Source organism: Panthera tigris, chromosome C2 (genome assembly GCF_018350195.1).
Source record: "Panthera tigris isolate Pti1 chromosome C2, P.tigris_Pti1_mat1.1, whole genome shotgun sequence".
Lineage (NCBI taxonomy): Eukaryota > Metazoa > Chordata > Mammalia > Carnivora > Felidae > Panthera > Panthera tigris.
This window is the reverse complement of record NC_056668.1, coordinates 112,986,442-113,058,530: the sequence shown is the minus strand read 5'-3', so window position 1 is coordinate 113,058,530 and position 72,089 is coordinate 112,986,442. Positions and strand designations below refer to the sequence as shown.

Here is a 72,089-nt window from a genome sequence, read left to right as displayed (position 1 = left end):
ACACGAGCAGGGGAGGGACAGAGAGAGAGGGAGACACGGAATCCAAAGCAGACTCCAGGCTCTGAGCTGTCAGCACAGAGCCCTGTTAGGGGCTGGAACTCACAGACTGCAAGGTCATGACCCGACCCAAAGTTGGACGCTCAACCAACTGAGCCACCCAGGAGCCCCTAGACAATTTTTATTTTTGGTCTTATTCAAGATTGGTTCCCTTGGACACACTCTGAGATGAAGGTAAGTGTGTAGGATGCTTCTTCAGTGGCGCTTTTGGGATCAACATTTGTGAAAAGGGGGAAAGAAAATAGAGGAAGATTCAGGCCCATTGACTACCTGACAGCCTTAGCCAGGACTACAGACATCTCTGGAGCTAATAGGGCCCTTTCAGGTGTCCAAAGACTGGGCTTTTCTATTGCCACTTCAATCAGTCACTGGATATGGCTGCTCTGGGAAAGGCCTGTCCCTGGGTGAGGCTACTGTCTGCGACTGAAGCAAATCAAGGCTGACAACTAAAAGCTATTTGCCAGCCCAACGGTCCTCCCCGCAGCACAGGCAACAAATTCTTCAAGAGATATCTAGGGGACCCATCACTAAGACCACCGTGGAGCTGGTCCTAACCAACTCTGTGCACTCGGGCAGATCACTTTGGGCTTCAACTTTATTTCCTAGGAAAGGGCTGGTTGATTAGATGACCTCTAGGATTTCTTTCAGCTCTGAAATTCTAAAATTTTAAAAATCAAAATAAATTTTCATAGCCTGACTTCTACCTTGTCTTTGGTAAATGTAGAAAAGAATCCTATGTTATATATACAACGAAAAGATACACACATGCATACAAATAGATGGAAAATCATCTTGTTCCTTTTGTCACAACAGGAGCTTGGCCAGGAAGTACAAGCAAGAGGACAAGTGGGAGTGATTAGATAAGAACTCCCTTCTTGGGCAGCCCTGAGGAGCTTCCAAGGGTCCATACACTGTGTGTCTCTAGAATATAGGATTCAAAAATAAGGTTGTATTCTTAGGCCTTTAGATCTCTCTACCCAACAGTGATAAGAGCCCGTTCTTTGTTTCTCTTTCTCAAATCATGGTGATTAGGCCCAATTGTAGGAACATTAAGGGGAAAAAAGTACCCTTCTCATCTCCTCCTTTATCAGCCAGCCCACAGGATCTTCCACCTCCTCCCCAGCTAGATTTTTCAAGACTCGTGTGGGCATCTGCAGCATGGAAACCAGATGGCAGTTTTCTTGAATCTGCCTGTTCTACTTTAACAGCCTCTCTGCAAAAGCTCCCCAAAAGAGTATGCTGCAGGTAGGGTCAGCATGAGAAAATAGTGGATTCAGGTCATCTGAGACACGGGATTCCCTAAACACCAAGTAGACATGAAGACAGTCTAAAGACAAAACTCAGTGTGGAGACTTTCAAGGGTCTGTCACTGGGTAAAATATGCGACATGGTGAAACATGTCCAGGAAAAAGGTCTTTTTTTTTTTTTACTTGAATTGCAGAAACAGTCCTCCATTTGTAGGAAGGGGCTGATTGGTAGGGGAAGGTTGTGATGTCTAGTAGAGCTTACCATTTTCTAGACTTTGGGACAGTTCTTTGTCTCCTGGTGAGAATCTCAGAATGGATCAACTTGGTTGCTCGTTTTTGGTTGCTAAGAGAAAATAAGGCAGTATGGATGGTGGAGGAAAGGGGAAACATTACGGGATTCTGAGGTGAAGAAAGATAGAGTGCTCTACGGGTTCTCAAATGCCAGTGTGCAGGCTGGGATCAAGCTGGCTGCTTCAGAATCACTTCAGAAATCTCTTAAAAATAGAGATGTCTGGGGGCGTTTGTGTGGTTCAGTTGATTGAGTGTCTGACTCTTGATCTTGGCTCAGGTCATGATCTCATGGTTCATGGGATTGAGCCCTGCATCAGGCTCTGCATTGACAGCGTGGAGCCTGCTTGGGATTCTCTCTCTTCTCTCTCTCTCTCTCTCTCTCTCTCTGCCCCTCCCCCTTGCTCGCTTTCATTCTCTTTCTCTCAAAATAAATAAACATTAAACAAATTGAGATTTCTGAAACCCATCCTAAAAACTTTTGATATAATAACAATTTCTGCTTGACTCTGATACGCAATTAGGTTTAGAAACTATAGGCATAGTTAGAATGTAACACTTAAATCATTGGGATTCATCCGTTATTTTAATATATGGTTATTAAGCATCTTCTATGGAAAAGTTACTTAGGTTCTGTGGGGCTTATAAATATGTATAAGACTTAGGCTGCCTCACATGCCTTTGAACATGAACAGAGGACTAGAAAGGTACACAAGTAGGTGACAGAGATGTTCTCAGACATCAGCTTACAGTCCAGGGAGATGGAGACAATAGAATGGAACTATGATGCCAGGAGAAAATAAAGATGTTTGAAACTGAGTAAGGAACAAAGAGGGAGACAGCTGGGCAGATTTTCCAGGAAGGGTCCCTAGTTCAGATGCCCAAAGGTTAGAGAAGACAAATATTAATATCAGCCTCATAAGTTTGTAGAAAAAATTCAGTGAGAGCATGTGTATAGTACTAAACACAGTATGTGATCCTCACCAACAAATGGTAGATATTGATAACTGTGGACAAGCACCTTGTTCAAAAATGTCTCTCCCTCTCCACCTGTCCCAGTGCCGATAATTCCTTTACTGAGTTTTGAAGTCTTATTGGAAAAGACTTTTATTGAGGTTATTTTGAAGGGCTTATCCCTTAAGCTTTTAATAGTCTAGGAAGGAAGAAGGAAAAAACAGGGGACAGTGGCCACATGGGAAGACAGAAGTCAGGAAGGAGTTGAGGTGGTGTTGGAAGCTAACTTTCATACATATGACATCATTACTAAAGATGCTGCTTTCCTGAAAGGGAGACAGCAGTCCAAGGCAGGGTGCATAGCCTGTGTGATCATTCAGAGCCCAAGCCCCCTGCACCGAATGGCACCTTGTTCCTCTCAGCAGCTGGCAGATGGGGAAAGAGACTATGGAGAAGGCTCCTGGTTTTTAACTACTCAGGTCTTAACAAAAAATCTTGTGCTCACAATCCTTTGGTGAGAATCAGTCACTTCGCTCATCTAGACAGAAGTGGGCATGTAGGTGGGGGAGGCTGAGAAGTGTAGCCCCTGGCTGAGCAGGGTGACAGCACGTTCATGAAGAGCAGTCAGAAACAGAGAGACACAGGCTTGGCCAGCAAGGGAAAAGCTAAGGTCAAGAAACAGGTCAGTGCACAGGTGCCCCCGCCCCCCAAATAAATTAGCTTTTTCAGGGAGAAGGAAGGTGTTAAGTTAGGTACTTGTCTGCGAGAAGAGAAGGGAAAGCGTTTGGGGAGTTTATAAGGGGTTGAGAGTAGCAGCCTTGGCTGGAAAGATGGGATATTATGCTAGAAGAAGGCAGGGAGGCCCAGTATAAGAGACAAAACTCCAGATGGAAATTTGGTCATGCTCCCCCTGGCCAGCCAGAGGCTGCATTTCACAGCCTTCCCACCCTTTACATGGAGGGGGGCTGTGTGATTGGTTCTCACCAATGGAATGTGAGAAGATTTTTATAAAAAGTCAAGCGAGCCAATGAGCCAAGAAACACATGTATCTCCATAGAATCTGTTTCTTCATTTGCCAGCTTCTCAGTACATGAAGATGGAAGAAAGAAACCCAAGATGAAAGAGGTCTGGGCCTCTTAACGATCACATGGCAGGCCATTAAGACTAGCATTCGACTGCAACAGGAATTGGAATGAGACATTATTGTTTCTGTTTTGTTTTGTTTTTAAGTTTATTTATTTATTTTGGGAGAGACAGAGAGAGCACACGCGTGGGAGGGGCAGAGAGAGGGGGAGAATCCCAAGCAGGGTCCGTGTGGTCAGCAGGTCAGCACGAAGAGCCTGACAGAGGGACGAGGCTCAAACTCACAAAACCATGTGATCATGACCTGAGGCAAAATCAAGAGTCAGGCGCTTAACTGACTGAGTCACCCAGGTGCCCCGAAACTTTATTGTTTTAAGTCTCTGAGATTTCAGGGCTTATGTATTTCAGCAGCTAGCTTTACCTAACGCATATAAAAAGTCAGAGGAGGCCTATGGGGAAAAGAGGCAATTCAAAAATCAAGGTGATGACTCTTTTGAACTGCCCCCCAAAGGCAGTTTAAAAAAGACCACAGGCTGATAAATACAACTACCCCACATGCATCTTAGGCAACCACCGAGGCCAAGTAAAGGGAAACTTCCCGCCTCCTTCCCATTTCTACACTAGGCTTCAAGTTCCAGGCTTCAGGGGGATTGATGTCTGTTTCTTAAGATCTTCATCTGTCAGCTTTTAAACCACTTTGATTCGAGATAAAAACATTGTAGAATTGGAAGGACACTCGGTGTTTAGCCTAACTCTTGTTTGCAGGGAGAAGGGGTAGAGTCACAGAATCAGATAAACAGGAGAAAATCAGTTGTGAAGAAGAAGGCTATCATAAGAGCAGACTGTAGTATCTCTGACCTGTGGGTGTGCTAGGGGAGGTGGTTCTTTAGTCAGGCTAATATTCCTTGGGTTTTAGGGGGGCAAAGCTGGGCGGAGAACCCAGTTTGGGAGGAGTGACTGGAGAAGAGTTGACTTACTCTGCGTGGAAGTGTAAGGATGAGAACTGAGGAAAGGAAGAAAGGCAGAGAGAAGTGACAGCAAAATCCTGAGACGCCAGAAGGTTGACAGACTGAGAGAATTCCGGATGTTATGGGGAGGAAGATGGAACCTCCACATCCAGGAAACACTGATGTTCAGTGTCAAACTATCTGGTCACTTCCACGTGGGGCCTTCCTTCTTCCATTATCAGTGAAGTCTTTCACACCAAAGACATCTTATGTGGGAGGTTTTGCAGGGGCACCAAGCAAGGGCTAGAGTTTTGCAGATTACTTGACAAGCTGTGGACCAGGGACATCATTGCGCAGGGTGGGTGAAGACCTATGAACAAAACTGATCCTGGGGGAGCTCGGAATCACAGGTGACCATCCACGCCGCAAACATTGATTGAGCACCGAATATGTCCCGGGCCCTATTCTAGGACACGAGGACAACTCCTTGAACAAAATAGACAAGGTCTCTGGGAACACCCAGTCTAGTGGAATGATGGGCAATAAATAACTGGACAAATATATGAGAAAACAAAGCGAGGGATGTGATATGAGTGGAAGCTGTACTTGAGAACGGGTGGTCACCTTGCAGAGGCAATATTGAAGCGGAGACAGTTCCATCAGGAATTTGCTAACACTTGAGGGGGGTAGAAGTCTGGTTTCCCAGGAGCACAGCCACCCCCGTACATGTACCTTACAGACTAATCCTCATTTCTGCTGCTCATTCTTTCCCTCTTCTCCACAACGATGCAGCGTTCTTTTTCAATGGGCAACAAACATGTATTGAACCCTTCTTTGTATGCCGTGGAGAGATATTTGCTACTCAAAAGGATAAAATCAAGGTTGCCGCTGAAGAAGGGGTTCATGGATTCTGCTTCCCTCGGGTCCCAAAGGAAAAGGCAGTGATCTGCTGTTTGAAATGATTTGATCTCACACTTGTCTAGAGGCAGAAGAATAAAGCTGCCTAGAAGACGGGTTAAGCTCCTTAGCTGTCCTGAGGGAAGACGCACTCCACCCTCCCCCCGAGTAAAGACGTCTGTGTTGGCGGATGATGACGTCCTTGGAAAGCTGGCGGTGCCAGGGCTCTGGGTTCTGAGAAACTGCTGAGCCCACGCGTGCTGCCAGCTGCCTGCGGGAGTCGGCAGGGAACGAAAAGAAGGAGCTCCATCTAGTGTTACAAAGCAAGACCAAAAGGCATCCTGAACGACTTATCAGGGGAACAAACACTCCTTGTCTTGTGTCAAGAAATAGTACCTAAAAAGCCAGAACTGCTGGGTTGTGGGAGTTTGGCACAAACTAGAAGTCGGGCTTCACCTTTGTCTGGGAAGGAAGGCTAAGTGGTCTTAAGATCTTGCTCGTCAGTGACTACTGGTAAAATGTTTCCTCCTAGAAGAGCAGACCCCAGCACTATGCGCAGGTTCGTTGCTCGTTATTAAGCCAGGGCCTGGGGACCTGACAACATTCAGAAGACTCTGGGGAGACACATAAACTGGGTCCTGCACGTGTATGACTTTTTGGAGCTTTATTTTCGTAACTGATGTGTCATGAGTTTCGCATATCTTTAGCCTTCATAAATAATGACAGACTTGTTTTCCAAGATGGGATATAATGGTTTATGCTCTCGCCAACACTGCGGGAGAATTCCTTTTACTCCTTGTTGTCTCCAAAACTTGGTATTATCAGCCATTTTCATTTTTGTCATTCTGATGGGTATGACCACACCTTGTGGTGTCTTAATTTTCATTTTCCTCGTTAGTGGTGAAGTCAAGCACTTTTCATACATTTCTTGGTTTTCTGGATTTCCTCCTTTATGAATTACCTATTGGCCATTTGTCCATGATCTGTCTTTTCTCTTAAGTATGTGTACGATTACATATTTCTAGTTAGGAGGCCTTTATCGCATATGTCTCAGGCTTTTCCTTTTCTCTTCATGGCATCCCTTGGATGGACAGAAGCTCTAATGGAATTCAGTGTATAATTTTTTTTTCTTTTATGGTTTGTATTCCACCTATTTTTAAAATGTTTCCCTATCTTGAGGACAAGAAGTCATTGCCCTATATTATCTTTCAAAAGCTTCATGGTTTTGCTCTTTGCGTTTAAGTCTGCACTCTCCTGAAACTGAAATTTCATCGGAAGGAGTTAGCACTCATATTTTATTTTCTTTCATGTGGATTTCCCATTTTCCTGGATCTGTCTATTGGGAAGATCATCCTCTTCCCACTGTTCTGCAGTACCACCCTCGTCTTAAATTAGGTGTGTTTTGGAATGTTCTATCCAATTCCACTGTTCCACCTTTCCCCAATATCAAACCTTCCCAATTGCTCAAAGTTTATAATATGTCTTCATATCCTAGATAGCTACTCTTCTCACCTGGTTCAAGTGTCTTGGCCATTCTTAAACCTTTGTATTTCTGAATAAAATTTATAATCACAAGACTGCATTAAATCAGTAGGTTACTAGAAGATAATTGACATCTTATATACTTATATATACTTATAATATATATAATATACATATATTATATATATAGTATATATATAACATATAATATTATATACTTATATACTTATATATACTTATAATATTAAGTATGCAATCAATAAAGGTGATTATTTATATAGGTCTTCTTTAATTTCTCCCCGTAATACTTGGTAATTTTCCATGTAGAGATCTTGGACATCTTTTATTGGACTTAGTTCTAGGTATTTGTTTTATGCTTTATAATTTTTTTTTTAGAAATTTATTTATTTAAATTCAAGTTAGTTAGCATACAGTGTAGTATTGGTTTCTGGAGTAGAACCCAGTGATTCATCACCCACATACAACATGTAATTTTTAAAATAGACTTTGTTAGAGCAGTTTTAGCTTCACAGCAAAAAAGTACAGAGAGTTCTCGTATGTGCTCTGCCCCCACACAGGCATAACTTCCCCCGTTGTCAACATCACTTACCAAAGTGGCACATTCGTTACAACCAATGAACACACACGATAAATCATTATCACCCCAAGTCCATAATTGACATTAGTGGTCACTTTTGCTATTGTACATTGAACGGATTTTGACAAATGTATAATGACGTGTCTCTGTATCCACACTGTACTATCACACAGTTGCAGCCCCCTAAAAATCCTCTGTGCTCAACCTATTCATCCCTCCCACCACCCTAACTCCTGATCCTTTTACTATCTCCATAGTTTCTCCTTTTCCAGAGTGTTATATAGTTGGAATCCTACTGCAAGTAGCCTTTTCAGGTGGGCTTCTTTCACTTAGTAATATGCCTTTAAAGCTCCTCTACATCTTTGCATGGCTTGGCTGAAGGGAGGGACATTTTGGTTTCTTCTAAAGTTTTGACAATTTTGAAGAAAGCTGCTATAAACATCCTTGTGCAGGTTTTTGTGTAGATGTGAGTTTGCAGTTCTTTTGGGTAAATAACGAGGACTGTGATTGCTAGATTCTATAATAGGAGTGTGTTTCGTTTTGTAAGAAACTGCCAAATTGTTTTCCACAGTGGCTGTGCCATTTTGCATTCCACCAGCAATGAATCAGGGTTCCTGTCGCGCCACATCCTTGACTGCATTTGGTGTCGTCAGGGTTCCAGATTTCAGCCATTCAAGTAGGGGTCTAGTGGTATCTCATTCTTGTTTTAATTTGCAATTCCCTAATGACATAGGATGTTGAGCGTCTTTTCATATACTTGTTTTCCATCTGTATTTCTTTTTTGGTGGCGCCTGTCTGTTCTGGTCTTTTACCCACTTTGAAAATCAGGTTGTTCATTTTCTTATGGCTGAGATGTAACGGTTCTTTGTATATTTTAGATAACAGCCCTTTATCAGATAAGACTTTTGTAGCCCTTTATCAAATATCTCTTTCTCCCCACCTAGGACTTGTCTTCTCATTCTTTTTGACAGAATCTTTGGCAGAGCAGACATTTTTAATTTTAATTAAACCTGGGTCATTCATTATTTCTTTTATGAATCATGACATTAGTATTGTATCTGAAAAGTCTTTATCAAACCCAAGTTCATCTGGATTTTCTCCTCTCTTATCTTCTAGGAGTTTTAAAGTTTTATATTTTACATTCAGATCTGTGATCCATTTTGAGTTAATTTTTGTGAAGAGTATAAGCTCTGTGTCTAGATTTACTTTTTAGCCTGTTGATGTCTAGTTGTTCCAACATCATTTGTTGAAAAGACTATCTTTGCTTCATTGTATTGCCTTTGCTCTTCGGTCAAAGACCACTTGACTATGTTTGTGGGGGTCTATTTCTGGGCTCTCTATTCTGTTCCCTTGATCTGTTTGTCTCTTCTTTCACCGATACCACATGGTCTTGACCACCATGTAGCTTTATAGAGAGTTTTGATGTTGAATAGTATTAGTCCTCCAGCTTTGCTCTTCTCCTTACTCTTGTGCTGACTATTCTGAGTCTTTTACTTCTTCACATAAACTTTAGAATCACCTTGTCAATATCCACAAAATAATTTGATGGGATTTTGATTGGGATAGCATTGAATCTATAGGTTAAGTTGAAAAGAACTGACTTCTTGACAAGATTGAGTCTTCCTTTGCACAAATATGGGATATCTCTCTATTTATTTAGTTCCTCTTTGGTTTCATTCATTAAAGGGTTGTAGTTTTCCTTATACGTATCTTGTACATATCTTGTTAGATTTATAGCTAAGTATTTCAGTTTGGAGAATATTCTGCTTTTATCAGTCTTTCTTTTTTCTTTGCTTTTCAGTTTTGAAAGTTCTACTGGGACATCCTCAAGCTCAGAACTGAGCAGAACATTTTCCTTGCTTTGAAATTTGCTGTGTTTTGACATAAAACTCACAAATATGTGGAGACCCCCTAGGACTGGGATTTTAACTCTCAGATGTATTCACACTGGGCCTCCAGCAACTTGTCAATTACAGTTTAGGTTTTCCTACCCCAGTACTGTTTCCCAGGGAGGTTTCTCCTCATGGGTTTCTGCTTCAGAAAGTTGGGATTCTCTGTATTTGCCTGTCTCTCTAATTTAGGGGGCAGTGGTTTGCCCTCTTACATCAATTCTCTTGACAAATCTAAGAAGAATTGATTTTTCCATTTGTTCAGCTTTTACTTGTTTTAAAATAGAGCAATGATTTCCAAACTCCTTACAAGCTGGACCAGAAACTGACAGCCCTATTATTTTTCAAAGCAATTTAATAATCTTTGTTTTTTAACTCAAAGATTTATTCTGTTTATAGTTACTGTAATTGACAGATATTTGGATTTTATTTCTGTTACTCTTCGTACTAATTTTTCACATAGAGTTCCTTTCTTTGACTCCATTCAGATTGAGTATTCTCAGTAATCTTCCTAAGATTTTCCCTCTCTCTTTCTCTCTTTTGGTTAGATGCATATATTTGTATTTTTATGTATTTATCCTGGTTGGAATTAACTTGTATTCTTGATTCTATGGATTGATATCTTTCATCAGTTTTAGAAAATTCTCAGCCATTTTCTTTTCAAATATTGCTTTTGCCACATTTTTCTCCTCCTCTCTTTCTAACTTTAATTTAAATTAGACCTTCTCATTGTGTTCTTTTATGTTTACTGCATTCTTTCATATCTGTGCTTCATTCTGCATATTTTCTTCTGACCTATTTCCAGTTCACTATTTTTTCCTCGGCTGTGAATAATTGACTATTAAACCCATCCATTGCATTCTTAATTTCACTGTTGTATTTTCAGTTCTAGGGTTTATATTTGTTTTTTTAATTGGCTATACAATAAGTTTTCAGTTCTTTCACCAGATAATCAATTTTGTCTTTGTCTTCTTGAATGTAGAATGCAGTTATTTTAATACTTATTCCTGATGACTCCAATAGCTATGCGGTTTCCATAAATCTTTTTCTATCACCATTATTTCTACTGATTATAGTTCATGTGGTCCTATCTTCTTGTGTACTCAGTTACCTTTGTATACCAGGCATTGTATTTGAAAAATTGCTTCTTGAAATTATTTGAAACCAAGGTAATATTCTATTTCTCCAGAGAGCATTTTGGCTTGCTTTTGCCAAGCACCTGGAGTACCTAGCATTACTGGGTTACTTGTGTGAGATCTGTAAAAGGGCTGTGAGAGACTTTTTTTAGGTTCGCTCTTAGTTCCAGGGCTAGCTCTTTGTGTCCCAGACCAAAATGTAGGGACTCACCAAAGACTTATCTGGGAAGATCATTTATTCCAACCTTTATCTCTCTAACTCTTTAAAACTAACAAGAGGGGGTACCTGGGTGGCTCAGGTGGTAAGCGTCTGACTTCACTCTGGCCACGATGTCAGTTCATGAGTTTGAGCCCTGCATCCGGCTGTGTGCTGACAGTTCAGAGCCTGGAGCCTGTTTCTGTTTCTGTGTCTCCCTCTCTCTCTCTGCTTCTCCCCCACTGTCTCTCTCTCCCAAAAATAAACATTAAAACAAACAAACAAACAAAAACTAATAAGAGTACTGATTGGCCTCCTGGCATTTCAGCTGCTTCTTCTAAATCAACAAAAATTTCAAGGCATAGGCATCACCTTTATGGGTTTTCATCGTCATCCCATTCTTGGCTGTATAAGCTCTCTCATATTTTCAGACATAACTATTTATATATAATTTATTCAGTTTTTTACTCATTTTTCTCAGTGAATGGGTTGGTCTCATTTATCTAGCTCCCCATTTCCAGATTTTGGAAGTCCAGAATTAGGGTTTTTTAAACTAATTGTTTTAACTAATTTTAAGGGAGGAAAAGCTTGGGAAAACAAAGAAATACTAAAACTTTATTTAAGTACAAAAATAAAGACATCAAAGAAAAATATAAGTTTGAAGAAATGCCCTAAAACAAATTAATTCACCTTAGGCATAGCATATTGACTAGAAACATTATTAACTCTTCCTCACCACAAATATGATGTTTGGTCCACTTAGGTATTAACCACAGTCAGAGAGAGCGGGACCCCAGGACACCTGTTCTGGTTTGACTAGACTCACCCTTGCCTGGCCCTGGGTTTTAAGGTCTCAGGATCTACAGGCAGATCTGAATATATTACCTTCCATTATCCACCCTACCCTTACCCAGTTTATATGCTAGAGCAAAAGTACTCAGGATATGTTTTTCTTATTTAGAAAGAAAGCACTTAGCTAGAGCTGTGCTTAAAGAAAATCTATTCATGAGGTAACTATATAATCCTATTTTCCCACCCACTGACTAATGCACAAGACATGTATAGTATTTGTCATTCTAATGAACAAAACACAGCTTATTGTCAATAATATTATTTGATATGGAACCACTTATCTGTTATTAGATATAAAAAAGTAGATTTTCATGCCTTTCCTTTGTATGTATAGCTAATGCACATAGATGAAAAGAACAATTAATACAATAAGGAGAGTTGGCTTTAAGTCTATATGTTTTGGGGGTTATGCTTAAGATTTAAGAAATACATGAGGTGCCTGAGTGGCTCAGTTGGTTAAGTGTCCAACTCTTGATCTCGGCTCAGATCATGATTTCACAGTTCCTGAGTTCAAGCCCTGAGTGGGGGTTTGCGCTAACAGTGTGGAATCTGCTTAGGATTCTCTCTCTGCCCCTACCCCACTCATGCTCCCTCTCTTTCAAAATAAATAAACTTTAAAAAATTTTTAAAAAAGAAAAAATTTGGTCAGTTGAACTTCATGGAAATTATGAATTTTGCTCTGTGACTCTGCTAAGAAAATGAATGGACTAGATATAGACTGGGAGAAAATATTTGCAAACCACATATTTGACAAAAGACATGTCTAGAATACGTATATATTTAAAAACTCAACAGTAACACAAAACAAAACAAAAATAATTCGATTAGAAAATGGGCAAAAGACATGAACAGACGTCTTACCGAAAATGATCTGAATGGAATTGTGCTGAGTAAAAAAAAAAAACAAAAAAACAAAAAGCCAATCTCAAAAGGTATATAACTCCATTTATGCAACATTTCAAAATGAGGAAATTATGGAGATGGTGAACAGATGATTGGTTGCCAAGCATTAGAAGATGATGGGAGAGATCGGAGGGTGAGTGTGATTATGAAGGGGTAGAATGAGAAACCTTCATGGTAATCAAATAGCTCTATATCTTGACTGTGATGGTGGGTACATGAATGTACACATGCGATAACATTACACAGAATGTGTATGCATGCATGCATGTGCGCGCGCACACACATACAAATGATGCGTATAAAACTGGTGAAATCTTGGGGCTCTTGGTGGCTCAGTCAGTTAAGCGTCAGTCTCTTGATCTCACCTCAGATCTTGATCTCAGGTTTATGAGTTCAAGCCACTTGTTGGGCTCCATGTTGGGCATGAAGCCCATTAAAAAAGCAAAAAATACAAAAACAAACAGACAAAAAACTGGTGAAATGTGACTAAGTTCGGTGAATTGTACCAATGTCAATTTCCTTGTTTTGATAATGTGTAATAGCTGTTAGCTGTTATCTTTGGGGAAAACTGGGTGAAGGGTACATACACAGGACCTCTCTATGCTACTTTTGCAACTTCCTATGAATTCAGAGTAATTTCAATATGAGAAATATTTTTAAATGCCACATTTTTGTCACTGGTCTTACTCTCCTTTCTTCAAAATCTTTACAGAAGATGCCAGCAAGTAGTAAATTGAGGTGATTTATTTTTCTACTATCTATTCTTCACAAATTGACGACAAGGACCCTGAATTGAATAGAAGTATCTACAAAATCACCTAGCAGAGGAAGAGAGGGAAAAACACCAAGAATTTGGGCTAGGGCAGGGGAGTATTGCATGCAGTCATTACTGAAAGTGATGTTTTTCTCCAGGTGTTTACTTTTTAATGATCTTAAATAGACAGGAGTGAGGGCAGCCAGACAGTGTTAGAGACGAGATACTTGCAAATGAAAGGGCAGGAGGGGGAATCTTGGGGGGCAAAAAAGAAGAGTGAAGCTAACAAAGAAGAGATTTAGGAGAGAAGAATTCACTCAAAAGACAAGGTGAGTGGAGGAGACTATAAATTCAAAAATAAAAATAACCCAAAGAGGCAGTACTTGATAAAATTACAAGCATTTTAACTTCTCATCCACCAGACAGACAGAGCTAGTCTGTGTTGTGGTTTCCATGAACCTCTGAATAGCATTTATTGAGGTGAGAGAGAGCTCAGTAGAATCCAGAAATACTTGACAATGGGTATTTACCATATAAATCTTAAAGGGAAAAATATCCTGTTTCAACAATGTTAATTGCTGCCCCATTGTCTTGTCTTTTGTTACCAAGTGAGCAAAATACAAATTGTTTGTTTGCAGTTGTTCTATGGTGTTCTGCCGATATTTGCATTACCCACAAAGGGATAATTGGATACAGACAAAAGTGAAGAAAACTTGGGCTTTCGCAACAGACAGACTGGGTTAGAATTCCAGCCCCACTACTCACTTGTATGAAGATTCAGCATCCCTGAACCTCAGCCTTTTCAGATGGAGACAGTACCACCTTCCAGTACTATTGTGAGGATTAGAAATGATGTATAAAGAAGCTGCCAGCACGGTGTCTGGCACATTGTTGGCCCGTAGCCCTTGGTAAATATCTTGGTTATATTATTATTATTATTATTATTATTATTATCATTATTATTATTATTATTATTATTATTATTATTAAGTTGTTCTTCAGTATGACACTATTCACTATAAAATGTCATTTTGTGAGCATTGCATCTTTCCTGGGCCGGTCCAAAGAAGACTAGTTACTGATGAATCACAAAGGCTTCTGTTTGAAGCAGTCTTACTTTGCAAGGCTGTCTTCAGGAATGGATCCCAAGGATAGAGTTACAGGGAGGTCTTATAACATTTATTTCCCCAGATGATAAGCCTTACATGGTAGTATTTTGTATTAATATAATAGTAGAGGGCATATAGTGCAGATCCTTTTTTCTCTTCTTGAAACCCAAAGAACATATCCATAACATAATCATAAAATAATAGATTTACCCAGAAAACTGCAGGGAGTCAAAGCCAAAATCATACATATTTTTGTCCCTCAGAAAGAAACCCAGGTTTTTCTACCTCTTGACAAAGATTCTTTGCTTGACCACACTTCTGTCAGGCTCCTGAAGCTTTTCCTAGGCCCATCTGTGCAATTCTTTACAAAATTCAGTATCAGCAAAAACCCCACTAAGTCAGTTTACCAAGGATCCCCAATCCTTCATATCTGATCACTCTGGGTGTATACTCAGCTTCCTCACCCTCCCACCTTCCCCGCAGGATATCTGGTCACCCATGCCTGTCTGCAGCGAGAATCCTGTTAGGTCAGTTGAGCCAGATCCCCCCTTTCTTCCTGATGTTTCCTTGCAGTAATTTTCCACCCACTGAGTCCCACTCTAGTCCTTGGCAATAAATTCCCACTTGCCCAGGCTGTATTCAGAATTGAGCCCAGCTCTGTGATGAGGTTTCTTTTCTCCTGTTGCAACAGTCCTGAATGAAATCAGTTTTTACTGCTTGAACAGTCTCCAGCTCTGCTTTTTCTATGACAGTCTCGTATCCCCAAGACTTGCCATAGTTCTCTGAGCCACTCAGATGTTCAATGAATTCACTAGACATGCCTAACTTCTTATGGGATTAAATGACTTATTATTACTACAAATCTTTGAGGTGGAAAGAAAGGAATAGATTCCCTGAACAAAGTAACTACGGTTGTCCCCCCCCCCCCACCAAGTTCAATATTACACTTCTAGTCATATTCATCTTCCTGTCACGAAGGGTCTGCTTGTCTTCACTGAACCCCAAGTTACTCACTGTGAGGCTCTTGTTCTTTCACTTTGTTGTTAAGACTTCTCAGATTCCCTTGTGGTCCAGAACCCAATGAACCCTGGAACATTTGGCCATCCTGAGTCTGCTGTCATGTTCCAATGACAATGGAAACATTTTATATTATAATGTTAAAAAGAGAACAGCAGGGTAAGTTTGGAAAGAACAAGTTCTCAGGGAAAGTCAGGGAAATCAAATTATCCAGGAAGATTTAATTTTCACAAAAATATTGCCTTTACCCTGAGTTCTCTCTGAGGTCTGCTCTCTATAAATGAACTCAGTCTGTGGAAGAAAAGTGCAGTGGAATTTGACAACAGTAAAAGCATGTTATTTTTAAGAATTAAAAGAAGAAATCATGACTCCAATTCTTTTCATAATCATAAATACCGATTGCCCGGACCCATAAAACTTTACAATGGGAGAGACCTCAGAGATTATAAAATCGAGTCCCGTCACTTTACTGATGATGAAACTAAAGCCTGAAGGTGTTAATGGACTTTCTCATAGTGACACAGATTCTTCGCACCAAGCTGAAGATGAAAACCCAGGACGCCTCATCTGCAGGCCAGGATCTTTACATTATCATAACAGCCACTTTAGGTCACTGAATTAGGGTTCTCCAGAGAAACAAAGCCAATAAGGACATATACACAGAAAGAGGTTTAAAAATTTTTTTAACATTTATTTATTATTGAGAGACAGAGACAGAACGTGAGCAGGGGAGGGGCAGAGAGAGAGAGAGCGAGACACAGAATCCAAAGCAGGGTCTAGGCTCTGAGCTATCAGCACAGAGCCCGATGTGAGGCTCAAACTCACAAACTGAGAGATCATGACCTGAGCTGAAGTCAGACGCTCAACCGACTGAGCCACCCAGGCACCCCAGAAAGAGGTCTATTAGGAGGATTGACTCACATGATTATGGAGATTAAGAAGTCCCATGATCTGCTGTCTGCAAGCTGAAGCCTCAGAAAAGCTGGTGGTACTGGTTCCAGTCCAAACCTGAAGTCCTAAGAATCAGGGTAGCCAATGGCATAAGTCCCAGGCCACGTCTAAAAGCCACAAAATCAGGAGCACTGAGGTACAAAGGCAGAAGAAGATGGATGTCCCAGTTCAAGCAGAGAGCAAATTTGTCCTTCCTCCTTCCTTTCTGTTCTCTTCAGGCCCTCAGCAGATCGGATAATGCCCAGCCTCAATGATGAGGTTGATCTTCTTTACTCAGTCTACTGATTCAAATGATAATTCCTTCCAGAAACATCCTTTACAGACAGACTCAGAAATAATGTTTTATCAGCGATCTGGGCATCCCTTTGCCCAATCAAGCGGATACATAAAGTTAACTGTTATAGTTACCATAGATTTTCAACTATGTCTTGTATCTCCTCTTGTATGTCCAATAAGAACCTCAGACTTAACAGAAGGGGACTTTGTTGGTTGTGTTCATCACATTCCAGAGCCTAGACTAGTTCCACACAGACAATCTGTATTCCCTACAGATACCACAGGGAGTGAATATTAGGCCTGCTCTCAGACAGATATAGATAGACAGGTTCCTATCTATTCTAGGCCTATAGATCAAACTTCGTCCAGGTAATCTTATAGCTCGTTGCCCCCATGGTGGATTAAAGATGGCCACAAATTCCCAGGTAATACTCCAATTGAGAGGTAGGTCTAAGTCCCCTTGCTCCAGAGTCCAGATAAGCTCTGTAACTGCTTTGACCAATATAATGCGGTAAAAGTGATGCAGTGCCTATTTCCAGGGTCAGGTTTGAGAAACCAGAAATTTCTGTTTGGTCTCTTTCTTTTCAGGTGCCCTGAGCCGCCATGGTGCTGGAGAAGCCATGTGGAAGTGCTGTAGTTGAGAGATCCCACTGAGTCCTGTTTTAGGGGCTCCCTGCCAAGGCACCAGACATGTGGGTGGAGCTGTCTTGGACCCTCCAGACTAGATCATCCGCCCACTGAGTACCACCCAGTGACTTTGGTTGGTGCCATATGGATCGGAATAATTGCTCAGCTGACACTGCCTAAATTCCTGATTCACAAAGCCAAGAAAGATTATAAAGTAGTTGTTGCTTTAAGCTATAAGTTGGGAGTAATTTGTTACGCAATGATAGATAAATGAAGAGGATCCAAACAAAACCCATAAACCCCTTTCCGTGCCCTTATGGAGGATCTCAATGAAGAATATGTTCGGCTGCAAATAACAGAAAACTCTATTTAGTGGCTTAAACACATAATAGAAGTCCAGAGGCAGGCATCCTGGAATGGTTGAACTTGTCCAGGAGGCCCTCAAGGGCTGGGTTCCTTCTGCCTTCCTGCTCTATCGGATGACTACAGTCTCTCCAGCCACTGCAGCAGTGTTCAAGACAGCGAGAAGAGGTGAGGGCAGAGCTGTGAGGGGACAAAGGCCTATGACATTGCCAGGCGAATCTGCTCCATCAGAAAGGTTTTTCTGGACGTTTCCTTCAGTGACTTTCCCGTGTATTTCATTGGCAAGATTTGGATCACGTGGGCCATCCCTAGCTGCAAAGGAGTCTGAGAAGCTAAGTATTTTAGCACAGCACATTGCCGCCCTCGTGATACCTGAAGTTAGGAAAGAAGAATGGGTATTAGACATTCTTCTAATCTCTATAATAGATACAGTGTGAGCGGATGCCACGGGGAATTCTTTCTGTCCTGGAGCCTCAAGCAGAAAAGGGGAGCTGCTTGCTGCAATAGCGCCTGCATTCCCATAGAGGAATGGTTGAAAGCATCGATCTCTTCAGAAGGGTAGGTGGAGGAAGCTGATCTTACCTTGAAGCTGAACTTTCCGGGCAAGTTCACTGGTTTTTACTGTTGTTGTTTTGTTTTGTTTTTTGTTTTGTTTTGGGGGTTTTTTTGGGTTTGTTTTTGGTTTTGTTTTGGTTTCGTTTTTGCTTATATCCATTTGTACGTTCATTGGGAAGGCTTAGGGAAGCCTGTGATTTTTAGTAGGGGAGCGACTCCCCTCCCCCATTGAGCACCCTTTGGAACTGACACTGTCTTCTCTGGCAGCCACTCTAGAGAATGATTTGAAATTTGCTCTTCACAAATATAAAAGGCCTTAATAACTAGGTCAACCCATACCAATCATTTCTGTACATCTTTGCATGACAAATGAACAAAGATGCAAATCCGCTTTCAATAGCACCCATATACACAAAAACTCATTACAAAAATGGAGGCTTGTCATGTTTGCAAGAAATTTTTTTTTTTTTTTTAAAACAACCTCATCTGAAATCCAAATACCTCGCAAGCACTTGAACGTGTAACATGGCCTAAATGTTAATGAAGCAATTCGGCTCACTCAGCAGGATGAGCAACAAAAGAAAGTCTTTTCAAGACACAGCTGTCAACAATTACACTTGGTGGGGTGGAGCTGGCTGATATTCAGCATCTTAAAACTCATGGAAATGTGGAGCCTATTTGACCGAAACCATTCCAGACTCCAGGGAAGACAGTAAACCCCTATTTATTTGGCAGGCCCAAGAATAGGATATTCTGGTTAGCTGGGCATCCCCACCCAGCTCAGAAATAAATGACAGATTTTTGTAAAGACCCAGAATGATACAGAAAGCTCTGAAGGATGATATAGGATCTAACCAGGCTTCTCTTGATGGGGTGATTCAGATGGCATTTCAGGGTCTGGCAAGGCCTCAATTTTACATTTCAGAATTTAAAAACATTTGAACTGATTATTTTTATAAACTGAAGTTATGGTTACTTACAGGAGAAAGCCCCCATTCTGGCTGAGGAGTGCTTCTTGGAGAATTACTCCCCGACATGTTCATGCAGGCACCTAGTGAACATGTTTGTACTGAGTGGCCCTTTGACCACAGATAATTGGGCCAGGAGCAACCCTTGACCAAAGGGAGACACTCAGATTATCTGTCCTGGCAAGTTGAAAATCGGAATACGGGGAAAATCCCTGCAGTCTCTCCTGGTTGCCTGTAATCAAAGATAGGAGAACTTGGGATGTAGGGAGTGACTGTTTTCCGCCTTGTGCATAGAGACACAAAGAGCCAGATGGGAGAGAAAGAAGCAGCAGGAGTTAATTATGCTGAATGAAGAAAGACGAGAGGGGTGCCTGGGTGGTTCAGTTGGTTAAGCATCTGACCCCGATTTCAGCTCAGGTCGATCTCACGGTGGTTTGTGAGTTCAAGCCCCACATCAGGTGTTGACAGCAGAGTCTGCTGGATACTCTGTCTCTCTCTCTTTCCGCCCCTCCCTTGTGCGCGCTTTCTCTCTCACTCTCTCTCTAAATAATAAACAAACATGTTGAAAAAAAAGAAAAAAGAAAAAAAGAAAGACTAGAAACCACGTAGCCCCAGGAAGAGATCGCCCAGAGTGCCGGTCTCAGTTCCTGACAGGCTACAGATCCTGGTTCTTTCCCCAGCCCCCATGAGGCCTGACTCGACTGCTTCCCCCCTAATCCTCCCCCTCTCTCCCTCCCATTTTATAGAGAGTCTTTCTGCCACATTGGCCTAAGACTTAGTATTTGTGTAATTGTGAAAAATTTCTAACCTCCACAAAAGAAGAGGGCATAATTAAAAACAAAAACACCCATATTGCCATCGCCCAGATTGAACAATTGTCAAGATTTTGCCACATTTATTTCATTTATTTTTTTTCTTTCCCCAAGTATTTAAAAACGGATCTCAAAAGTCACGTTATTTCACTCCCACACACGTCGGTGTGTTTCCCGAAACACACAAAAAATATGTAATTCCAACACTTCTATGCTGTAAAATCAGAAAAGGGACAGCGAAGGATGGAGTTGAGCAAAACGAGGGGGAGGAGGGGAAAGAGCAGTGGGGGAGGGGTGGGCAGAAGGGGAGGTGGAAAGGACTGGCCAAAAGCAGCGTCCTCAAGAGCTGCTGGATTGAGGATGAGGGGGAGAGTTTGGGGTTGAGCTAGCTGGGGCCGGGGGAGACGCTGAGGTTCATCAAAACAGGAAGAAGAGACAAGGAGGTACTAGAAAGATGATTAAGGATTATATTTGATTACCCTTACATTCCTTCAACAGAGTCGAATAAAAACTGAATTTTTAAAACCGATTTTTTTTCATATTTAAATGTTAAAAATATGACTCTATTCTCAGTTTGAATCATGTGTCACTTGGCTCCACCGAGGTACATGAAATGTGTTAGTTTATCTTATAGAGAAAATGGAACCCATGATTCCCCCTCAATATTGCAGGCATCTTAGAGTGTTTTTCTTAAGATTCTCTCACAGTGGGCCAGGCACTGCTCTCACTCCTTCACATGAACTAATTGGTTGAAATTAACAGTAACTTTACGATTTAGGGGCTCTTAGTATCCCCATGTTATGCCTGGGAATACTACAGCTTAGAGAGGTTTAAACGTCTTGTCCAAGGTCACCGCTTGTGGGGCAGAGCCGGGTACTGAGCCCTTGTCTATCTCCTGCCGAAGCGTGGCTCTCGGCTGTTCCTCTAGACCAATAGTTAGGAGGCTCCTCTAGACCAATAGTTAGGAGGCTGAGAACGCCCAGTCATGGGTGGGATGCCCTTGTGATACGTGCAGAGCATTCCCAGTGCTGTGAGAAATGCCACATGAAATGCCACATGAGAAATGCTGTGAGAAATACATGTGTGCTCTCTTTTCTCAGGGTCCTGCAGGGGTTTCTGGCTTTATAAATTCCTGTAAAAATGCAAAGTCTTCCTGGGAAGGCAGAGCCACTGAGGTGAACCACTGCTCATGAACGTGATGAGTTGGAAAGGAATGGCCTTGGTCTGTTTGGGCTGCTGTAACAAATTACCATACGCTGGGTGGCTTGTAAACAACAGAAAGTTATTTCTTATGACTCCGGGGGCTGAAAGCCTGACATCAGGGTGCCAACACGATTGGGTTCTGGTGACAGCCCTATTTGGGGTTGTAGACAAGCTACTTCTTGCTGTATCCACACATGGTAGAGCCGGGGCCTCTTTAATAAGAGCACTAATTCCATTCATGAGGTCTCCACTCCCAGGCCTAAGTACCTTCCATTTCCCAACTCCATCATATTGTAGGTTAGGATTTCAACATGTGAATGTTAGGGGGACACAGACATTCGGTCTACAGCAGGAATGAAGTGATTAGCAGCAGGAACTCTGGATTCAGAGAAACCTGGTCTCAAGTCCTGTGTTTGCCCTTACCAGGTCTGGGCCCTTGGGCAAACTGCGTAATTTCTCCAGGTCTCAATCTTCTCCCAAGTGGTAATTACAGGATTACAAAGAGTGGAGAAGGCAGAGGATGAGGGAGGAATGAAATAAGCGGTTTATAAACACTAAGAGGGGGAAATAACAGGGAAAGGCAACAAGGTCAAAACTAAGTTTCTCATGTTGGGCTGGTGACGTTGGCCTTTTGTTCTGCCTTATTTCAGAGCCTCCAGTCTAGGTCATAGTTTCTGAAGAGTGCCCTTGACATTGATGTCTAGCCCTTTGGACTAGACTTTTGTGGGTGGAAGGCACCTGCTGGCAGGTAGAGGTGTGGCCTAGTGGAATCATGCCTGGAGCTAGAACCATCTACTAACAGAACAACAGCTCATTGTGAGCTATAAAGGGTCAAGAATGCACACTGCCCTCCTCCTCATTGCTCAACATTGTAAACACAGCCAGGCCCTCTGCACTGCACAAGAGTGACCGACGACCCAGCTGGGGCTTTTCCTGCTAGCACTGGAACCACCCGGGGCAGACTGGGATACACTGGCCATCCTACCCACACAGCTCCAGGCTCCAGGCTCCCGGAGGCCAGGGTAGGGGAGTCTTCATGAAGTCACCTGTGTGGATGACGCCCCCTGTGTAAGTACACACCCTTCCCCTTTGGGGGATTTTTCAGGTTCAATTATTATAGACAGTTTGTACTCTCAAAGGTGAACTCCAAGTGCCTCCACAAATGAGAAAAGGCTAGAGAAATAAAGTTATTTGGGCTCTATTTGGAGAAAAGGTCAATCTTTTTTGGCTCTAAAAATAAATAAGAAAATTACTTGGTCTCCATTTGAAAAATGAGGCCAGCTTTTCTCCCAAACCATTTATTCCCCCAACATTTTCACACACATGGAAAAAGCAAACTAGTACAAAAACAACCACATACACTCCACCTAGTTTTTAACAATTGTTAGCATATTGCCATATTTGTGTGCTCTCCCCCACCCCTAGAGCATGGCTCGTGTGTTCACTTGTGTGCTCTCTCTCTCTCTCTCACTTCTGCTAAATATCCTATAATACACAGGACAGCCCCCACAACAAAGGATTACCTGGTCCAAAGTGTCAATAGTGTTGAGGCTGAGAAACTCCTTTATATGAATCTGTGTCCAGAGTCCAATAGAACCATTATATTTTAAGGTCAGAATACTTTCTAAAGTGTACTTCTTGGGGCACCTCCGTGGCTCAGTAGGTTAAGCGTCTGACTCTTGATTTCGGCTCAGATCGCGATCTTGAGGTTCGTGGGATTGAGCCCCTCATTGGGCTCTGTGCTGACAGTGCAGAGACTGCTTGAAACTGTCTCTCTCTCTCTCTGTCTCTGTCTCTAAGCCCATCCCCTGCTCATATTCTATCTCTCTCCCTCTCTCAAAATAAATATTTAATAAATAAAATGTAATTCTTCGCTACCTATTTTCATGACTCTATGACAGTCTTGCATCACATCAAACTTTATATTGACTAAACCTTCCTCTACACAGAATGGTCTGATCACCTTCTTCCTCATCTTACACAGTGCCATTGATTCTTTGAATGCAAATGAATACTTCGTTTGTTTTGTTAAATTCCACATTGCCGATTTCATTTAGTGGGAAGTGTTTTCCAAGTAGGATACAAGTTGTCCTCCTAGCTTTGAATAAACTATAAATAACTAGATAAACAACTTTATGATACCTTTGTTAAAATTGTTGATAGAAAATCATTGCCCAGTACTCAGCCATCAAAAAGAATGAAATCTTGCCATTGGAAATGACGTGGATGGAGCTAGGATGTATTATGCTAAGTAAAATAAGTCAATTGGAGAAAGACAAATACCATACGATTTCACCCATATGTGGAATTTAAGAAACAAAACAGATGAACATATGGGAAGAGGGGGAAGAAAAGAAGGGGAAACTAACCACAAGAGACTCTTAATGATAGAGACAAACTGATGAAGGGATCAATTGATGTGGGTGGGAGATGGACTAGATGGGTGATGGGTACTAAAAAGGGCAATTGTTGGGATGAGCACTTGGTGTTGTATGTAGGTGATGAATCACTCAAATCTACTCCTGAAACCAATATTGTACTGTATGTTAACTAATATTTAAATAAATAGATAGATAGATAGATAGATAGATAAGAAAATCATTGACCAGAAAAGAGCCAAGTTTGGGTGTTTTGTGGCACATCGAAAAATAACCATCAGCTGGACACAGAAATTAACCATTATGTCACATGTGTTATGTTCAACCAGAAATGACTTAGGAAAACTCTCATCCAAATGATCACACCTCACTGGCAATGATATCTGGTATAGACTAAATTGTACTCCCTACCCCCATTCATATGTTGAAACCCTAACCCCCAATGTGATGATATTTGGAGATGAAGCCTGTGGGAGGTGCTAAGACCTGAATGTTCCTGTGCCCTCCCCCAAATTCATATGTTGAAGTCCTACCCCCCAAGGTAATGGTGTTAGGAGGTAGGGCCTTTGGGAGGTAATTAGGTCATGAGGGCAGAGCCTTCATGAAGGGGATTTGTGCCTTTATAAACAAGGTCTGAGAGAGCTCCCTTACTCCCTCTATCGTGTGAAAACACAGTAAGTTGGCAGTCTGCAGCCCAGAAAAAGGCCCTCACCAGGACCGGACCTTGCTGGCATCCTGATCTTGGCCTTCCAGCCTCCAGAACCATGAGAAATAACTTTCTGCTCTTTATAAGTCACCCAGTTTGTGGTATTTTTGTGATAGCAGTGGGAACAGGTTAAGATAGGAAGTAATTAGGTTTAGATGAGCTCATGAAGGTGGGGTTCTCATGAAGGATTAATGCCCATGTTATTTAAGAAAAAATTTTTTTGGATTTTTTTTTATTTGAGAGAGCAGGGAGAGGGGCAGAGAGGGAGAGAATCTCAAGCGGGCTCTGCACTGAGTGTATCATTCTGTTAAGAAATATACAAGACGCATCTAATTTTAAAGATGTTGAAATGTAGGAAATGTATGATTCGTAACTGAGGACCCTATGGCCCTGGGTACAAGAAGGGACCCTCCCGGTGGCTCTAGGAAGGAGAAAGAATCAAGCATTTCCAGATCATGGTACTGGTCCTAAAACTGAAAGTCCCTGTCTTACTCTGGGTTCCTTTCCCAAGGTTCACATTAAGAGAGCAGCTCTTTCCTCAGTGGTGCCAAACGGAGCGGAGATCCCTTTGCTATCCCCATCTGCTGGGGAAAAGATTGTTGCTCAGCAATGAAAGTACTGCCCAATGAGGTTTCAACAAACATAAAGATGTTATGAGATTTGTCTGTGTCTGACCAGTGAATTTCATGAAATAGGGCCCTTCTCATTGCCGGCTTGAAGCCAAAGTGTTCCCTTACAGATAGACTACAAAAGAACAGGTCTGCAAATCCAAGAGACGAGATGATTCATAATGAATGGAAACCAGCACAGGACTCAAATATATTGCACACTTTCCAGGACAAGTCCACACCAGAACGGAGGGCTGAATATTCTCCCCCGGATCCCATTAGGCAGGCACGCACACTAAAATCCAGCATCCAGATTAACTGAACATCAGAAGCTTTCTGTCCTGTGGGGGTTGCACATCCTGGCAGTGGATTCACTCTGGTGGTATTGGGGAAGCAGTGAGGTTTTTCTGACACCTAGTTAAAAACCCACTCGGGATTCTGAGGCCCTGAGGTGCCAAGGGAGGCTGTGGGCTTGCTGGAGAACTGCTCTATTCTCAGTCTCCCTGTAGAGGTCCTATGCAGCTGGGATCCCAGCAGGAAACCCTCCAGTGGAAGCAGTGGGGTGCTGGGCTCCCAGGGCTGGAAGCCGGTGACCTTTGAGCATTTCTCCTTTCAGAGTCTCTCACGGGAGGATCTAACTGGTGCTCTTTTACTGTGCCCAGGCTGAACCCACGGACCTTCCTTCTGCACACTCAGCCCCCCTGCCCACTCTCCCTGCAAGTGGGGGCGGTCACACTTCTCAGGCCCTCAGTTTGGGTGGAGATGCTCTCACTCAGTGCCTTCTGCTTTTCGTCTGGGAAGCATGCTGCATATCACCACTGCACCCTTTGGGGCAGCAGAAATGAGCATCAGTGATCCCTGTACACCAAGCCAGGCATCTTGGTAACTAGCCAGAGTGACCTTGTCACCCACAACATTTACAGCTACGGAAAACCAGAAAAACGTGGGCAGGCGGCTCCACTGACTTCCTGTGCTTCCAGAACTCTGGCGCACCCCGCTGGGCCTCACAGCTTTGCCCCCACACATGGCTCTGCTGGGAAGCTGCCTATGCAAGGAGAGGGACACTCTGCAGTGTCCTTTTTCTTGGCCATCGCCACTGGAGGGCTTTGCATTTTTAATTTCAATATTGTCATCTTGCCAAACAAGCAAAAAAAAAAAAAAAAAAAAAAAAAAAACCAGACACAAAAAAACCCTTATACCCGGGGCGCCTGGGTGGCTTGGTCAGTTAAGCGTCCCACTTCCGCTCAAGTCATGATCTCACGGTCAGTGAGTTCGAGCCCCGAGTCAGGCTCTGTGCTGACAGCTCAGAGCCTGGAGCTTGTTTCAGATTCTGTGTCTCCCTCTCTCTCTGCCCCTCCCCTGTTCATGCTCTGTCTCTCTCTGTCTCAAAAATAAATAAATGTTAAAAAAAAAAAAAGATACGAAAAAAAAACCCCTTATACCCAATGTACCTTTTTGCAGCATGACCACCCCAAAAAACCAACCCAGGAGGGCACAGGAAGTGAGCACCACCAAGTAATAATAGCACCTGGATGTTCTGCAGCAGTCCCAGCAGCACCTTCCCGTGGGAGCCATTTAGGAAATTTGTGGGGGAGCTTGGGATTGCACCATGACTTGGAAAGGGGGCTCCTGGCTTTTAGGAGATGGGCTCCCATCTCCACCAAGAATTTTTCTGCATCCTGGATAACTTGTAGATGTCCCACCGGACAGCTGTGTAAATGAGAAAGCTGTTTACAGTTATGGGTGTATAAAACACAACTTGAATTACAAGGTGCCTTTTGTGAGGTTTTAATATATACTGACATTTTGGGAAATGCAGCTAGCCTACAAACGGACAGAAGATTGTACTTTGTTTCATACAAAATTTTACCAGGGATTTTTCACTAGTTTGGAAAATTTTGGCCAGTCTGCATTTGCACCCGTGACATTCTCTATGGTTCTATACACAGGTGCAAACATCTGGCTCTCTCATATGTCTTCTTGTGTGATTAGGACTGGGCACTCACTTGTTGAAATACATACATTATTCTCCTTTTACTTCTTATAGTATAGTTCAGACATTATGTTGAACTTCTGATATGAGGTATATAAGCAGACTATGTTATCTCTGAATTTTATTTCAAGATGGAAAAGGGGATATTACTTCCAGGGTGGTGTAACAGATTTCCACAGATGTAGTGGTTTAAAACATCTAACAGGGTGGTAGTTTGAGAGAACGTAATATTTCACTTTCTTGTAAAGATTGGATCCACCTGAGATAATCTTTTTTATTAACTCACAATCAATTGATTAGTCATCTAATTATGGGAGGGACATCCATCCCATAATATTTAGTGGTCCTGCCCACACCCTGTGGGAGGGGATTAAAGGGGTGTGTACCTAGCGGGGTTGGGGAAACTCAGATTTCTGCCTGCCACTGGCTGTAAACAATTATCTGTTGTAAGAAGGGGACTTTGGCTCTCATAGAACTGAGGAACATCGCATACCATGAAACGGAGTTTTCCACATACATTTATCTTATTTAAGCCTCAAAATCACCTATGGATGTAGATATAATTTTTCTGGTGACTCTCCCCATAGCCACTGTGAATTACCACCTGGGCTGACTTAAAAAATGCATAGGGCACTAGTGCAGCAGGATTGAAAAAGAAAAGGAAAATTTAAGCTTCAATAAACTTACGTGGAATTTGCAAAGTCTAAAAGGTTAGGAGAAATAAAGCTATTATAATGCTAGTATACCTAAAAGGTTTTTTTTGTTTTAGTATTTTGGAATTTTTAATTAAAAAATTTTTTAATGTTTTTTTACTTTTGACAGAGAGAGAGAGAGAGAGAGAGAGAGAGAGCGAGCATGAGAGAGGGAGGGGCAGAGAGAGAAAGAGACATAGAATCTGAAGCAGGCTCCAGGCTCCAAGTTGTCAGCAATGAGCCTGACGCAGGGCTCGAACTCGCAAACCGCGAGATCATGACCTGAGCCCAAGTCAGACGCTCAACTGACTGAGCCACCCAGGCACCCCGCCAGGCACTGTTTTAGAGAACTTGACAGAAATTAACAAAACTAACAATGAGGTGAGTAGTACTGCGTCCATTTCACAGGTGGGAAATGGAGCAAGGGGACTCAGTATCAAAGTGACTATCAAAGTGACTATCAAAGTGGGAGTTGGAGCCAAGCAATCCTAGTCCGAGCCTACCCTCTCATGCACTTCACTGAGCTGCTCCCAGGTGAGAAAACCAACACTCCGCCAGGATTTGTCCAAGGTGACAAGACTTGCCCAAGGTCACTCTCTTAGTAAATGGCCCAGAAAATGCAACCTCTAGAGCCCATGTTCATATATTTACCCTTCGGAGCTCTCTGGTTTTGGTTTTGTGCTGTTATTATTGTGGTGAAACATATATAACATAAAATTTACCATTTGAACCATTTTTTTAATGTTTATTTTTAAAAGAGAGAGAGAGAGAGAGCACAAACAGGGGAAGGGCAGAGAGATAGAGACACAGAATCCAAAGCAGGCTCCAGGCTCTGAGCTGTCAGCACAGAGCCCGACGTGGGGCTCGAACTCGTGAACCATGAGATCATGACCTGAGCTGAAGTCAGACACTTAACCGATTGAGCCACCCAGGCACCCCTGAGTCCCTGTTTTTAATTCTTTGGGATATATACTTAGGAGTGGAATTACTGGGCCATATGATAATTGTATGTTTAGCTTTTTGAGGAGTTGCCAAATTGTTTTCTACGGTATCCATACAATTTTACATCCCACTAGCGATGTTAAAGGGTTCTGATTTCTCCACATCCTCAGCCACAGTTGTCACTTCTCGTTTATTTTGACAATAGTCATCTGAGTAGGTGTGAAATGGCATCTCAGTGTAGTTTGGATTTACATTTCCTTAAGGAGTAACGACGGTGAGCATCTTTTCAGGTGCTTATTGGACATTTGTATGGCCTATTCAAGTCCTTTTCCCATTTTGTAATGGGGTCATTTGCCTTTTTATTGCATTCTGGGAATTCTTTATATTCTCCAGAGATTGCTTGACTGATAGTTGCTAATCCTCGGTCACTCACCTGTCAGGTAGTCTTAGAGATCCAGGTGGAGACAAACATGACTTTAATAGAAGACATGAACCTGGATGCAGAAGAGAGCAGGAGACCAGGAGGGAACCGAAAGAAAAGTCATCTACCATTCCGTACCCACCTACCCTGCTCTAACAGCGGTCACCCTGTACCATTGAGAAAAATCTTTGCATTCTGTTTCTCAGTGCTTATTGAGTGTTACCCCCAGCACAGAAACTCTGTGAACCTGTGTGGCACAAGGATGGAGACACCCCCCCCCCCCCATGATTCCCTGCCTTCCATCTCCAACCACAGCTGCAGCAGAGGGGCGGGGATTGGAGGAGGAAGGGGTATGTGGGTGGGAGAGGGAAGATCAGAGCATCTATGATATGGGAGGGTGCTTCCTCTCAGATGGAAGATCCAGGGGGTGAGGAGTGACACCTGAGAGAGAGAGACAGCGAGAGAGGGAGAGGGAGAGAGAGGAGAGTTTATGGGAGAAGTGACAGCTGGATGGAGGTGTAAGAAGGAAAACCACGAGAGGATGGGGGGAAAGTACCAGAAAGGGGCAAGCAGGTGTAGCCAGATTAGGGGAGAAATGTTCCCAGATGAGTGCTGCAGACCTCCGTGTTTCAGTGACAACACTTCTAAATTCACCCCCCCCCCAAACCGTACTCCCTCACACTCCCTCTTCTCTGGCTCCTGGAAAGCTTGGCTTGTCGTGAGCAATGAACATTCCAACTTCCTTAATCGTTTATTCATCAGGCCACAGATGGGGGCTGAGAGGAGAAGGCAAACACTTATTTTCACCACAAGAAGTGAGCCAGGCTGCCAGCCCCTGATTCTCAGCAGCCAGGGACACAGTGGGGACAGGGCGACAGAGAGAGAGGGCAAGTTTCCTTATATCCAAGCAACACCTGCTCTGCAGAGGGGAAGCCGCTGACAGAGGCGTGGAGCTGATCCCAGCTTACCTGCCGGTGTGGTGTACCTAGAAGAAACTCCTGGGAATGGAGCGGGGAAGGGCAGCAATCCCTTCCCAAGACCTCTTCCTTACATAGAGCTCACCAACAGCTGGAGGAGGGGACCCCAACTTCAACACAGTCTCTGGCTTCTGAGTGACCCTTTGCAAATGGCTGGCGTGCAGTCTACCACGTGGCATGTATAGGCAGGCTATCCCAGTGAGCTGGAAACAAAATCTTGGCCCAAATCCTCCTGCCCGCAGCACCCTGCAGCCAAGGTGCAGCTGACCGCCATTAGTCCCCCAACAGCCTTTGCAGCGAGCAGGGCGGGGTGGAGGCAATGCAGGAGCCTCTGGGCAAAGAACCCGGGCGGTGAGAAAATGTTCAGGTTTCCATAATGAAATCAGATGTGCTTTAAGAAAAGAGCTCCAAAGCGATGATTAAATTGAGGGAAACAGGCATAGCTGTTTACTGATGTTCCCATTCACACAACTGTGTGGGTATGATTCTGTGACGATGGCTAATTTTGTAGCTGCCTGAACAGGTGTGCAGAATAACAGTATGGGGAAGGATATAATTTACGTGTTTACTATTGCCAGCTACTGCTCGGAGTATTTTTACAATACTGACTCAGTTTACTATACAAGTCATTACCCTGTGGGGAGACTGAGCCATCACTCAGAAGGCAGGAGGATGAGCTGACCTGGGAAGGCCCAGGATAGAGAAACGAAGTCCGGCTGCCAGAAGGAGGGGGCGGTGACCAGGCTGGTGGTGGAGCATGGTGCCCGGACGGAGGTGGCATCTGGAAGAGGCCCCATCAGCAGACAGGTGGCACAGTGGCTCTCCCCTGGCCAATCCACATGGCACCAGCTGGCCTCTGAGAAGACTACGCCAGGCCACAGGGTAGGCAAGCGATCAGAAGGAAAAGAGCTTTGTGCCTCTTCTCCACTGCCCCCCACCCCCTGTGCCTAGCATGGAATCTGGCACATAGTAGGCCTCAATATATACTTGTCCAACGAAGGAGTGAATGAATGAATGTGAAGGAGATGCTAAGGAGAATGAAGCAATGCTCCTGTCCTAAAAGGATGGGAAAACCAGCACATAATCCAGCTGGAGCCTCAGAGAGACAGAACAAGTGTGGGTGTTTGGGGGAATGTGGTGGGTAGCTTCTATGACCTCTGCCTCCCATGCTTCATGTCCTTGTGTAATTTCTTCCCCTGGAGCATGGGCTGGACTTGATGAAATAGATTTAGACTAAAAGGATGGGACATCACTCCCAAGATCAGGTTGCAAATCTAGTGGCTTCTATCTTAGAAGCTTTTTCTCTCTCTTGCTTGCTCACTCTGAAGGGAAGATAGCTGCCATGTTGGAAAAGTGCACTATGGAAAGAGTCATATGGCAAGGAACTGGGGGAAGTCTCCAGCCAAAAGCCAGTCAGGAATTGAGGTCCTCAGTCCAATAGCCTACAAAGAACGAAATCCTCCCAACAGCCATGAAGTGAACTTACAAACTGATCCTCCCTGAGTCAAGTCTTCAGGTGAGACCACAGTCCCCAGCCAACAGCTTGACCGCGACCTCATGAGGCATCTGCAGCCAGAGGCACCCAGCTGGGCCCCACCTGATTCCTGACACACAGTAACTATGAGGTGGTAAATGTCTGTTATTTTAAGCTGCTAAACTATGGGGTAATCTGTTACTCAGTGAGGAGCCACAAACAAATGAGAGGTACAAAGCTACAACTGATGAGTATCAGAACAAGCCCACTCACAAAGTTGGATTCATGCTGACTTACAGAAGTATTGTAACAGTGCTTCAGAAACGCAGAATTCTTGACCTATGGATGAGAAAGGACTATGCATGAGGATAGGAAGCATAGGTTATCCCAACATGAGAAGCTTAATATCCAAATGAGTGCCATTCCTTTCAAAATAGTCTGCTTGGGTGACTGTACATTTACTCTAGTGAGAGTTGTTCCAACCACATCTGGAATAACTCTTAGATATTCCACTTTGAACAGTAAAGAGGTTGGTGGCCACATCTCAAAAGTAACATATCCTTGAGGACAGGAACCCTAAAACATCTTCTTCCTGTGGCTGTGGCTAACCTTGGTGAGCTCCAAAATAGCTTGGCCCTGGGTGCAAAGTCAGTGGAGGGCACTCTGATGCCATGGCACTCTGTGCCATGGCTCAATGATCTTCTGCTCCCTGAGGAGCTGGCTGAGCAGGATGCGAGTGGAGAAGACTCCTAGAGTTCAATGTAAAAGAGTTTCCCACAGTGGTTTATAGTGGGGTTTTGTGAATGGGTTACCAGTGTGCCCAACACCCCAATTTTCTTAAGCCTCCAGCTCGAGAGGCTGGGGCATCACCAGTGACATCTGTGTTGGTTGCTGTGCATGGTTGAGCTGAAGGCAGTTAAAGAGGTGTCCTCCCACCCTCGCAGCTACACCCCCCGCAGAGAGCACAGTGCCTGTCTGGATGAGGAACCCAAGAAGCAAGAATGAAGCCCCAGGGGTAGCCAATGGAGAAGGAGGAGACAAAAAGCCCCAGCTCCTGGGTCACGGCTCCCTAATACATGTCTTCGTATCCCTGGGATACTTCTGGCCATCTACAGCAAGGGCAAGGTGAGCCCTCTAATGACACATGTGCCCTCTGCAAATTACAGCCCTTATTTTGAAATATTTGATCTGAAAACATTCCACTGAATTCATAATCTACCAGAAATGCAACATTCCCTTTGTCAATGGAAGAAGAGGAAGAGCAGTTGCGTTCTCTTTTGTCACAAGGGTCAATTTGAATGGCTGTAAAGCTGGCCTTAAAATTTTTATCACCTTCTGTTGCAAACAAAGTCATTGACAGTGACTGTCAAAATTCTGCAGAGGTTATGATTAAAAAGTCTTGAGGAATCATTGCAAGGAGCCATTTTAAGCATAAAAACCCAATTTAAAAAATTCTGGTGATGAAAGCAAACTCAAGCTTCTCATTAAAAGTGTTAAAAGATTTTATTTGGAAGTTTCATACAAATTCAATACTTATGTAATATAAGGTGATGCCTCCAGATACCCTTAGTTTCTAGCTTCTTATACAGAGTATACAAGTTGTTGGGAAGCATTGGGACAGTATAAGCCCACTTCCCCAGGGTCCATACAAGTTCAGACCCAGCTTCAGAGGAGTCAGGGTGAGTAGAGACTCCCCCCTGCCCCCAGGCTTCTCTTTAGCTGTGTGGGAACCAGGGAGAGGCTAAGAGAGCATTGTACAGAGACAACTAGAGCCTCTAACCTCCACTCTCATCAGAGAGCTGCAGTCCCAACACCGAGGCTAGATTCTGCTCATTCCTCCCTCTTTGTCTTGGAATAGTAGCCCATGATGGAGGTGGGGAGTCTTTATCAACTCTGAAGGTGGATTAATTTCCAGAAAAACTTTGAGTCACCCAAGACTAAATTCACTTGCATAAAACACATTTTAAGATGGCTAATAACATTTGGAGTCCCAAAGAAGCATGACATAAGTCAATTAAAAAAAATTTTTTTTTTCCTAAATGGACTCAGAGGGCAATTTCCTAAGCCAAATGCTTTGATGCCTGCAATAATCATATTGGTTCCTGTGGTTTGCAGGAAAGACATCAATTAGATATATAACGTCTAAGATGTTTAATTAAAATCATTCACACTGCTTTATAGCTATGCCTCTTAGGATATGCAAAACAAATTCTCTAAATAGAGGCTTCCAAGAGGCAACCGAAATAGTTTTACTATTGTTTCTAATGAATTTCTAACCATTGAATTTATAACTCATTAATGGCACTGATCATTTAGAGTTTTATCTTCATAAAAAAGTGGAAATGACAGCTTCAGTTAAGAATCACTGCAAAACATTGGCACTGCTATTAATTTATTTCTATTCATTTTAGGCTAAAGGTAATGTGCTCAGGAGACAGTTGCAATTCATAAGAAAAGGAATGAAGGTAAATGAGTGCAGATGTGAAAGCGTGGGGGCAGTCCCTCTTAACAAAGCAAAAATCCAAGAAGGACATGGATTTTTTTCCTAGTACTCCAGAGCAAATTTGGGATTTTTCCATCATTTTGCTCACTGCTTGTTCCATTTTTTCCCACTTGTTTTAAATATGTTTATTTATGTGCTGTTAATTGTGAAAATAATGTATGCTTCTATCAAAAAAATCAGAATAGTGCAAAGTAAGGGATGAAAGTGCCCCAGCAATTTATTTTTTATATAGAACATGATTAATTAAAGATTTGACACCCTCCCCCTGTTTTTACTCTACAATTCTGTTTTCTCTCACCTTCTCTCTGTTCTGCTCCCCAGGGGCTCCTACTCCTCCCACTTTGGCTTTCCCTCCAGATTCCTCTTGTGGGTTCAATCCCACAAGAGGGGGGGGTCTTTCTTGCTGCCGGTGGCTCTTTTAAGCCCCACTCCCTGCACCACTTGCTCCCTCTTGTGGCTGTAGAAGGTCACTACACACCACTGAGCAGCAGGTCTCTTCCAGAAGGCCTGACTGACCCTGGAAGGAAGAGCAGTTCCCCCATAGGTAGCTGAACAATTCTGCACGTTGTCAGGAGTCAGTCAAGATTCTACCTTCTAACTCTAAAGACATTCCCAGAGAGCAGTTTGCATCTCGTAATAAATGTGAGGGTTCCTCTCACCCCCTCAGGATTTCTCAGGTTCTCCCGTGTGTGAAGGTTTCCAGGAAGTATCAAAAAAGCATATCCTGAACTCTGTGTTGCTTAATTGAAATTTGCTGAGAGAACTTAAATATTCTCAAAGATATACATATATATGTACATAGGTATATCTATATGGTGATGGATGTTATATATGTACATATATGTATATATATATATATATGGTGATGGATATGTTAATTAACTAGATGGAGAGCGTCTTTTCATAATGTATACACATACCAAATCACCACGATGTACATTTAAAATATTTTACAATTTGATATGTCAATTATATATCCGTATAGCTGGGGGAAAAAGAGCAAAGTCTGCTGAAGCAGAGGGCTGAAGTTTGTGTGTGTGTGTGTGTGTGTGTGTGTGTGTGTGTGTGTGTGTTGTGTGCAAATGTAGCTGGGAGGAGAGACAAAGGGGCGTTGACAAAGGCTACGGCATATCTTTACAGGTCTTCTGGGGGGGATTCTAAAATGCATTTCCTTCACATACAGATATTCAGCAATCAGAATATGCCAGCATTGGGGACACCGAAATGAACCAGATATGTTCCTGGTACCAAGGCATTCGTTTACAGCTAATGGGAGAGACAGTTTATAGGAACTGTTGGCCTAGGAGCAAACACTGAATGTCACAGAATCAGAAGATGTGAGATTGAGCCTCTCCTCCACCACTTCGCAGCTTTGTGACCTTCAAACTAGTCACTTAACCTGAGTCTCAATTTTCTTCATCTGTGAAATGAAGACAAAAATAACCCCCCTCATTTTTCTTCACTGGGTTATTAGGAGGGTCAGCTGAACTAATATGCGAACGTGCTCTGAAAACCCCCTCCAAATGCAGGGAGATATTATTTTCAATATAATTTGAGAGGGGGGGGGGCTACCAAAAGCTGTATTTCTCAAAATAACCTTCCTACAACTTGTGCCTAAGATTCTTACCCCAGGAGTCACCGTTTAAGGGACTTTCAAGGGACTGTTGGAGGGGTTTTCCTAAGTGGGCTAGGCATGGGTACCTGGAAGGCACAGAGGTAACCCGTAGCAGCCTCTCTGTCAGACTAACTCATCCGCGGATTCCATCTGCTGGCATCCCAGTGGAAAGTCTCATGTAGAAACTGGCCTGGTGACTCACCCCGCATAGCAAGGCAGGGTTCTAGCTCCCTAGCTGCAACTCCTCAGCATTGTGTCACCCAGTGACTCCAACACCAACATCACCTGGTGTCTACCATGTCTCTCTTTCCCCAAGAGTTTCCACACACCATCCCCATTTGGGCTGGGTCATTTTTTTTTGGGTATTGCTGCTGCTGCCATTGTGAGGTAACCCACTTAGCTCAGTTCTGATACAAGTTTGTAGCAGGGGCTGACATGCCCAGCCCATGTCTACTTGGCACTCACCTCTAAATACCAACAGCTGTTTTTGTAAACACCTGATTTTTCTTTGCTGAGGGCTGTTTTGGGACTCCAGTGAGCTAATGCCCCTAGATGCAGCCCTCGGGCAAAGACAGCAGAGATATGGGTGGATAAATAATCAACTTTCTTATCCCTTGGGGAGCGGGTCACAGGAATGTTCCAGAATGTTTCCCCGTGGGATTAAGCCCTGGTGTCCCCCAGAAGGCTCTTGGTTATATACCCTTCATTGGCTTCCCGCCTTTCCCTGTCTCTTCAAGTGCTTCCTGGGATCTCCTCACCAATACATCACTTGCACCTAAATCCTTGTGTCTGGGTCTGATTCAGGAGAACTCAACCTAAGACAGTTGGTGCTGGAAGTTATTCTGGGAAACAGACCCTTGGGATGTAATTGTGGAATGGAATCACTCATTAGCCCCATGGTAACAAGACCCCATTGTTAGTCGTACGTGGAGCTTTGAAAGATTCTAGCAGATTCTCCTCTTACTCAGCTTGTGAAGAAGGCTAATTTGCAGTGAGCGGGGATGCAGTCTGCTGGAAGGAAATGCATCAGTTTATGCGATAGCTCTGGCAGGTCAGAGGTACAGTGGCGAAAGATTATAGAGTTGGTTAGTTGTTGAAGAAAATGACAGGTTAAGATGAGCCAACCATAAGCTTAGAACACACCGTGAAAGCCAGAAGTCTTCTAAGGCAGCATTTTTAGAATCCTCATCTACTGCAGCTGGAGGGCCAATCATGAACAACACCAGGCCTTGGACTGGCTTGTCAGGGTGTTGCGGTAACAAAAGAAGTTGGAGTCATACCCTTGGTGTGCCTCCTCTGGGGAAACGAGGGCCCCAACAAGAAGAGGGTGGAACCCTGAGATGGGAAACCTGGGGTGACGTGCCCTAGAACCTCAGGGCTGGCAAAAGGAGCCCCTCCCACGTGCTAAGGGAGCAGCCTCCTGTTACCTAGAGATTAGAGGAAGGCCTCCTTAGAGCCAGACCCCTTGCTAGACACTGTTTGCTAGATTCAAGCTTTGCTCCTGCATCTCCTCCTTGCAGCTGTATCAATGATTGGGGTCAAATCTCAGTAAGGCTTAGGAAGTGACTAGTATCCCAGCTACGGGAAGGCAGGTATCATTCACAGGACCTGGTCTGATTTCTAATGGGCTCTCAGGTGAGTTCTGCCAGCTGTTCCATATACCACCTTGTTTATACTCTGAGGAACGGAGACATCTCGTCCCACCTTTGTGTTCAACGACTTCATGTTGGTGGCTTGAAACTGGCCATGGTGGGAGTGTGCACAAACTAAAAGTCAGCAAATGCCACGCATCCAAATCGAGCTTTTTTTTTTCTTCTTCTCCCTCCTTAACCTGCTCCCCCTCCATTCCCCGCTCCTTCTCCTTCGTAGAGAACTGGATCATCAGCATACCATTCTGAAACACAGACCATGGGAATAAGTTCCAAATGAGAAATACTGTGCAGCCACAGTGCCTTCTACTAGTTGTTATCGTCAGACCAAACTGCAGAACAGAATCAGAACGCGGCTAGGAGTTAGCCTGACACACAAGCCGGGCTTAACACAGAAGACCACGGCTCCAAAGAGCACCAATGAGCTGCCTGAGTTGCCTGTGCCAATATTGACCAATCACAATTAGGCTCTTCCAACCAATCACGATTAGGCTCTTCAACCAATCACGATTAGGCTCTTCCAACCAATTGGGATGAAGTGCTTTTTTTTCGTTTTCCTATTAGCATATCGGACCTGAGTGGGAACCTGAGAGGGTACTTTCCTTATATAAGGTAGGGCTTCCCCCTTGTTCTGGTAGACTGGCATAACTGGTTTTCATTTGGGGGCTGCATCCTGCCTTGTTTTTGTGGTCAGGCCTAAGAACTCGAGTTGGGGGAACAATTCAGGGTGGGGAGAAAGAATGGTCTGCAAGTCTATTGGGCCTGTTTTGAGACTGACTTAGGCTGCTTCTCTCCTAGTTCTGTTGTGGTCTACCCTAACAGGGGCTATGGGGGTGTTTGGGGTCTCCTGTTACCAGTTCTCATTCAAGTCCTGAAAAGATCTAGGTGTTTTCTTTTCCTTGGTGTAGAATTATTGGGGCAAAAGTCTATGGGAACCTTTGGGAAACAATGAGGGGTAAGGGCACCTGGGTGGCTCAGTAGGTTAAGTCTCCAGCTCTTTGGGCTCGGGTCAGGGGTTCATGGTTTCGTGAGTTCAAGCCCCGTGTTGCGCTGTGGAGCCTGCTTGGGATTTTCTTTGTCTCTGCCCCTACCCCCACTCCTGCTTTCTCTCTCAAGAATTTAATTTAAAAAGAATTAGGTGTAGAGCTACACAATATATTTGTATGGCATGTGGTAGGGTCCTTCCTCCATGTACTCTGGCTCTGAGAACTGGCTTCTAGAAACTGGGTGAAAGGTTACAGTTCTTCATTGTGGCTGCTGACGCCGGCCTTTTGTTCATTTGCTCTTCACCTTTTTGGTTACATAGGCCGAGAATACCCATTCCGGCTTCCCCTATCTGACCCCTGGGTGCACTATGGTCCGTCAGTCCTCACCAAAAGCCCTTAGAGGCCCGAGGGTTGTCTCTCTACCTTGCTTCCCGTTATGGCAATTACTTTCACCTTTCCTAAATAGGCCAGTGACTCTACCTGGCCTCTGATCTTCCAGGTTAGAACCTGCCGCCACCCTTCCCCCACAGATAACTGGAGCCCAGATCTAATGCGGCACCTCCTTTCAGTCAGACTTGGCCTGCAGAAGTCGGCCACTGATGAGCTTCTCGGCGATGTTGGTGCCAGCCCTCCCAACTAACGGGTTCCTTACTCCATAAAGCAAGTGTCTGCCGTGATCTCACCAGGATTTGAGCCTTGAGTTATAAGAGTGCCACTCCTACCGTACCTTCGCCCTTATTTCCTGTCCCCTGACCCTGACTCCACACTCTCAAGATGCATTTCCATAGGTGTTCTCCTGGTCCCTCGGTGTGTAAACAGATGGTCACCTGGCAGAACCAACCTGGGAGTTGGTTAGAAATACAGACTCTCCGGCTCCTCCCGGACATTGAATCAGAATCTGTCTTAATGAGATTCCAGGTGATTTGTATCCATATTTAAGGATGGGAGGCTCTGTTTCAGAACTCTCTAGAGACCCCAGCGGAAAGTCTTCAGTTTTTTAGGGCTGGATAAAATCCCTTTCTCCCAATACCATTATCCCTATCCCGGTCATTGTCCTTGTCAGTGATCGTCCCCAAGATCGTCAAGCAATAGCTGCGTGGTAGGCCCTTCATTATCGACCGTTTTTATAACTGCACATATTGAGCACACAATGTGTTGCCCTAGCTGACCCCGTTTCCACAGATATCTTTAAAAAGTAAACCATTTTTTTCCCCATCCTGACCGGAGTCTATAACTTAATTGCTTTCACTTGCAGTGTTAAATCACCTTCCCCAGCAATCCCCACTTTCCTCAACTCCTCCACACTTGACTGCTTCTCCGCCCCACATGGCCGGGTTCCTTCCTCACCCTGCCCATACACCTTTGTCCACTTACTCGAGGGCTTCTGCTATTGTCAGAACGGCCAAAGACAACAATGCTTCAACTGGCAGGAAACAGTCTTCACACTCAGGATTTCCTATTATGTGCAGCCTTTTCCAGAAACACAATTGCATCTAAAAATAGAAACTGCCTGGATTTACCTTCATCTCAACACAATGACTCCAGGGCCACTGTGACTGGCCTTGAATGAGGGCCAAACACTTTGAAACGGCAGAGACGCTCTATCAATGGAGGTGAAGGAAGCTGCTTCCAGGGACTTCCAAGCGAGGGCAGGCAGCTGTTTACTTATTCCCCATTCTTTTGTTATTTTGCTTGATTTTTGCCAGTAAAGCTAGGGTAGGAGGAAGGAAAGAGAGGAAGACAAGGGGGCCATGGACCAAAAGGAAGGAATGCTGGGGAGAGGGCTAAGGAAGACCAGGAGGTGGGAGTGATAACCGCGGGGTGGAGGAGGTGACTCGAGAAAAGGAAAAGTGGCAGGTGTTTGCTTGAGGAAGAAAAGTGAACTGGAGAGGGAAGAGAGGAAAAGGGCTTCAGTATGATTTTCAGCGGTCTTTACGCAGCTGGAATGGTCAAGACTTTACAGCTGGCCCATGGTTTCCTGAAAGTGGAGAATGAAGAGAGCCACTTTTAATGTCGGTGCCAAGTTTGGTGTTGTGTATTTCCTTCTTTACAATTCCCCGAGTAGCATAACTGCCTTTGGGAAGAGAAGTTCTCACCTCTATCCTCATTCTCTTCTGTCTGTATGTGTTGAGGGAGCGGGGGTGGAGGTGGGGGAGGCCAAAACAGCATCTCGAAAGCTAGAGAGGTGCCTGTCCCATCAACCTGACACCAGAGAACATACACGGCAATTAAATTGTGTGGAGCAAAACGCGGTTAAATGGAATTAGGCTCCTGTTTGAGAAGAAACCGCAGCCTGGGAATTAAGACCTGGGCTGGATATTGGAGGAGGTTATCCTGGAAGAGAGTTCCTAGTGATGATTCTAAGAGAACATTTTTCATGACCTGGAAATTCAGAAGCAAGCGGAGAACTGGTGGAAGTCAGGAAACAAATGCATTTGAAGGCACCTAGAGAGAAATAAGCAGAAGGCTGGGACTTTCTAGGGCCGGCAAGCTCTAATGGCACAGGAGTAAAGCATATCTAGCCCCGGCTCGGCCCGTTACCAGCTGGGGACCTGGAAGTGCTGGCTTCTCTCCTCCAAGCCCTCAGGTGGCCCATCTGTGGAGCCGGGATGAGGACACCCATTTCATAAGTTGTTTGTGACTGTTCTGTGATTTGTGAATGAAAAGGCCCACTTCCCATTTGTTCTGTTCAGGGGATTTATAGGCAGAGTCAGGATTCAAGAGATGCTAATAAAATAGCTTTGACCTGAAATCAGGCATTGGACCAGAGCAAGAAGGGGATGCTGGGGAGCCAAAATTAGCGAGCGTTCACATCAGACCTGGTGAATGAGCAAAGAAAACTGGGGCCCTAAAGACTTAAAATATGCGAGAAGCGGAAAAATGGTGACTGTGGAGAAAGAGCCAGTTTCTTGTACATACTGTGTCTCAGGGCAACCAAAGAGCTGGAGGAAGTTTCTTCCTCTAGGAGCATTCCAGCTAGTGAACAAAGATAGAATTAGAATTTAACTATCTTGTAACCCCTAATGGAATAAAGGCCTGAGCTACTGATCAAGGTGTGAGTTAATTTATTTCCTCTCAGCCCTCCCATCCACCCTTCAGTACCTGCTCTGTAATAATGGATTGGACTCTTGAAGCATCTTTTACAATGAGTGCGATGTTAAGCTTTGTCAGTAGAGGGCGCAGGAGGGACGTCGCTGGAGGAGGGGGGCTTCTCTCCGTCCGTGTCTGAGTATTTTTCCTGCTCTAACTGCATGGCCCCTCAACAGTGATTGCTCTGCTTCAGCCATGTGCTTAGGATGTGCAGTCCCTCAGAGACCTCAGGGCCCCAGCCTGGGCCCAGTGACCACCTTCACCTCAGCACTTGTGATGTGGATGCTGTGCGTTCCAGGCCTCCCACCGCTGCAGAGCCCCAGCTCCCCTTGTGCGCTCTTCTCCACCATCAGCTACCCTGGGCCTGAGAACATTGCTTCCCACCGTCCTCCCAACGTGAATGCTGCACAACCGGCCTTCCACCCATAGTGGCATCCTGCATCCATGGGTTCTTTCTGGCTTGCCTGATGACTGTGGACTAGCTCTGGTGGGGAAGCCCAGTGAACTTAACTTCCTTTATCTAGTGTGCTGCAATCAGAACTGCTCCGGCTAAGTTGGAGCCCCAGCCTTCAGGGAACCCCACTTCTAATCTCCTTTTACCAAGACCTAGGGTAACATGTAGAGATTTCTACTTCTTCATAGTTGCTCTCCTATCATAGTTAACTTTTTATATTCCCACCCCCCCCCCCCCATATTTGGATTCATGTGTGATTTCTGTTTCTTGGGTGGGCCCAGACTAACACAATCAGGAATGGCTGCTAACCTCAAAGAGACAGCCAGAGTCACCTGGCCTTGTTGGAAATACACAACATACCTATAAGGTATTCTTGTCAAAACCTCCATCTTGAATAATATAAGCAAGCCTTAGATACAAATACTCAAGAAACTCAGTTACAGGAACATGTTAAATGATACTATCAGATGCAATCAGCAACATCCAGGCTGTGGGAAACTCTAAGGAAAAATAACCAGAATTCAAATAAGAGAAAGGATCTACAAATTAAAAGAGACTCGCAAGGCCTATTAACCAATTAAAATTCATAGGCCTTCTTTGGGTCTGAATTCAAATTAAAGATTTATGAGAATAGGAAATTTACTGGGTATTTGACCTTGAGGGGTTTTTTTTTGTTTTGTTTTTGTTTTTAAATGTAAGAGCTAATGAAGGAAATGTGAACACTGGATGGTTACTGATATTAAGGAAATTATTTTTCTTTTTGGATATGATTTGGATATTTTTAAGAGCTTTGATCTTTTAGCTTTACTTAAATCCCCAATATCATACCATTTCATTTTTTGTTTCAAAATAATCCATGCGTGTGGTACAAGTGGACGGGAGAATATATTGGCCATGAGTCAATATCAAACCTTGGTGGTGAGGACATGAGCTCATTAAAAACATTTTTTTAACATTCTTATAAATTGATAACAAAAAAGGCAATCTAATAAATATGCAAAGGGCATAAATAGACAATCCATGAGAGAAATATACATGGCTAAAAAAAACATGCAAATGTGCTCAATCTTGCTAGTACTAAAGAAAATGCAAATATAAAACAACAATGAAAGATCAATGAGATGATGGGGAAATAGTTACTTCTGTTAGTATTGCCATATTGAAGGACAATCTGGCAGAATTTTTCAAAATGTAAGATGTGCATTTCTGTAAAACCAATAGTTTTTCTTCTAGATATATTTGACCATTTCTCTAGGATAGATATATGGACACAAATTTATTTTTGTTGCAAAAATTTATTTATTGCAATATTTTTTTGAAATAGCAACACCCTAGAAGCAGACTAAATATCCACCAATAGAGAGGTGATTCACAAGAAGGAGTAGTTTAAACATGATAGATCCACACAATGAATTCTCTGTAGCCATTTAAAAAGATTCGTGAGCTGACATGGCAAAGGACTTCAAGACCTACTGTTTAGTGCAAAAAGCATCTTAACGGAGTAATGTGTTCCAATTGATTCCATTTCTATAAAAATAAAACTAAATTTACACGCCTAGGAAAAAACCACTTAGAATATGTCCCCCTACAAATGGCATATTGTTTGTATGTGAATGTTTACTTCTATACATAAGACTTTATACATATTCTGTGTTGTTTTTCATAATACATTCATGGTGCTTATATAATTTAGTTTTCTTTATAAGTGCTTACTATGGCAAGAAATAAATCACTAGTGATCTGAGCATTAGTGATCCCTCCGTGGAGTGGCCGGAGACCAAATGCAGTGGAGTGGGAACATGGTGGGTTCCTCCCCAGAGGCTATGCCCACCTATCTGCCTGGTCCCGTCAATACATAGGTAACCAGCCAAGTTTTAAGATCTAGGAAACACTTGTTTGAGTTTTCTATCTAAAAGTGTTTCCTCAAATGTGTCTTGTCCTAGGGCTTCAAGGCCAGAAGAGACTTGCAAGTCAAGCTAGTCCAGTTTCTGATTTTTAAGGATGAGAAAGCTGAGGTCCAGGGAAGCTAAGGAAGTTCTACCCAAGGCCCCCCGGCTATTTGGTATTTAAAAAAGTCTCTTGCAAAGTACTAGCAGGCCAACCAGGAAAGCATTCCCAGGAAATCTATGAATGTTTGGGAACCATGAGGAAGTAACTAGGGAATTATGTGTTCAGGACAAGCATCCAGATTAGAATTCCTGCAAAGTTGCTGACAGCCATGTATGAGTGACCGGCATCCAGTGGTAAATCACCAGGATCAGGAGAATGAATCATCCCAGGCTTTGTTCTTTGTAGGACAGCACATTTTTCTCTGGCTCTCTCTGTTCTATATCAGGGGATTGTTTCCACCAGGGTCACCGGGCTGAAGGACCCACTAAATCTGGCCTCATTCCTGTTTTGGCAAGCGGCCATGGCCAGGGTGATGGAGGAGTGTTTACACATGTCAGATCCCAGGAACATTTTCTCTGTTCTGTCTGATAAAGCCCAGAGTCAGATAGGCAGTGGCGAAGAGCACTGAACGAAGCGTCTGCTTGCCTGGGGGCTGGTTTCTGCTCTGTCCTGAATCCAGCTGTGGGAGCTTGAACTGGTCATTTAAGGCTTTCTAAGCATGCACAATAAACAGGTTAGACGGGATTCCCTAGCTCTCCTGTGTCCGGAACCTGCTTTGGGATAAAAGTAGCTTCCAGCCTGAGTACCTCTGTTCAAAATGTGTTCTCTCAAGCAGTGAGCAAGTACAGGTTTTATAGCCATGATTAGTGTTAGAAGCAAGTCCAGATAGAAAAAGAATCCGTGTTGACATCCCCACCCTATCCAGGCAGAGCGAGTAGGTTCATCTGGAGCCAGCTGTTTGTAGTGGTTACCTGGAGCACTGTGTTGAGAAGGATCTGAAGGAAAGCTGAGCTCAAGGAAGAGCGTTCTCTGACCCGTGAATGATGTCCACCATGGGTGAGGAGGGTGAGGGCACACTGTATTTTTGCTACCCTGCACCTAATTACCGTATTTCGGTTCCTACAGCCATGAACCCGTGAACCCAATACAAAGCAGGAAAATGCATGTGATAAACCTTCCTAAAAAAAAAAAATTCAGGAAGCTGGCTCATTTGGGATATAATTAACAGATAAGTGGGGAATCAGGAAGCCTGGGTTCTGTTCTTTGGCCTGTCACTAAATAACTTCTAATCTCAGAGAAAACCAGTATGTTGGGATATTGATGTGGGGATCCCTATGTTCTGGCCCTGTTGTGGGTTGAGCCATGATAAGAAAGGCCACTAAAGGGTCTCTGGGAGCATGGGTGGCATATAGACCACCAGCCCTGATGGTCCTGCAGCCATAGAAGTGTTTCTTATGGGCGGTTCGGCCCAGTTTTGTCTTATTTTAATTAGTGCTATAATTGTACAACATTAAAAAAAAAAGGTGAATTACAGAGGTTTCCATTAGGATATGTAAAAAAGGGCAAAAAAGGAGACCAAGAGAAAATTACCTGTATTCCTATCTCTCAGATCCAACATTTGACATCTCTCATATTCCCTTGATCTGAAGAGAATCTGATGTAAATATCTTCTATGATAACTGATAGATTCACTTTTTTTGGCTCCTATTCAGGAAAGTGAACCACAAACCAAGTGAATGTTGTATATTAAACATTCATTAAAGAATAATAATTAGTACAATTAGTTGGTAATCATTTCATGCTGTTTTTATTCGTGACTAGGGCCAGGTGAGGGTGACACTGTTTATGCCATCATTACTTCTAAATTTGCGTATAAACTTGAGGCAAACCAGGCTCTGTTTGAAATTACATGTAGAAGTGTGTGAGAACCAGAAAGTAACACATAAAAATGAACTCTTTTTAAAATTTTTATTTGATGTTGCTAAGTTATCTTACTCAATAAAATAAAATGAAAATCACTTGCAAGTGTGAAGGAAAGCCCTAGGATGGTTTTCCAAGGCAGCGTGAAATAATGCTACAGTGTCTGAAACCTATTGTCAGGCTGGAATCCTGGCTCCCCCAAATGATGAGGATAATGGTTCTACTATTTCATAGGATTGTTGTGAGGGTTAATTGAACTAACACATGCGTGATGGATAATTCATGTATCGACTTGACTGAGCCACATGGTGCCCAGGTATTTATTTGGTCAAACATTGTTCTGTGTGTCTGTAAGCTTGTGCTGAAAGAGCTTAACACTTGAATCAGTAAACTAAGTAAAGCAGGTGGCCTTCCCTGACGTGGGTGGGTGTCCTCCAATCCATTGAAGATCTCTCTCTCTCCCTGCCTGAACGTCTTGAAGCTGGGACATCAGTCGTCTTCTGCCTTCAGACGCAATTTGAACTAGAACTATACCCTTGGCTCTCCTGGGTCGCCTGCTTGCCAGATGCAGACCTTGGGATTTCTCAGTTTCCATAGTCATGTGAGCCAATCTCCTTAATCTTTTTTTTTTTTTTTTTTTTAACACCTATATGTGTGTGTATATCCTATTGTTCCTGTTCCTCTGGAAAACTTGGACTAACAACCTGTCAAGTCCTTAGGACAGTGTCTACCATACACCAAGCACGATGCATCACGTTGGACCAAACATGAAGTTAATTGCTGCTGCATGGAGGGCTCTCTGGGAAGATCCTGCTAGGACTGAGAAGAGGAGTTTTCTCCTAGGCAAGAAATACAATGCAGCAACAAATCTCAGAAATTTCTCAAGTCCAGAAGATACGCTATGGAAGCTGTGGTTCTGAGCCTCTCCCCCCTCTCCCCCCTCTCCCCCCCCCCTCTCCCCCCTCTCTCCCCCCCTCTCCCCCCTCTCCCCCCTCTCCCCCCTCTCCCCCCTCTCCCCCCTCTCCCCCCTCTCCCCCCCCTCTCCCCCCTCTCCCCCCTCTCCCCCCTCTCCCCCCTCTCCCCCCTCTCCCCCCTCTCCCCCCTCTCCCCCCTCTCCCCCCGCACAGCACACCATTGCCAGAACACTCTTTCTAAAGCGCTCTTTAAATGCTACCAGCTCATCGAGGGTGAACTCCTTCATTTATCTCACACATACGTATTGAGGTGTTGGGCTTGGCCCTGGGGATACGACAGTGAGTGAAATAACCACATCCCTGTCCAGGGAGCATACAGCCTAGGGAGGGAGCCAGACACCCATGCATACATGTACCTCTCCAGGCTCCAACTGAATACAGCACAACAGCAACAAAAGAACTTGGTGTCCCGGAGGGGATTGTGGGGGAGACCCTAATTCAGAAAGACTTCCTGAAACTCCCTTTACCTCATCCCCTCCTCATGCCAATGCACCACTTTGATTTAGGTTTGATGGGTTTAGCATAAATTCACTTATTTGACTTACGGATACTATGGGCCCTCACCCCAGGGAGGTCTCTGCAAGTAGAGGAATCCAGCTTTCCAGCACATGACCTCCTTTGCCCCCAAATGACCCACTCAGGTACGGAGTGACCTAGACTTTAACTTGGATTCATCTTCTAAGACCGCCTTCCTGCTCCCCTCATCCTCTCCCCTTCTCCCCCGTCCTCAGCATCACTGGGGTGTACCCACTCTGCCTTTGCCCTTGCTATTTCTGGATGTTCCCCTTCTCCCTGCTGCTCAGCCAAACTCCTCCCTGGGATCCAACCCTAAGTGCAATAGGAGAGGAAAAAAGGAGGGGCCAGCACAGGCTGAAAACTTTAAGAAACAATCGAGGGTTTACTTTGGACCTTGAAGGATGCGTGGGATGTAGGATTTAGCTAAGAGAAATGCGGAAAAGCAAGGCCTGGATTTGGAGAACATTGGAAGAGGTGACGGATGCTGCCAGTGACCGAAACTGAGCCATTTGAGTGGTCTGGGAGAGCCGTAGAAGGTGGACCATTAACATGGCTAGGCAAGTCAGGGTCCTATCATGAAAAAACAGGCATTGTGCCTGCCCTCAAGGAATTCTCTATTAATTGGAAATTCCAGAAGAAAAAAACAATTCTCCTTAATAACTCCTCATGCCCAGGCACAATTTGGGGCACAGCATAGTTTCCAAAGTTCAATACCAGACTGACTGGCTGAAATTCTTTTGAACTCAGTTGAGAGCCGACTCCAAACCTTTCCATCTGCTGACTCCTCCTTTGTACACGAAGACCACATTTTCCATTTGCCTTAAAACAGCTGAACATTTTTGCTGCATTACTGAGGCCACTTTAATTTATCACTTTGTTTTAAAGAACCACACCATCCAAAAATAGCACAAAATTACTCCTGTTTGAGGTGGACGGTACTGCAGCTTTACATGAGACATGTAATCTTCCATTGATGGGGCCAGCGTGAATATAGTCGCGATTTTCTGCACGTTCTAACGGTTACAATTGGGAGCGGCTCAGTTTTTGTGCAGCAAGTTATATGTTGGTTTTTGTTTTTTGTTTTGTTTCGTGTTTGGGTTTTTTGTTTTGTTTTGTTTTGTTTTGCCACCAGAACCACCAAAGGATGTCTGAGCAGCCACAGGGAGAAGCTGGGCAGCTGGGGTCCAAATTCCTCCCTTGTCCAGGCCCAGGCAGGCTCTGATATTTTAAAGAGTCGACTTACCAAACCTTCTTTCTCCCAGCTTTCCACAATGTCATTTTGCGTCTCTACTGCTAAAACATTTGGTTTTACGTTGGATTTCGTATTGTAAGTGTATGAGAACATAGTTTAGGATTTCACTGAAACCTGGCAGATAAGTTAAAGGGGCAGTGTTCTGAGAAATAGAAGTCAGTGCTGGTCTCTCCAGAAATTTGGTTGGGATTAATTGTGATTTTTCTTATTTTTACGATTATAGTTTCTCCTCCCTCACCCCTTGCCTTGCACCACCCCTACGCCCCCTGCCATGTACATAAGAGGGACTCATTTTAGTGTCTGTCTTGAAAATCACCATAATGGAATATATATGAGGATTAGGCATAGAAATGTCAGGCCTTATTAAGTCTCAGTAGTCAAACTCGCTCTTGTGTTTCCCATTACCGCTCCAGTCTTTGAGACTTTCCAGAGAGGAAGAATTCTGTGAGTCCCATAGGAAATGCAGCCCCTCCCCCAGATTTAGCAGAACCTCGCCTGGGGTCAGTCATTATTGGAAGACTGTAATGTTTTCCACTTTTGTTGACTTTTAGAAAATTCTATTTCAGAGGAGACCTTTGGGAGATTCATGTAATCAAATTCTGCCAAGGAGGGGAAAGTCTAGCTGTTAGTGTATTATTAAATGCCCTGTATAACCACGGAATCTGGGCATTCGTAATCCCTCTCCCCAAGGAGCTCAGAGAGCTTTGGATACATTACTTTCTTTTATTCATCCTCACAAGGGACACGAAGAAAATGAGGGGGCTAGACTCTAAACAGTCTTCCCGACATGCTCAGCTATCATAGCACCATGTTTATTTTCCATTCTGGACTTCTCTAAGGAGATGTGTGGAGACTTGACAAAGCTAGAAGCAACCTAAAATAACTATTAAAGGTAGAGCCACCAGAATGTGAGCACTTGCCAGGGTTTAGAGAGACCCCTGTGGAGCAAAGCAATGACCTTGTAAGTCCACCTATGAGGAAGGAAAGGGGGCTCCTTACTTCATGGGAACAAGCACATGACTTCAGGAGCCCGGACATGAGCTCTTGGCCCAGGATGCACCTTGCTGGAAAGGGCGGCTCTCCCACCTTCTGCTGCCAAAGACCGTGGCTGACGCATCTCCCTGGCTGTCTTCCACTTTAAAGAACGAATCAGCTGATCAGCATAGACTCACCTTCCTGTGCGCTGCCAAGAAGTATGTGGGTCAGTGGGAGGTTCTAGTTGTAGGAGAGCTAGCCCAGGATGTGAACTATGGTGACTCCATATTGTACTTTGTGGCCAGAGTGACCATGCACACACTCTCAGGGGAAGAGTCAGATAGTCTCTAGGCAAGAAGTAAACCTTGAAACCTCTTTCCTTTGGGCATCTGTATTCCCTCAGAGTGTTGGAAACCTTAACACACACACACATAGCTTCCCCAGGCCTTTATTAGTCTACACCTTAGCTTTGCTCAAATCTGCTTTACAGAAAAGATTTTTTTTATAATTTTTTAATGTTTCTTATTTTTTACAGAGAGAGAGAGCAGGGGAGGTACAGAGGGAGAGAGGGAGACATAGAATCCGAAGCAGGCTCCAGGCTCTGAGCTGTCAGCACAGAGTTCAATGCAGAGCTCAAACCTGCAGACCGCAGGATCGTGACTTGAGCTGAAGTTGGACACTTAACCGACTGAGCCACCCAGGTGCCCCTGTACAGAAAAGATTTAATGAAATGATTCCTGATGAGATTGTGTTGCTTCTCCCCAGGGTGTCTGCATTTGTAAAAGAACCAAACACAAGATCAGAGAGTAAAACTACTGTATACGAGGAATTGCAAGGCTGGTGGAAGAGGCATTTTAGCCATACTACACCCCTCCCCGAGACCTAGATTATCCCAGAAGTGTGGCTGATGCTTGTTCTACCTTCTCAGAAACGTGGGACGTGGAAAAGAGCAGAGACTAGTGTGGAGGTTTATCACGGGTTTAGCATCCGAGGACTTGGGTGGGTGTTCACCTTTCTAGGTGTCAGTTTGAGTCTCTGCAGAATGAAGGCTAGGAGGAGGCCCCGGTCCACACCATTTCTTCCACCGTCTCCTCTCTTCCTCCTCCTCCTCCACCCTCCTCTCCCTCCTCCCTCACTGTTGGGGCCACTGTATAGATAAGAGTTTCCTCCTGGCCAGCTGTGTAAGCCAGAGTGGGAAATTGTGGCCTACTCCCAAGTCACCCCAGAATTTCTATGCAGGTTGAATTAGGAAGCAACAGTCTGGTGGAAGGGGTGGAGTTGGAATGCGTTGTGCTTTACGTAGGACGGTGTCCTCCCTGCCTGTACCCAAGCTGTGCGTTGGCTCCAATACTTACCAGCTGATCCCCAGGATACCTTATAGTCTGGAGTTTCAGGATTCAAAATGTCAGCCTCAACCCTGGGGTCTTCAGCCTCAACAGCTGCTTCAGGTTGCCTCTTTCTCCAGCCCTTCTGTGCTCTCTGCCTTCCCTCCTCTCCTGCTCTGCTTTCCCAGGTCAAGCAGGCTACAGAAATGCAGTCCCCTTCGGGCCCCAGCTGTTTGCCTGCCGGCCGTCTCTGTGTCACAGAGTTGGGAGCGGGAAGCCCTTCACATCCCAGCAGCCCTGACAGAGGCATGAGGATGGGCAGGGCTGCTGCTGGGAAGGGAATAACTGAACCGGTTGTGGGGGAGCAACGTGCCTGAGAGATAGCAGGCAGGGCATGGGTGAAAATGCTAATAAAAATTTAAAATAGAACCTGCAGAACAGGTACTGCTCTTCTTGAGTCTGTTGGAGCCTACTGCCGAGATCAGAATGATCCCCATGGATGTCATGAGAGTGAGGAAGGCCACAGAGGGGACTGACCGATGCTGGCAACCGTGTGTGTTATTATAACCTTTTTGCAATGTTATTCTTCATCTGGACACCTGGTTCCATCTCAGATGCTATCCAGATGATTCATAATCTAATGTCGGCTTCAACACACATTTAAAGGTAACTAGACCAAGCATACATTATGTCAGGAGCTGCTCACCTGAAGGCCCCGCAGTTCAGGTCACTTGTATTGTCACTGGGCAACATGCTAATTATGCTACTAGAAGCTGAGGACACACGGTGACCACAGTGAGTTCCTTCCCTCCCCTCAGGGGCCGGGTGTACAGGCAGGCGATTTTAAAATGATCTGGGATGGAGCAGGAGCCAAGAGAGCAGGGAGGAGGGGCCCACTTACCAGAGCGGTGGGGCCTGGCCTTGGAAGATAAAATTCGAGGCCGGGCTTGCAGGATGAAAGGAGTTACCCAGGTGAGAGGGAGGAAGCGAAGGGCATTCCCAGCAGGGGGAGCTCTCCTTTTGTGCATTGGACCAAACTCAGGTGGGAGATGGAAAGGGGAAAGGAAGCGATCAGGATCAGCAAGCGGGAAGAAAAGGGATTGATTGCATCCTCTGACTTCTCTATTCTTTTCACTCAGCCCTGATTCCTGCAGAGGGCAAGGCACACTGAAGGAGGGTTTTTAGCAGCTTAAAAGAGGTAGAATAATATTGGAATACAGTTTCTAATAGCAACTAAACCAACAAAAACGCAACCTGCAAACAACATGAATGTCCAGGCATGGAAAACTAGTTACACAAATACAGTATACCCAGCTACCTTATGGACCGCATGTAGTCATTAAAAAGAATAAGATCTAAGGGCGCCTGGGTGACTCAGTCACTTAAGTGTCTGACTTTGACTCACGTCATGACCTCATGGTTCATGGATTCGAGCCCTGTGTTGGGCTCTGTGCTGACAGCTTAGAGCCTGGAGCCTGCTTCAGATTCTGTGTCTCCCTCTGTCTCTGCCCGTCCCCCATTCATGCTGTGTCTTTCTCTCTCTCTCAAAAATGAATACAAATGTTAAAAAACCTAAAAGAATAAGATAGCTCTCTGTGTGCAAACACAGAGATCTAAGAAACGCTGTTAATAAAAAAGGAACATAAAAATATGCATAATTCTAACAGGTTCCCATTTATGTAAAGAGCTATGTGTTTTATTTGCATTTATGTATTTTCTGTGTACTTACCTATATATAGAAAAAGGTTCATAGAAAGATACTCAACTTCTGGGGAGGGGAGTGGGGTTGGAAGATGGCAAAAGAAAAGGGACTTTAACTTTTTATTTAATTCACTTCTGTATTTATATTTTTTACATGAGCATGTATTGGGTAACTTTTTCTTGCCAGTGGGAGAAAAAGCAACTGAATCAAAAGCCCAAGTTCTTCCAAGAAGTCCCAGAAAGTGGTCTTTACTCCTTCCCATCACTCCCCAACATCACCTAAATCCAGGAGAAACTGAGATGCTACAGAAGCTCACCTCTGCAAGTGCCATCATGAATAATGCCAACACCAAGAATCTGAGTAAGCAGTGTCCTAGGAGTACTGGACTTGTTTGCAAGCATCCTTATTGCTGAAGGGAGAGGGTTTATTTGATTTACTCTCAGGAGTTATTTTCCTAGTATTAAGTCACTCTAGGGAGACTTTTTGTGATTACCTATGAGTAAATAAAAAAGTGAAATTGCAATGAAAATAAATCATTAATCAACTTTAATGCTGACCTAAAGAATATAACCTAAATTCTAACATGAATGTAAATTATAATGTGTCAGAGGCTACTGGACCCAAGGATAATATTTTCTTAAATGTCTCCTCTTAAAAAGAAGAAAAAAAAAAAAGCACCTAGATGGCTCAGTTTGTTAAGCGTCTGACTTTGGCTAAGGTCACGATCTCATGATTCGTGGGTTTGAGCCCCGCTTTGGGCTCAGTGCTGTCAGCTCAGAGCCTGGAGCCTGCTTCGAATTCTGTGTCTCTCCCTCTTTTCTCTCTGCCACTCCCCTTCTCACATTCTGTCCCTCTCTCTCTCAAAAATAAACATTAAAAAAAAATTTAATGTCTCCTCTTACCCAGTTCCCACCCCTACCCATATACCCCATGATTTCATTTGACCTAGTATAAAACCAACCACAAAACACAAGTATCTACCACTGACGATGCTTCAATAATATACTGTTAGAGTACTTCCACCAACACCTGGTGGGCATAGGGGGTCATTTACCTCTTTGAAATCTCCCTGCAGAAGCCTGTAGAAAATTTCAAGGGTAGGTGCTGTGTCAAATAAACCCAACCAGACTGTGAGGAGTCCCTGATTATCTGTGAGATTCTTTTCCTGGACCTCTGGTTCAGGTCAGATCTAGAAAGAGCCTCTGGCCTTCTTAACCCTCAATTTGCCAGGGATAGAAAATGGCCGTCAGTAACAGAACTTCCTCCTGACTCTAGAAACCGGAGGCTGCAGGCTATGATGGCTTTGCCATTGTTTAGTTCGGTAGGTCAGGTCACTTAACCTGCTTAAGCCCCCATTTCCGCACATCCACACAGTTTCTATGCCAGAGAATGTGTTTAAGCTGTGTGTGACCCTCGAGGGAAACACTCTGAAAGTAGAAGAGATTCTCTACTGGCGGCAGAGAGCCTGGCAGTCACACACCAGAGCAAAGCAATCTGTAGAACTGTTTTCTTTTGCATAAAGTGTTCTCTAAATGAAGCACTAGGGGTAAGAATGTTGCCCCTCCTAAGCCTGGAGATCCCCAAGTCCAAAGTTGTTGAAGTCGGAGGTTTGTAACTGGGATCCGAGGACATAATTGCAGAGGGCTCTTCAATTAGTTGGATGCGGGGCACAAAAATCCGTCTTCATTTTTACTAACCTCTTTCTGAAACTCCGTAACTCTTTGTATATGTGCTCACAAACCACAGCAGTGTTAGCGGTCGGTACCTGTGACTTAGCCACCAATAGAAATTACAGATAATTTTAGGGCGCCTGGCTGGCTCAGTCGGTTGAGCTTCCGACTTCAGCTCAGGTCATGACCTCCTGGTCCGTGAGTTCGAGCCGCGTCGGGCTCTGCTGACAGCTCAGAGCCTGGAGCCTGCTTCACCTTCTGTGTCTCCCTCTCTCCCCCATTCATGCTCTGTCTCTCTGTCTCAAAAATAAACATTAAAAAAAATTAAATTACAGATAATTTTATAGAACATGACAATTGTCCCGTACATCTTTACTGCTTAATAAAGAAGCATATATGGGGCACCCGGGTGGCTCAATCGGTTAAGTGTCCAACTCTTGGTTTCGGCTCAGGTCATGATCTCCCGATTTGTGGGTTCGAGCCCCGCATTGGGCTCTGTGCTGATGGCACAGAGCCTGCTTGGGATTCTGTCTCCCTCTCGCTCTGCCCCTACCCTGTCCGTGCTCGCTCTTGGTGTCTCTCAAAAATGAACATTAAGAAAATTTTCTAAAAAGTACATACATTATTATATCACCGATTTTAAAAAATATTCCAATAACGATTTCAATACAACCAGATTCTTGTATGACCCATGTGTTTTCTTTTACTGTTTTATTTAAAGACCATATTCTGAGAGGGCTCTCCATTAACTTCACCAGACTGCCAAAGTGGTCCATGCCCAATAAAGATTAAGAACCTCTGCTCTAAGTGGGGTTAGAATGGGGCTTGTAAATGTTCCTAAAGGTCTGTGTCAATGTCACTTTATTTACACATTCCTGAGATTCAGCCTCGAGCTCATTGAGCTCTTCCTAACCAAATATGCTGAGGAAGAAGCTGCATCTGTATAAACATCATCCAACTAAAGTGTCAGGTTTCCTCCTCTTCTTCGCAGTTGTTTGAAGCCAACAGCTAATGGCATCAGAAGGATCAAATATCCTGGATAGCTGCATGAAGAGAGAGGAACGTCTATGGAATTACAACCCAGGCATTTCGTTTTAACTCTGCTAACTTGTTTGCTTCGCCTAGAATTAAGCACAACCAATAAGTGTTCTGAAAATGAAAGAATAAGTCACAAACTCATAAGTTGCTGGTTTAATTTCCTCCACGGGGAATTAAGGCATAACCTAATACCTGCTTAACACTTTGATTATGAAGAGTCACGCTTCGGCTCTAGACCAGGCATGACAAATGGATTTTACCCTGACCTGATCAAGTTACCATTGAGTTAGGAAGGGTTCTGAGGCCATCTCCAGGCTTAAGGAGGGAAAAGGTGCTGTGGTTGATTGCCGATGTCTGCTATGGTAAGAGGATGTAGCTACGTGCGTGTCCTGTGGTTATCCTCAGTCGGGTTTTGACTGCTACCAATGTCCACCTTTACTTTAGACCCAGATAGAAATACATTCTTGAACATTCCTTTGGTGTCCCCTCTCTGTCTGAAGAGAGAGGGGAACCTCCATTCCTACAACTATTTTGCCAACTGATTTAAGTTGATGAACAAAAACGGGGCTCCTGGGTGGCTCAGTCGGTTGGCTGTCTGATTTCGGCTCAGGCTATGATCTCACAGTGCGTGGGTTCCAGCCCTACATCAGGCTCTGTGCTGACTGCTCAGAGCCTGGAGCCTGCTTCAGATTGTGTCTCCCTCTCTCTCTGGCCCTACCCCACTCGTGCTCTGACTCTCTCTCTCCCAAAAATGAATAAACGTTAAAAAAAATTTTTTTAATTAAAAAATAATAAAAATAAATTGATGAACAAAGAGCATTAAACACAACATGACGTTGCATAAAACCGTCTGGGATGCCCCAAAACAATAGACCACAATTGATAAGGGGAATTTATTTAAAATAATTAATTTGAAAGCAAATGTGATTTCTGTGCTTCCCTCCTACTTATGGCTATCATAAAGTTTGATCTCACTTTTGTTCAGAAACACTTCCCCAAATCTAATGCATACTGACCCCATTTCCTTGGCTTTGTTTCTTCTGTAGGCCATGATGGGTAGGGTTAAAGCCACCTTGCATTTACAGAGGCCTCTGGCTTTTGCAGAGCTGTTTCTAAAACACTCTCTCCTGAGGCATCTCTCAGCAGGCAGGAAAGCTCGGTTGTCATCATTAATCCCATTTTACAGATAAAGAAACTGGGGCTCCAAGAATTCAGGTGACTTTCCCAGAATCTTTTTGTCAGCTCGGTGCTCTCTGAACAAGCTGTTACCTTCCAGTGTCTGTCTGTTTGCTTATATCAGGGTCTCCTAAAGAAAGGGAATCTTTTAAAAGGAGAAAGAAAACAAACCAACATTCCTATCTGCTGAAAATCTACTGTCATCTACTTATCAACTCTTCCCATGTTGGCCAGGCTAGAGGTGACAGTTCTGGTTTTCTTTATCTTTCCTCCTATTTTAACAGATTTTAAGGAATCTGTTTAACAATTTCCACTTCCTGCTGCCACCAGTCCAATTTCAACTAATGGGCTCCCAAGCCAGGATTTTAGTACAGCTCATCAGGCATCCTAGTTTGTGATTTTTGTTACTTTTTTGGTTTGTTTGGCTTTGTTTTTTATTAGAAATGATGAGATCGGCAATTTGTCCGCCATGGAAGTATTGACTGGCTGGGAAGGGCTGTTAGTTTCTGCCAGTTAAAATACTCAAGAAAAGAAGATGGGTTGGGTTTGCCGGATTGCCTTAAATGAAACTGATTGGGGTGGTAGTTCACCAAGTAATTCATGGTTCCTAGTAATCTTATTAGACCAGTGGGTGGGACCCCTGGCCCAACTTTTGTCCCAGCAGCTAGTACAGCCCTCTGGTCTCCTTTTACCCTCTCCACAGCCTTGGGCTCCAGCTGCAGGAGAGAAGCGTTCCATGTTTCTTCTGATCTCATACCTGCACTTGTGCACCAAACATGAGCCAGTCACCCTCAAGGAACTTACAAGAGACAGACGAGTTAAAGGGTTCTCCTAATTTAAAACGAAGAACTCTATGGATGCATTCGATGCCCCAGTCTTTAGGGCTCAGGGAAAAATCTCCTGGAGGAAGGGTCATTAAGCTAAAACCTTTTAAAGAAGTGAGGAAAGTTGCATAAAAGGTGAGAAAGGCAAAAGAGTGAGTTCAGCGAAGAGGGTGATGCTCTGGAACAGAGAATGTAAGCTATGGGGTGGAGGTGGGGAAGTGGGAGCAAGGCTGGGGAAGTAAAAGTAAGCAAGGACCAAGATGAAAAATGTATCAAAATCATGCTAAGAATTTCGGGCCATATCCTGAGAGCAATGGGAAGCTGCTTTAATATTACTTTATAATGTCTGCTTTGGTTGCTCTATGGAGTTGAGGGGAATCAGACTGCAAGCAGGGAGAGCAACCTTGATCCAGATGAAGTGTTCTAATAGCCTGAAATACAGTAGAGAGCGTGGAGATGAAGGAAAAAGAACTCGGGACTCATCAGGTCAATATCCCAATGTTGTAGGCTGTTCTCTCAGCTCCCCTTCATTAGGTTACCATTTTGATGTTGTTGACTTTGAGCTGTTTTCCCTCATCAGGGACTGAGCCTAGAGAAGCTTCCTAGTTCGTAAGAACAGTGGTTGGTTAAGCCCTGTGAGTCTGCAGAAGGGTTCTTTTAAGGGTCTCAAGTGAAATGACCAAGTCCAGGGTTTGTAACTGTTTTTCATTACAGCCACGAGTTCTGATGGTAGAGGCTGAGACAGGTGTTGGAAGTTGACTTGAGGACATGCCAGGAAGTAAGGAAGCAGAGGAAACCATCTTGACGGAGACAAAGGTGAGCTTCATGGAGCACTAAATGTTCCTCTAGACCCCACAGTAACCCAAGAGGCTCAAAGCAGTCTGGTAGCTGGCATTTCTCTGCCTCTGCTTTTATGCCATAACCAACTACCAAATCCCTGAGTACCTCACAGCTTCTACTGCTTATGGCTTCTGCTTACCGCCTATTGTGTGTTGACCTCAATCTCCACAACTTGGCGATCCTAAACCTATATCTTTCCAGGATCTCCAAAGATAAGAGATCAACTTCCCTGATAATTCTCTCTAGAAGTTTTCTGCTTGAACTATTATTGGTTCTTTTAGGTCACATGCCTATCCCTGCACCAATCATTGAGGTTAGGGGGATAGGACACACATGTTGCCAGAGATTTAGAGCCCTATCTCAGCCACATGTTGGGGGGGGGGGGGTGGGTAGTCTCCAAGAAAGTGGTGACCCATTAGCAACCTGAAGTAATATTTCCAAAAAGAAAAAAAGTGCCCTTGGCAGGTACTTTGGGCTTCATACCCTGTCCTGAAGATGATATTTTCCTAAATATAAGTAAATGCTTTCACAATTTCAAGTTTTAATTTCTTCTGCTAGAAGATAAGAATGTGTCAGATTGAATGTTAGCTGGTTTTTAGTCTCAAATCTGTAGAACCTTCATAGGACTTTGGGGTGTGTGCAGAAAGGAACAGAACAAAGAAAACCTATTATACACTTTCTCTCCATCAAGCATCTTTTAGTAACAAACAGTACCAGTTGTGTTTCTTTGGTTGCAAGCAACAGAAATCAATACCGGCAAATCTAAGCAAAGTAAAATTATTGGGAGAATACTGAAAGGAAACATGGGGGCTTTGAAACCGGAATCGTGGGACTGGCAAGCCTTTACAGAAGGAGCAGTGTGTCAGAGCATGCCACTGGGATGAAAGTTCCAGATGCTCAGGTAGATGGTGAAATTATAAAGCAAAGCAAGAAAATCATTTTCACGAAAGTTGGGATAATAGTTACCTCGAGAAGTAAAAATAGGATTAGCCTATTTAGAAGTAAAAATAGGATAGGGCCCAGTGCAAAATGCAGAATCATTTCTTCAAAGATTATAGAGTTTCAAGATGGCAACTGCAGAGCATTAAACGAAGCCCCGGACGATTCTGAGCATGAAGTCCTGTGTGGCTGCACAGGTTGCCACACCCATGGAGCCATCCCTGAGCGAGGAAGAGGGTTTCAATTGGTGAGGGGCACATAGAAGGCTTCAGGAGGCAAATAATCCTGACAGTGGTGCTACATGACACTTGCTTTCAATTACTTGTAAACCTTTCATATGGTTTTATGCACTCTTCCCGGAGTGTCGTTAATATTTCACAATTAAAAAATAAGACCCTACCTCCTGTCCTGTGTCAATCCTACAACATTCAATACACTAGGGGAAAGAGTCTGAGTGGCCAAGTTCGGACTGCTGGCTGCCATAGAGGAATAGTCATCGAATAATAGGAACAAAAAGAGAAGGCAAGCAAGATCAAGATGAAGAAGAAAGACAAGTACTTAGCAGTTACTCCATGTTTTAGATGCTATTCTGAATTCTCTCCTTACACATTTGTTATTACCCTAGGAGACCGGGACCTCCCCTTTCAGCTTCCAGAGTGGACAGTGGCTGCTTGAACTTACAGACTGCTAAAGTCTCATGCTGTGAGAGAGAGAGAATTCCCTAAAAGGGAAGTTGGGATACAGCATTGTCGTGGGTAGCTGAGAAATGCCAAAATCCACCACGCACATCAGATAAGAAAAGAGGGCTTTACTACAGGCTATTCTTTTTTGCATGTAACAACCATTTGTTGGTTTCCAAAGTTGAATGCCCTCTGCTAGCTAACAGAGAAAAAAGTTGAACAAGACCGTGACCTTCAAGTGACTATAATATATCACTAAGAAAAGGGGGGGGGGGGGAGGGAAAAACACCTCTAAGGAAAATTCACTTACACAGAAAGAATGTATGAGTGTTGGGCATGTCCGGGGCCATCAGTATCACACACGTTGCATTCCCAAGGTAGCTTCAGCCCTGCAGAGATGGACTCAGAGACCTAACCCCTGTAAGATGCCATCTCTTCCACAATGCATCTGCCCTCAGAGTTAACCTGGCCACAGACATCACTGCTTTCTTGCCAAGACTGGAACAGCTGAGGAGCACGACTATACACATTAGATTCACGGAAATGCAAGGCTGCCAAGCGGGGGGCTCACGAAGAGGGAGAAATCTGGAAATGCCATTAGCAACAGATGCAGCCCAGCATGCATGTCTGGGGAGGCTGGCTACGGCCCTTGGGACCAAGGCAGATTCATCTTGGATCATGACAGCCACTCCAGACCAACCTGAAAATAGCATGAGGGGGAGACGTGTCACACAGAAGGAGCCGGCAAAGCCGGGCAGCCAGCAGCCCTCCACATGCCCCAGAGCAGAGCAAAGAGGCCAGTTGTTGGACACAAGGGTTCAAGGCCTTGGAGGCTCTCTGACCTAATGTTTGAATTAGGAACCCGATATCCTCCCTCTACCATTTCGCCTTGGGCAAGTTACTTCACCTCTCTCTGCCTTGTTTCCCATCTGCAAAATGGGGGTGACCCATTCTAGGGTGGTTAGGACCAAATGAGGGGATACATATACAATGGCCATGGTGACTATTGTTAATTTTGTCCTACATAAAATGGGGGAATGAATGAAAAGATCTCTAAGTCCCTTTCTAATTGTAATATTCGGCGACAATCTTAAAGCAAAAGTACTCATGACTTTGAATTTCTATTAACAGAAATAATGTTCGATTGAAGGCACTGTCTCTGTGTATATTTTCACTTCTGTTTTTCTGCCTATTAAAAATCTCTGATGATATTCACGTCCTGGCTCATGCAAAAGACAACTATTTTAACCTAACCGCTGTGACATTTATAATTGGTGCAGCCAAATGTTGAATAGGAAGGAAAACTTGGAAACTTAATCTGTCTATTTTTAATCAGTCCTACCTTTGACAGAGAGTTCATTCAGGAAGGGCTGAATTGAGGCCGAAAGGGGCGCACATAAATGTGAAGATGGTCACATGACAGGAGAATTCTAGATTTAGAAGTTCAACGTGGAGATTATACTTGCTGAAAATATTCTTAATGTATATTTTAGTGGTACATTGCTAACATTCTTTCCATATTTCCTAACCTCAGCTATTCCCTTTCCTCCACTGTGGTTAAGGGTAAAATTCAGGAACGGATAACTTTGAGAGAACTGAGGAGACAGGACTTTGCCTGTGGTCAGAAAAAAAAAAAAAAAAAAGGGAAATTTCAGTTGCTTCGAAGCTGGTTTGTGAGAAGTCGGCGCAGGGGAAGGCAGAGGGAGGAGGCCTCTCTGGGGGCCCAGCTGAGGCTCTGGCTCCCCATTTGTCTTAATTTGGCTTGTGGTTCTACAGGCCCAGGGAAAACACAGACTTGCACTAATGTAGCCCAGGCAAAATATTGGAAGGGAAAAAGCTTAGACATTTTGTACAAACTACAGAAAATAAAAGCATTAAAGCACAAAAGCAAATGAGACTTTCCTGATGGAGGTGCTGTGATTCCTCAAAGCCAATAAAAGAGTGCTCAAATATCCTCAAAGAAACTTGACTGTTTATTGTGGTGTCACATTTATGACCCACATAAGTAGCAGTCAACTAATATCATTATAAAACTCTGATTTATAGGCACTTATATTGGATTTTTCCTCCTACTGGGACCTCAAATTTGACAGGACCACGTCCCTATTTGCATGAGGAATTCCTGTTGTGACTGGGGACTGTGGATATCCAGTGGCCAAGATGGTTACTGTTGATGACAGTTTTACATATCCCATTTTTTTCAGGGGGCAAAAGTCACATGCATATGGTCGGATTCTTGGTAGGGGGTTCTTTCAATTTCTATTATGTTGATACAAAGAATTTCCCTGGAAAAGGATCTCTAATAAAATTATGAATAAATCACTTGGGCTGATCCCAGATGTAGAAACCGATGGGATGAATTTTTAGAAGTTGAAACCTCTAGATTTTTCAGCGAGATTTTGGTCAATTCGTTTCTTAAAAACAGCAAACCGCAAATTGGTCTTGGGAATCGTGTAGATCGGGATCTGTGAGGCAGGGGACTAGGAAAAGATGACGACAACAATCCAGCAAATGGTTGAGTTCTGCCCCCCACCCCCACCCGCCAAAGGAACAACCACTCTTTCAGAGCCAACTCCTGACTTCAGGGCTCCCACAGTCCCGCTCTCTGAAAGCCCTGTAAAAAAGCTAGGGGGGCGGAAGGCAATCATTTTAAAGAGATCACATTCAGTTTTATTAAAAAACCAAAACAGCTGGGGCATTGATTTGCAAGCTCTGTAATGCCATTGGTATGCCTGACCTGGCCAAGATATTAAAAAGATATTTAAGGAAATGTCAGTAAGTGTCTCAGGCACAAGCTTTGGCATATTCAAACAGCATTATGGTGCTTGGGGTAATTCATCTTCCTTTATGTTTCGCTATGCAGAGAGAAGGGAGGGAACATTTTACAAAATGATTTACTGTGACACATCCATCCTAATGAAAGCATGTGCCGCTCGCCAGCACTCCTGGCTAATCTGCCCCCTCCCAGATGCTCCGCCATATGTCCCGTGCTTGGCGTGAGCAACAATTGTGTCGGTGGGGAATGATTCCTGGGATCTGGGTGTTTTTAACAGAAATCCCAGAAAGCTCTGAGGTTGCTGGCTCAGGTAGAAAAGCAGCAGGGAAAGGGCTCATCAGCTTGGGGCTAAGTATTTTTAAAGATGCTCCAGTGGCATAACCACAGGATGGAGTGAGATTTACTGTCTCCTCAGACCCGGGAGGACTGCTGAGAGAGGAGTCGAGGCTTCATTTGAGCAACTTTCCACTGTGGCCGAGCTCCCTGCTCAGGTTCTTTCTTGCCGAGCCCCTCGCTGGCCGCTCTCTGACTTCCGGCAGCAGCCGCCTTTCTCAATTGCCAGAATCTCCCATCCTAGCCCTTCCTGACTGCACACGGTACCGCTCACTTCGTGCAGACAGCTGCTCCTTTGCCCAAGTGTGTTTCTAGCCCCCTGCCTATTGCGACACTAGCCTAATTGCCTCTGCCTCTTGGAATGAAATCAACATTTATTGAACACTGACTATATTTTATGTAAGACATCACACTAGACCTCGTGAAAGAGAGAAAGAAATTTGTATAAAATAGATCTTTGCTTCAAAAATTTACGATCTAGTTGTGAATCAATGCTCCCATCTTATGCCCTTGGTATACTTTGGACAAGTTTCCTAACCTCTTGGTACCTCAGGTTTTCCATCTGGAAAGTAGGGAGTATAATAGTACATATAATGTATGAAATGCTTTGAATAGTACATGACACATAATAAATAAGCACTCAATGAATTTTAGCTAGTTTTGAGCACTATTTGGAAGAAAAAGGAAAAAAGTAAAATATTTACCTGCCATACTGTGTAATAAGAATTATATACACGTATATATACATATATATACGTATATAAACATATATACATATATAACATCTACATACATTGTATTATATATTATATATAATATATACATATATAATATATAGAGATTATATGTTTATATATGTATATATATACATTATATATATCTATATCTATATCTATCTATATATATATATATATATATATATATATATAAAAACATCCTCACAATATAGTATAAGGCAGGTATTACTATAACTCTTTCATTTTGAGTGAGGAAGACTCTGCCAGGTTAATAACTTGTACGAGTTTCCAATGTTGACAGAATTTATAGTTAAGGTGGAAATGCCTTAGCACTAAAGCCCATGATTTTGAAAAGACAAATAATTTTAAAATTAATGTTTCCAAAGACACCAGAAGATGTATAGCAAAGTGATAGCTGAACAATTTCCCAACACATTGCATGGGAAGGCATTGCTGTGAGTTCACTTCCAAATGGAACATCAGGGAAAGAAGTCTGACTGGAAGAGGTGGGGTTAGAAGACGACCTTGAGGGATGAGTGTAATTTTGGAAGGGTAGAAAAGGCCCATTGACTGTGTGAGCCATCATGTGGAAGGAGAAAATTGCATCATCTCTCTGAGAAATAGAGCACGAACTGGTTGACCAAAGCCAAGAGCTCAGGAAAGTCTGAAGATGGCAGATTTGAATACTTTCCTCCGGGGACTGGGGGTTGATTGAGGGCCTTAGCAGTGCCTTTGAAAGGTTTGCTCTGCAAGAGTATATTTCCTAAGCTGGAAAGTAAGAGTCAATTAGGGGGCCGGTGCAGTCCCCTTAACCGGAACCATCACTGGTCTCCCTGAGGGTGGTGGCAGGGAAAACAGACAAGTGGAAAACCAATGATATACACAAAATGGCTGGCTGAAAAGGGTTAACAGAGAGACTCTTCCCAGAGGTCTTGCTAGGGCTGGACTCTGCCGTCAGGGGTAGAGTCATCCTCTGCAGCTAGCAACAGCCGGCAGCTCTTCCCACCTCGAGCTCTGAAGGGCCAGAGGGTGAGGTCCAATTCCTGGACTCAGGGAGGGAAAGGCTGCCTGGCAGGAGCTGCGGCTCTGGGTGGAGGGACACAGCCAACCTGCTGTAACGAGCAGGGAAGGAGCCAGGAAAATCAATACCCCATCTTCCCTCCTCCCTCCTCCCTCCTCCCTCCTCTCTCCTGCCAGTGCCCTGGGCAAGGGCCCCTCTGTTCAGTCCGTATAGGTCATCGTTCCTGGGCAGAGAGCAGGATGGAGAAGAATAGGGAGTGACCCAGGGGTGCGAGTGGAAGACACCCCACATGGAAGGTTTGTTACGGGATCAGATCATTGACATGGACCAGAGCCTGGCACACAGAAGACACTGAAGACTTGACAGTAACTATTATTTCTTAGTGTTTTTCCTGCTTCGGTCGGCTTGGTATCCCTGTATCCAGCTCAGCCCTTCTGGCCTCACCACAATCAAAAACGTTTTCAAATCCCTTCAGTAGCATGAGAAGTGAAGTGACTCACTAAAAAGCCAATTGAGTTTTTTTGCCTGCAGTCTTTGGCCTCTATTTTTTTTTTTTTTTTAAAGCTTCCTTAAAAAAAAAAAAAAGGCTTGGAAATCATCTTTTGAAAACACAACCTTTGTGATTTGTTTTATTGGAAGTTCTTAACAGAGGAAAGGGGCTTGTTTGTTTAGATTGCTATGCAACCAGAGGCATTGAGTAAATGGTTTTCTCGGTTTTTATTATTTTAAACTTCACCCAGGAGAAGATCGATCCAAGTTTAAGAAAGAGAGAAGGAATGGAATATAGGCTCTAGTGGTTTCAAAATTCTAAGTGGCACCGCAAAATAGTAGAACCTTAAACATGTACATATGGAAAACTACCTTCATAATTCTCACTTTCAAGGTAAAACCAAGAGAAAACATGTCTTCATCTCTCCAGATTTTTTTTCCAGCTGATTTATATACTACATGCTAAATAATCACTGGAAGTCAAAACTGTACCCCTTTCAACCAAATATCAGCGAAAGGTGAAGTGATTCCGCAAGATGTTTTCTCATCTCCCTTCCTGGTCCTGGACAAGCACAAAGTGCGGCTACGCAGGTGCAGTCCAGGGTGAAGAGAGCAGAGGGGCAGATGCCTCCCCAGATTCGCACCCTATTTTAACCTCAATCCTCTGTTGTGTTTACAAAAGCTTCAAATTCCCAATTGGACTATTTTTCATTATGCCAAGAGGTTTCTGATTGACATTCATGTGGGTGCCGACTATCAGATTGGCAGCCACGGTGTCGTTTCTGAAGTTTCTGTCCAAACGAGAGGAAAGAATGACATGAGTCGAGTGCCCCGAACTTGGTTCAATCAGACATCTGGAAGCCAATGGTGGAGAAAGAGAGCAAAGGTTAGGAGAAAAATAACACTCAGTAGCAACCAGCAAAACAAACTTTTGTCTGGAGCAACAAGAAGGCACTGCAAACACAGATCAGCTCGTGTGGCACCCGCTCATCTTCTTCAAAACGTCCTTGTAAAAACAATGTCTTACAGCTCTAGCTAATGTTACATTATACAAAAAAGTATAAAAAGAAAATAAAAATAATTAAAATATCGCTATTCAAAGACTGCCAACACTAACACTTAGACACAGTCCCTGCTAGCTTTTCTAAACACCTATGTATTCTACAGGCATATGTACATAAGTAAGATTGCAAAGAAATCCGACGAATGTTTTTCCGACTAAAAAACAGGATTATCTTACACCTGCAGTTTTATGCCTTGCATTTTAAGCCGAACATTATATTTACGCATTTTTCCATATCGTTACATATTCTTGGAATGGCTATTTTTGTTTTTTTAAAGGATGTTTGGTTATTTATCTTGAAAGGGAGAACGGGGGAGGGGCAGAGAGAGCGAGGGAGGGAGAGAATCCCAAGCAGGCTTGGGATTCTTGTGCTGTCAGCACAGAGCCCAATGCTGGGCCCGATTGCATGAACTGTGAGATCGTGACCTGATCTAAATCAGAATCGGCCACTTAACCAACTGAACCACCCAGGCGCCCCGGAACAGCTATTTTTTTTTTCTTTTTTTAAGTTAGCTACATTAAGTTGTCATAAGTTGTCATGTAGATGTAGCATAATTTACTTCACCAGCCTCCCATTGTTGGCATTCCTGTTTCCGATTTTTTACTGTCTCAAGGATATTCATAAAAATATATGTAAGAAAATCTTTATATTCTTTTCATAGGATAAATTCCTAGAAGTGAAATTACTGGGTGAAAAATACTTAAAACACAGGGCTTAAACTACCACGTAGAAAAGTTACGCCAACTCTTGGTCTTGTGGGAAATTTACAAAAACGAAAATACCCATTTCATTACACTCTGCCAATCCTGAGAATTATCATCTTAAAAATTCTTTGCGTATTTGAGAGATGGAAAATGGTTCCTTGAAGTATTTATTTATCATGCCAAACCAGCTTATCCATCTTTGAAAAAACTAGTTTCCTTTTGAGTAGAACTTGGAGTGCCAATTCCCTGAGAAAAGTCAACTTCCGTGGGATGTGTGCACACAACCCTCTTAAAATCAATGTCAAAAATCCCTATCAGCCTTAATTGTAATAATGCCAACAATGGAGTCTCTCCTGTCACATTTTGTAATGTAGTCATACCAGCTTTCAAAGGCTGGTGTGCCCTGAAATTACAAACACGGGCTATGGCAGGAGGCACTGGCAGTTCTCCAACCCAGAATGACAAGTGAGCATCCCTGTCACTCTGAGCCCACAGGGCGATGGAGCAGGGACGTGGGACCAAGTGTCATGGGTGTCCGACAGCAACCTGACACTTGTTTAGCCCTCACATGTCAGGGGTTGCTAATCTTTATGCCAATTACCCCTTTGACAGCCAGGTGAAATCTACAGATGCCTTCTCAGAATAATACCTTTAACTGAATAAAATAAAACACATAATTATAAAGGAATCTGGTGTTGAAATTTTGTTATCAAAATATTTATAAAAATCTGTGGCATAGTAATATACATGCTCACTTATTAAACACTAAATAACAAGATCTAGTGGGAGATCTAACTACCATAATTGCAGAGTGGTAATGAGGGTAAAGATCTTTCAAGATCTCCACCACAATTAATATAATATGAGAATGCTTATTACTTCTGTGAGTGACAAAGAGAAGTAGTGCAAATACTGTTGTGGTTTGTTGCCTACATTTGTAATGAAGGAAATGCTTCCTTCAGTGGGAGGTTAATAAAAGATGTAACCTTTTTTTCCCCACCGTGGAATGCTTGAGTTCTTTCCATGGACCCATGGTCACATGAAGTGCTCTGAAAGTTGGAAATGATGTAAATGTATTATCTCCACCTCCTCCCACTTCTAGAAATGTGACATTTTCTCTGGGCCCTATCCATCATTTTTTTTTTTAATTTTTATTTTTTTTTTTGCTATAATTACTACTATTCTGGGAAGCTGTTGGAACAGGGTGGTAGGGTTGGCCACAGAGGAAGTTCTTAGTCAAAGGGTTGAAGCCACTGCGTTAGAAATACTGTACCTGATGAGTTGTAGACCTATGTACTCTGATCACATGCCATGCCAAGCATTGCTCTCTCTTACAAGCCTAAGAGTCAGGATCTCTGACTATAGCTTTGCAACTAACCAGCTATGTGACTGTGAAAAAGCCCCTTGACATCCCTGAGTTTCAGATTTTCTTAAAGAAATCATTTGGAAAAGACCATCTCCAAGTTCCCCTTCCAGCTCTCATAATATGTGACTTTACAGTGTTTTAAAACTTCCATTGTATTTTGATACTTAATGTCTCTTTCCAAAAGTGTTCTTCGGCCTCCAGAACAGAAGGCCTTAACTGTTTTCTAAATTAAAAGTTTTTATCCCTTTCTCTGTCGCTATCAGTCCCTTATTCAATTTTTCCCTCATCCTTCTTTTAAAACAAAGACCTTTTCTTTTCCTTAAAGTAACAGGACCTGAATTCTTATGTCGATTTTAAAGTAGAAAGTTTGTCTGGATCTTTAGTTCACCACTTCTCACCAGGTCTAAATGCCTACAACTGGCCAGTCTCCATTTTCAACCTTGGTTCCAGCGCTCCCAACCTCTGCTCCTAAAGCATCCTTGCTTCGTCAGTAGGTAAGCTTTCCTTCTGGTGCTCTTTTCCCTGAGGCCTCAGGCAGGAACTTTTTGATTTTCTGTGTGTTGTTGCACCAAAGAAGTTAAGTATTCTGTTCTACTCAAATGGAGTTCACAGAGTAAATATTTCTCATGAATTTTCTTTCCTAATCGCTCAACGTTGTTAAACACTTGGCATTCTGCTCTGTCAAGTGGTCGAGGCCAAATTCAGGGAGAGCCTGGGCTTCAGGTGTCGGAGTGAAGAGGAGTGCTGGGTAAATGAGGGGGCCTGCCAGGAGCACCAGGGGCCCCTTGGGCCCTAAGAATACTAACAAGGCTAAGGGGAGAGGCTCAGAAGCAGCCCTGCTCTTGGCAAGCCCAGGCAGGGTTCCCTTTGATGTGAAGTCTTGCTTGATACAGCTTTGTGTGTCTGCATTTGTCCTTGGCAGGCAGAAGGCAGTTCCTTTCCAACAATGAGGTGCCCTTGTGTATTGCTGCCATCCACTGAAACAGTGATGCATGCAAGCAGCTCCCAGGGTGGCAGGGGAGGCTGGGGTTGGCGGTGGGGGTGGGGGGGATGCTCAAGGAGAGCCCAAGTGCCAAGGATGTTAGTGAGGAAGCGGAGACAGTCCTGGGACTTTGCGTCAGGGTTCTCAAAACATTTTACCTCGAAGTAGGAACAGTTTGAGAGGGATACAGGGTAATTAGGAGCAAAATGTTGAAAGTTCTTTCCTCTGACTGAAACACAAGGTTTAGAAATCCAGATTGCAATTGCCTCAAGTTAGTCTGGGCCAAACAGTGGCCTAGGAAGGTTAGTTATCACAATCGGCTCAACTTTTCTTAGGTTCTGTAGATACGATTAGTGCTGTTCTCTAAATATTTCCAGTTCTCTGCCCTTTCAAGCACAAGGTGGATTGCACTTCCTGGTCTCCTTGTGGTTGGATAGGGCCATGTGGTTCTAGCTAATGAGTAGAAGTGATAAGGGTCTCTTCCAGGCTGGAGTATTGAATTACTGATGCAAAATGCTCCAGAGCTTTCTTTCCTCTTTGGAATGGGACCACCAGTATTTGAGATGGTGGCTTCTCCACCAGCCCCCCTCCTCCTGCCACAAGAGATAAGTAGCATGAACAAGAAATCGACCTCTTTGGTTTAAAGCCACTAAGAGTTGAGGGTTTCCAGCAACATAACCTAGATTATTGTAATTGCTGGAGGCCCAGAAGAGTCTCCTTTCCTTGCCCTGTTGCACTCACAGAATTACACTGAGGTAGAATCCTCAACTTCCTTGGGAAAGCATCTTCACCTTATTTAGGCAGCAGGAGCTTGCAAAGCCAGGGCATTTCTCTAGGGAGTTGCATGGAAGTTGATTGACTACAGTTGCATCTTAAAGCCTTAAGTTTTGAGAAGTCCAAAGTGTTGCAGATAAGAGCCGTGACAGTCCCAGAAGATGCAGGAAGATGGTCACTGAGTCTTGCTCAGGCTAAAGGGAGCCAAGAGAGAAACTTCATCAACAGAATGCATGAATAAAGTATCTGTTTTCATATATTTATGAGGTCAGAGGGCCCCACTCCCTGAGCAGTTTTTAATGTGAAAGGGAAAAAAAATGCAAAGAGAAAAAGATGGTTGGGGAAAACTCACAGACTAAAGGGCTCCAAAAGAATACTGGCTGCAAATCAGAAGAGATGCAGTTTATACTGCAGAAAATAATTTGTAGCCCTGGAAAGGCACAGAAGGGACATTGGTTGGAGCTCTGTGCAAAGTGTCAAAGCGCTGTGGTTCGTCGAAAGAAGTTTCAAGGAAGATGTTGTCAGGAACTTTTAAAGGGGCTTTTAGAGGGCAAAATAAAATGATGGGTCAGGAGAAGGGCAATACAGTCTGAAGCCCTTCCTGGAAAAGGATCTAGAAACCGGGTCAAGGTGACTTTACAAGAGGGTTTATAGAAGTTTGGCCTGAGGCACAGATTGTGTATTACGTTTTCAGGAGCCCTAAAAGATGAGAGGGGGAGGGTCAGATGGTCAGGGTTAAGCTGATGGAGAAAAAAATTTTATTTTGTTTTGTTTTTTTAAAAGCTTATTTATTTAATTTGAGAGACTGAGAGAGGGCTTGAGTAGGGGAGGGACAGAGAGAGGGAGACAGAGAGAGAGAATCCCAAGCAGGCTCTGCACTGTCAGTGCAGAGCCGGATGCAAGACTCAATCTCACAAACTGTGAGATCATGACCTGAGCTGAAATCAAGAGTTGAGTGACACTTAATCGCTTGAGCCACCCAGGTGCCCCAGAAAGAATTTTAAAAGTAAAGTTACTAATGCTAAGGGAAGTACTCTAAGCAAAATAATCCAGGGAGGGGGAGTGGGCAAAGTGACAAAAAATGACATCAGCAGTAGCACCAAGATTATCACCAGGGATGGGGGTGATGTTGGGACCTGAGAAGTCAGGAAGAAGAAAACCGTGAGCTTGTAGGAGGGAGAAGGGACAGTTAAGGTTATGTGACTGAGAGTGCTAACTGTCCTCCCATGTCCTTTCTTGCCTCCTTCCTTAGACTCGAACAACCCCCACTCCCATCATTTTTAGCTGAGTACATAGCTGTACAGAATACAGACTACATTTCACACCTTGATCTTCAAATGGATGTGGCTATTGGGAACAAAGGAACGTGAGCAAAATGTCACATATGGTCTCCTTAAAGAGCAGGCTCTTAAACTTCTTTCTCCCTCCCTGCTGCCTGAAATGCAGATATGATAGGGTGAGCGAGAGCAATCCTCTTGGACAATTAAGTGGGAATGTATTTTAACGAGTGTAAGTACAAGAGAAAAGAAGCTTGGGTTCCCGGTGGTCATGGAGCCACCATACCATCTCTGGATTGCTTGCCCTAGTTGATTTGTTTATGTGAGAAAGACCTATATGTCTACTTTACTTAAGCTACTGCTATAGGGTCACAGCTGAACCTCATCCCTATAGAGTCAAGAAATAGCTCTAGTGTAATTACAGGTGGTTTTTAGTTCTTTCTTTATAAGTTTCCATATTTCCCAAGTTTTTTTTACAACGAACATACATTATTTTTGTAATTGGGGAAAAGTGAGTGTTTTTGAGACATTTGTAAGAGAGGACTGAGAACAAAGACCTGCCCTCAGAGACTGGACGGCACATCGATGCCCTCTGTAGTGCAAGAGGATCTCTGACTTGAATTTCTTTATTTTTTTTTTTAAGATTTATTTTAATGTTTTTAATTTATTTTGAGAGCGCAAGAAAGAGTACAAGTGGGGAAGGGGCAGAAAGGGAGAGAGAGAATCCTAAGCGGGCTCCATGCTGTCAGCGCAGAGCCCAGTGCAGGGCTTGATCTCATGAACTGTGAGATCATTACCTGAGCTAAAATCAGGAGCCAGACGCTTAACCGATTGAGCCACCCAGGTGCCCCTGACTTGAGTTTCTTTTCTTCCATCCCATAATGAGTTGTCCTTGAATGGCTATTTTCCTCTACTATGCAAGTTTCCTTGCATCTTGCTCCTGTCCGTTTCGTTGCAGGAAACAGGACCCATTTTAGGTCCATTTTAGGTCAATTTGAAAGGACTTTGACACATGGAATTGGCTGCTACAAAATCATTGGAAGAGCCGCAGAAATGCAAGGGAGGAGGCCCCGGTAGGTGGAAGGATCATGCTGCTGCTAGGTTTGGAGGTTCTAACCAGGTAGCTGTGAACCAGAAGTTAGGAGGTCACTGTCAACACCCTGAGATCAAGGAACTGTTCCCGATTTCACAGT

General features: G+C 43.6%; 2 long non-coding RNA genes across 5 annotated transcripts; both read left to right on the top strand.

Annotated features, from left to right (window-relative positions):
- The first annotated feature begins 21,844 nt into the window (after positions 1-21,844).
- Positions 21,845-35,310, top strand: LOC122230684. 3 transcript variants are annotated; one of them, XR_006207722.1, is made up of 4 exons: positions 21,845-22,232; positions 32,300-32,480; positions 33,767-33,820; positions 35,042-35,310. It is a non-coding gene; the product is annotated as an uncharacterized LOC122230684 (long non-coding RNA). The 3 variants fall into 3 exon arrangements; XR_006207723.1 differs by lacking the exon at positions 21,845-22,232 and adding an exon at positions 31,310-31,397; XR_006207724.1 differs by lacking the exon at positions 32,300-32,480 and having other exon boundaries at positions 21,860-22,232.
- A 1,125-nt stretch (positions 35,311-36,435) lies between these two features.
- On the top strand, positions 36,436-59,597 carry LOC122230685. Of its 2 annotated transcripts, XR_006207725.1 has the most exons (6): positions 36,436-36,531; positions 36,994-37,108; positions 37,343-37,734; positions 52,393-52,566; positions 57,629-57,730; positions 59,319-59,597. It is a non-coding gene; the product is annotated as an uncharacterized LOC122230685 (long non-coding RNA). The 2 variants fall into 2 exon arrangements; XR_006207726.1 differs by lacking the exon at positions 36,994-37,108.
- The last annotated feature ends 12,492 nt before the right edge of the window (positions 59,598-72,089 follow it).